The sequence below is a fragment of the Sander lucioperca genome, chromosome 8 (assembly GCF_008315115.2).
Source record: "Sander lucioperca isolate FBNREF2018 chromosome 8, SLUC_FBN_1.2, whole genome shotgun sequence".
NCBI classification, from domain to species: domain Eukaryota; kingdom Metazoa; phylum Chordata; class Actinopteri; order Perciformes; family Percidae; genus Sander; species Sander lucioperca.
This window is the reverse complement of record NC_050180.1, coordinates 41,157,717-41,229,805: the sequence shown is the minus strand read 5'-3', so window position 1 is coordinate 41,229,805 and position 72,089 is coordinate 41,157,717. Positions and strand designations below refer to the sequence as shown.

General features: G+C 41.3%; 2 protein-coding genes, 1 long non-coding RNA gene and 1 pseudogene across 3 annotated transcripts; 2 read left to right on the top strand and 2 right to left on the bottom strand.

The window, feature by feature from the left end:
• The first annotated feature begins 1,467 nt into the window (after positions 1–1,467).
• On the top strand, positions 1,468–2,271 carry LOC116046721. The gene is made up of 3 exons (XR_004104197.2): positions 1,468–1,504; positions 1,849–2,015; positions 2,104–2,271. It is a non-coding gene; the product is annotated as an uncharacterized LOC116046721 (long non-coding RNA).
• Positions 2,272–37,436: 35,165 nt separating this feature from the next.
• LOC116046688 (olfactory receptor 51I2-like) lies at positions 37,437–38,516 on the top strand. Its single transcript, XM_031295086.2, has one exon. The coding sequence runs from the start codon at positions 37,501–37,503 to the stop codon at positions 38,443–38,445; it is 945 nt and encodes a 314-aa protein (XP_031150946.1). The 5' UTR covers positions 37,437–37,500; the 3' UTR covers positions 38,446–38,516.
• Positions 38,517–42,524: 4,008 nt separating this feature from the next.
• LOC116046687 lies at positions 42,525–48,160 on the bottom strand (annotated as a pseudogene).
• A 4,629-nt stretch (positions 48,161–52,789) lies between these two features.
• LOC116046686 (olfactory receptor 1509-like) lies at positions 52,790–53,731 on the bottom strand. Its single transcript, XM_031295085.1, has one exon. It carries the CDS (start codon positions 53,729–53,731, stop codon positions 52,790–52,792), a length of 942 nt encoding a protein of 313 aa, XP_031150945.1.
• Between the last annotated feature and the right edge of the window lie 18,358 nt (positions 53,732–72,089).

Below are 72,089 nucleotides of genomic sequence, written 5' to 3'. Positions count from 1 at the left end.
GATGCCTTCCCGGTCGGCCTCTCCCCCTTTATAGACCTGCTATATGAGCTGGAGTCAGGATCTCACAGAGATGTTCACAAGTCATTTTTTGCAAGTCAAAGTCAAGTCTCAAGTCTTTGAGCTCGAGTCCAAGTCAAGTCTCAAGTCTTTGAGGGGCAAGTTCAAGTCAAGTCTCAAGTCTTTTGCCATGAGTCCAAGTCAAGTCCAAGTCAAGTCTCTGGCCATCTGATCTGTCCCTAACACTGTATTGTTAAATCTTATGAATTCAAAGCATGTCCTGCAGCTGTCACATCATATGGATACAACTATAAAGATACAATTGGCATGTTCCTAGCATTAGCACAACACTTTGCAATGGTTAGCTTGTTAACAGTGACGATATGTGCTAAATGTAATGTCTCTTTCACTCAAAAAAATGTCGAAGTGGAAATCAAGAGAAAAGTGGCAGTACCACACCAGTTACAGAACAACATGCATCTCAGTGTCAGTCCAAATTACGCACAATAAGCAGTTTGAACTCACTGATGTAATGCCATTTATTTTCTAAGTGTTAGTACGCTCAGTGAAACTGAGTCCAGCGCGAGGGAGACCCGACTCAGAGGAGGAGAGGTTAGTGAGGCTAGCGTCTCCACGGCAGGTGACAGTGCACACGGATCCGCCGCACCACGCATGGATGAAATAATGAAATAGTTAATAGGACTACAGTAACAGAAATATGTGCAGAATTAAGCCCAGTGTTTGGTGGACCGGGTACACCTTGTTCACTTAATAGCCTACAAATCATCCACGGGATCAAGTACGCATCACATGAGTTTGCCCACCCGACACAGCGTTTGTTCCTGGGGAGATGGATCCGTGCGTCCCGCCTCCTGTGCGCCATGGATTTCTTAGCCTCAGCGACTACTAACTATAAAGATATGTGCCTGTTCCCAGCATTAGCACAACACTTTGCGATGGTTAGCTTGTTACCTGTGACGATATATGCTAAATTTTAACATCTCTTTCACATTAGCGTGTGAGTGACTGATCTATTTGGATGTGTTTTGAGACGCCTGATGAAGTCCGACGTTGTTGATCCGGCATCATTTATCTTGGTGCCACACACCTTGCATGTAGCTGTTGGCTTACTGCCTCTGTTTACCAAGTTATTGAAAGCAAAACTAATGACAAAAGGCACAACTCCAGGAGGACTTGGTGTCGCCATCTGCAATGCATTTTTTGATATGTGCGCGCACATAGGCGCATGCGTTACGTTGCACATTATGGCAAAGGGCAGGGGACATACAGTTCGTCATACGTTTCCCCGTATATGCGCCAATAAAAGAAAATAGAAATACATTAATACATTTAGATTTAAAAAGCAATAATTGTATGAAAACAGGTTGTTGACGAGTCTCGAAGCTCGAGTCCGAGTCAAGTCTGAAGTCTTTTGGGTCGAGTCGCAAGTCAAGTCTGAAGTCTTTTGGGTCACAAAATAAGAAGAGATCCCGGTCGCCATTTCAAGGTAAGATATTAACATTAGCTTACGATGCGGACTACGCTAACGTTAGCTAGCCATATTTACGTTAACTAGCATAGAGATACCTAGCTAAGCCTTCTGGCTAAATAGACATGGCTTAATAAGCCACAAACCTGTCCTTTTTAAGTTATAACGAGCGAGGGGCTGATTTGGGGGTAACATTAAGCAAGTTGTAGCTCTTTAGACTAGCCTGGTCTGCTAAGTCGTGTCTTATAGCAGAATATAAACAAGACGTGACCTGTGCCTGTTTATGATAACCATTGCTAATCTAGACCAAGTTAAGCACACAACTATAAACAGTAACATCCATTTAATATCTAACGTTACAGATCCACGTGGACACAAAAGTATGTTCAGACCACTTCACAGAAGAGTCTTTTTTGAAGACCCTGGTTGGCATGCGAAAGTTGAAGAAGGGTGCTGTTCCAACATTGTTTGCCTGGACTGATAGCACCGTGAGGCCTGCAAGGAGGTCTATCGTCAGAGGAACTACAAGGTATTTTTCTGTGCAGTTACATTCTTAGTCCATAATGTTTTTAAGACCTCTTTTCATGTGACTAAGTTTCAGTAATACTGCTTTCCAGTCATGCAACCACTGCAGTTGTTGAAGAGGATGTCCGGCAGGTTGATGTAAATTCCAATGAGTTAAGGTAAGTGATGTGTATCTCTGAACATAATTTTTTCCCCTACTATTATCTGATTGCTAGGATCAGAGGAATTCTGGTAGAAAATACAGTAGCTATCGACTCAGTACACTCTCAGTGCCTCCCGTTTATTTAACATAACAACTCAGCATCTTACAGGTGTCGTGCCGAAAAGTGATGGTCCGCCGAAAATTGATTGTGCAGTCTCTTTACGTCTACAGCTGGATCAAACAGATATAACGTGCAAATAACCATTAGTTTATGTCCGTGGTAATAGCAAAGGTATGTCTGTGTGATACTTTAACGTTTCTTTTAACATAATAATAACAATTGTGGCCAAATAAGTGTTTGCAGTTTATAGCTTAATCAGGTATGACATTTACATTATTATAGGAAATAATAGAAGCCTGTTGTTGCCAATGGAATACGTGTTTATATTTGGAAAACGGACTGTAGCCTATAATAACATGACTTACTGCTGAGCTATATATAAAATAAAGACATGATCGCTTTTGCAATTATCCTTATGACTCTGCATTATTTTACCTGCTGTGTACCAACCAATCCAGCCCTTTTTACCTGTTAAAATACCTTTAAATGTCGAAAACAACCCATATAATGCAGTATTCTACTTACAACAAAATGATTTGAAGCGTCTTATTGCAATAAATAATGCAATCAATTTTCGGCAGACCATCACTTTCCGGCACGACACCGGCATTAAGACCTACTGGATTTAAACATTATACTCAAGAATTGCATTTAGGTCTGACACTTTCCCATAGTAATGGATACATGAAAATCACTTTAGTTTGTGGCCAAATCAAAGTGAAATTAATTGTATTGATTTAATATTATCTGTGATAAAATACAATAGACTAATCAGTTTTTCTAATCGGTGTTCTATTATCTGCAAAGTGTAAAATAGACTGTACTTGCAGGACTTAATTTAGTGGCATTAACGTACAGCTCAGCAAGTTTGCATATATAACTTATTCCCTCATCTGAGAATATATATTGGTCATAGAGATTATCATCAGGAAAATGATTTGTGACAGGGTGTAATCTTTATAAAAAAAAACCAGTACAATTAAATTTACCAGAGTGGAGACTTGCAGGTTGTTAAACGGCTTTAATTTACCTTATCAAAACAATGAGTAATTCATAACAAACTGCACAATATTTGACACAAAACCTATAAAGCTTATGGTTCATACTCCTGTGAAGCAGTACACTTTAGAAAGCTTTGCATTCATTAAAAAACTATTTAATGAGCAAATCATTTCTATATCTGTTTTTATTATAGTGATAAAATTGTAATTAACATTACAACGTTTTATACAGACTGATATGAATCCATCATTTTCAAACTAATGTTATATGAAGGAATGAAGACTAAATTTTGATGAACAACACACAACAGTGATGCAAAAACGGACACAAACAATCCAGTTTCTGGTGTTCTTTCAGTTATATTACAGTTTAGGTTTTACTATTGGCTCAGATGACAATTCAAAGGCTGTTGCTGTTGCTGCAGTGTTTCCATTGTTTCCAACGCTTTCACGTTAAAGCCTCATTCATGCGTTAAAACTGCGCGGAAAAGTTTGACTGCGCTGAACAGGACTTTTGTTAAAACTCTGGCTGGAATATGCCACCTAAGAAAAATGCAATCCTACCCGACGAGGTGGAGGAGATAAAAAAAATCTCTGGACTTCTTGTCAGCGGAGATTTCAACTGTAGCAGCTCAACAGAAGAAAATCATTGATCTGATGGGGGAAATACAAACGCTAAAGAGACAAAGCTTGGAGAAGGACCGAAAGATGTTCTGGAGACTCGAGTTGCTGACCTCGAGCAATACTCCAGAATTAACGATGTGGTTATCAGCGGCCTGAGAACCAAACACCGGAACTATGCCAGGGTGGCTGCAGACGCTGGGCACACTGCTGCCGGAGCGAGTGAAGCTTCCGAGGAGGAGAAGGAGTCGCTGGAACAACAGGTGATTTGCTTTTTGGACAGCAAAGGCATCAATGTGGACAGCGGGGACATTGAGGCTTGTCATACCCTGCCGAGCAAAAACAAAACGGCCACTCCATTGGTAATAATCCGGTTCACGAACAGAAAGAAAAAGTCAGCACTCCTCAGACAGGGAAGGAAATTCAAAGGCACCGAAGTTTACATCAACGAACACCTCACCAAGAAAAATGCTGACATCGCCAGGAAAGCACGCATACTCAGAAAACAAAACAAGATCCAGGCAACATGGGCAAGAAATTGTAAAATATTCATCCAAATACATGGGTCGACACCTGAGGCAGCGAAAGTGCTTCTCATCAGGGACATCACCGAGCTGGATAAGTTTGAAGAAGGAATGAATCGAGAGCAACACAGGCCTACATAAGGTAACTGAATACAAACTCAACTGAACTTGATCAAACGCAATGACCATGACAAACTTGGACAGAAACTCATCTGCTAAATATGAACAACTGAACTTGGAAACTTTCAAATATACAGAACATAAACCACAAGATATTGAAAATGACATTGACCCAGATAACAACTTTTACATTGGTACTCACAGGCAGTGTGAATATTACACAGTTGAGCAGTTCAAAAAATGGGGTTGCATTATATATTGACCAAAGATATCAATGTAAAATAGTTAATAAAATGTATTTTGTTTTAGATACAATCATGGAATGCATCACAGTAGAAATTGACATTATAATTAGCTGCATTTATAGGAAACTGGGATCAAATATTAACATGTTTAAGGGAAAAATAACAGAAATATTCAGTAATAACAATAACAAAAAAATGTTTTTTATCTGCGGAGACTTCAATATTGACTTGCTCAACCCACAAGTACACAACAAAACTACAGAGTTCATTAATTTGATGTACAGTAACGGTTTATATCCCTCAATCACTCGACCAACCACAATTACAACAAGTAGTGCTACATTAATTGATAACATATTTACCAACGTCATTGACTATGAAGTTGAAAGTGGACTAATAATAAACGACGTCAGTGATCATCTACCAGTTTTTGCAAACATACATAGCTACACTAAGACCTGGAAAGACAACAAAATATACACAATGACCCGACACAGAACCCAAGAAAACATCACTACATTCAAAGACGATTTAATTAAACAAGACTGGGGCAAAGTGTACGTAGATAACGCGAATGAAGCCTATGATTCATTTTTGACTGTTGTAACATCACTTTATGAAAAAAACTGTCCTGTAGTAAAGAAAGAAGTAAAACTGAAATCTGATGAAAAGCCGTGGATAACTAATGGAATATTAAATGCATGTAAGAAGAAAAATGTATTATATAAAGAGTTTTTAAAGAAGAGGACAAAAGAAGCAGAAACTACAGGAGGACAACAGAATCAGAATCAGAATCAGAAAAAGCTTTATTGCCAAGTACGTTTACACACACAAGGAATTTGTCCTGGTGCTGTAGGTGCATGTCACATTAAAGCAACACGCACAGACACACCGAGTCGCCATATATGCGGCGCCAAAACAACTCTCTCTTAACTCTCGCAGGGAGAATACAGCATCACATGAGGAGAGGAGAGGGAAAAAAAAAAAGCAACTCTCAGACTATCCTCATAAAGATAAGAACAGAGTGGGAACAGGAAAAAACACCTCAGCACATAGGCACACAAACAGTACATTTGCACTGCTGAACACAACATAACATAACATAACATAACATAAATGTACAGTTGCACATTTGGCTGCGAAGGCGTTGGACTGGGGAGAGGGTAGGTTGGGGGAGTTTGGCCTGCTGAGAAACGCACAGCCCGGCAGTCCCACTAGTGACCCAGTCCGCAGAATGTTATAGCGAAAACACAGCACGTTGCCATGGTGACACCCTTGAACAGTCCAGAACCGATACGACAATCAGCAGGCAGTGGGGAAGACGGGGGAGGAACCAAGAGAGTCTCGCTTGCAGAGCCCCAACAGGGTGACTGTTTGTTCCAAGATACGGCCTTGGCAAGGCCGTTCAGGATAAGGGAGCCGAAAGATTAAATTTGTTTTGTCTACGCGAATGGCTGCTCTAATTTAAACATTCATTCTATTGTCCAACTACACACTGTTCAACTGGTCAATTTTTCTTTCCAAATCCATGACCTTCCTCATGATGGTATCCAAGCCGCGGGTCATTACCATGTTGTTTTCCATCACGCGATTAATAGTTCCAGTTTGCAAACTGATCGCTTTTCCGACAGCTTCAGTCAGGCCAGGCACCTTCCTTGGGCTTTGGACAGCTACCAAAGTCTTTCCAATTCTTCGATAAACCAGAGCGAAGCATCCTCCAATCAGCAACACTCCAGTTATCAGGGTTCCAAATAGGTAGATATCCTCAACGTCCTCCACGGAAAGAGCAGAGAGACACACGACACGCCATTTCTCCCAGCCGTCCATCGTATACCCTCAGCAAAACGTCCCGTCAGGACATGCTGGCTCACCCGAACCAGTGCTCCTCCTCGAGAATACAGTGTCAATTGCGTTGAGAGACCAGTTAATCAATTCCATGATTTGTAGGTATTTGTAGAGCCTTGCAGGGAGAGTCTCTAAAAAGTTAACAGCAGACAACACAAGACAAGATAGCAAGCAGGGTAGGCCTGGGAGGGAGAGGGAGAAAAAGCGACCGCCTTCGCTGAGAGCTGGAAAGAGAAAGCCATATAAGAAGCAATATAAGAAACACCTGGAAGGTGCTGAATGAAATTATCAAGAATAAAAAAGGCAAAACAGGAGACACTATTTTCCGACAAAAAACAATACAGAAGTTAAGGATATGACCTTAGCTGCAAATGAATTTAATGATTATTTTGTGGGAGTTGGTCCAGGTTTAGCTGAGGAGTTTACAAAGACTGGCAGTATAAATGATGTACTAAGCAAGAATGTAAATATTAATGAATCTATGTTTGTTAAGGAAACTGATGAAAAAGAAATCATAGAGATTGTTAAAACATTTAAGAGTAAAAAGTCAACTGACTGGAATGGTATTGACATGTTTATGGTAAAAAGCATTATTGGTTGTGTTGTTAAACCTCTAACGCATGTATGTAATCAATCTCTGAAAACTGGAGTCTTTTAAAATGAAAATGGCAAAAGTGATACCAATATATAAGGCTGATGAAAAACATATACTTTCAAACTACAGACCTGTCTCACTGCTCTCCCAATTTTCAAAAATACTAGAAAATATTCTCTACAAGGCTCGAAAACTTCATTGCTAAACACAATATACTGTGTGATCAGCAATATGGTTTCAGGGCTAATAGGACAACTTCACATGCACTTATTGAATTTGTGGAAGAAATAACAACAGCAATAGAACAAAAAAAATATGCAGTGGGGATATTCTTGGATCTTAAGAAGGCATTTAATACAGTAGACCACAATTTTTTGATTATGAAATTACACAAATATGGAATTAGGGGGACTGCACTTTCTTGGTTAAATAGCTACTTACATAATCGACAACAATATGTTGAATTGCAAAACCATAATTCAAAGTTAAAGAAAATTACCTGTGGGGTCCCCCAGGGGTCAGTGTTGGGACCATTGTTGTTTAACTTGTATATAAATAATATATGGGAGGTGTCAAAAACACTGAAAACCATTTTATTTGCTGATGATACTAATTTAATCTGTTCTGGGGAAAATCTGGAACAACTCTTGGATACAGTGGAAAATGAATTAAAAAAGATGAAGAGCTGGTTTGATGCAAATAAACTAACACTGAATTTAAGGAAATCTAAATTTATAATTTTTGGTAATCGTGCCACACATTTAAATAAAAAACTTATGATAAATGATATTGAAATAGAAAGAGTAAAAGAACTTCAATTTCTGGGAGTGATAATTGATGAAAAATTATGTTGGAAGCCACATATACACTATATCAAGGCCAAAATATCAAAATAAATTGCTATATTAAATAAAACCAATTACCTTTTAAATCAACAATCATTGTACACGTTGTATTGTTCCTTCATACTGCCATACATTACTTATTGTTTGGAAGTATGGGGAAACACTTACAAAACCAACACTGAACCTATATTCATCCTTCAAAAGAGAGCCTTAAGAATTGTAAATAAAACCACTTATAGAGCACCAACTACTCCACTGTTTATTAAATCAAAAGCACTAAAATTCAGAGATATTGTTGACTTCAAAACAACACAAATTATGTACAAAATAACTAATCAACAGCTATCAAACAGCATTCAAGGGTTGTTTCAAATGAGAGAGAGCAAACATCACTTAAGAGGAACATTTGTATTTAAAAAGAAACTTATAAGAACAAATTCTAAATATCACTGCATCACAACCAAAGCAGTTAATGTATGGAACAGCTGCAGTGAAGAGTTGAAATCATGTACAACAATGAGTAATTTTAATAGACTATTTAAACTGAATATATTAAATGGATACGAAAAGGACTCGAGGTGATAGTATTGTATACAGGTTCCTTGGTCTACATATTAAGTCTAGTCTGGAGGTGTTATTATTTGATTTGCTATAGATAGACGGAAATGAAGAAGTTAGATGGAAAAGAAAGAAGAAAAAATTGTGAATGTGTATGCATGTGGGTATGCATTTGTATCTATGTGAATGTATGGGTTTATGTGAACAGTAGGTATGTAGATTTACGGTGTATGTAAAGATGTATGTATAAGAGAAACATCAAATTGTTTTGTATTTAACTAATGGATAAAAATAGAGGAAGGGGGTAGGACCTGAAAAGTTTATGAACTTCTTCCTACTCCTTTTTGAACATGGGAATTTCTAATTTGAATTACTTACAATAATTTTGGAAGATTATGCTGAGAAGTACATGACCTTATTAAGCTGTCATTTTAATTTTAATTTTATATATGTATGCATGTCTGTATATATATATTTTTATTTTGTATATTTGTTTGCATGTTCGAATAAACTACTACTACTACTACTACTAAAATGAAATTAGCCAAATCCCCAGGAACATGGTTAACCAAACGAGGAAAAAATACAAAGTGGGGTCATTTAATACCAGTTGTAAATACACTCATACTGTCCGTCATCTGTCGTTCAATCTAGCTACCTAGCTAAACTACCGGTATAAAGAAAAGCTATTTGTTTACGGACATCAAGCTAGGCTAGCTATGGCTAGCGCCATATGCTATGTGCTTAATTTATGTTACTCACCCTCATAGTTGTGTACGTAACTTGATATGTCCCACTTCAAAGCTTTCTCCCGTTTCCTGATGGGTGCAGGTGAAAGAGCGTCGACCATTCTGTGCACATTATTGACATATACTAATAATAAAGCGATGCACGGCGGGGGTAAATAAACTTGGGTTACAGAGGAGCGGTCTGCAACGGATGTTCTAACATAAACAATCGCACCCTCAACGGGGCAGGGATCATTTCATTGGTCAACAGTACAGCTGGCATTCTATTGGTTGCTGAATTTTGATAGGGTTGTCACACAAACAATCCGAGAGCGCAGGAAAAATCCGAGAGGAGAAGATTTCCAAGCGTGCAGAATCAGCCTGAGTGCAAGGAGAAATATCTGAGTCCAAGCACAAAGTTTGAGCACAAGCACAGCAAATCTATGCGCGAGCAGTGACGATTTGAGTGTGAGAGCAAGGTTTTGAGTCCAAGCAGAAAGTTTGAGCACAAGCACAGCAAATCCAAGCACGAGCAGTGACTATTTGAGTGTGAGAGCAAGGTTTTGAGGGAAATTATTACAACATCTGAACGTAATATTAGTGAGAAATGCTCTCAAATTGAAATAATGTGCTCTTGAATAAAGATAGGAATATCACTCCATACGCATTTTGTCTCGGCTGTTTTTGCCATGCTGCAGCCATGGCTTGGCCTGGGCATGTCTGGGCATGTAACAGACAGAGTGTGTGTGTGTGTGTGTGTGTGTGTGTGTGTGTGTGTGTGTGTGTGTGTGGTTTGCTCAACCAGTCAGCGCACAGCTCATCTAAATATTCATGGGCAAACTATATTTAAAGGAAAGCTGTCGTTCCAAATAGGACTAAAACACAGGGATGCATTAAGACCCATAGAATAGCACCTGGGCCATTTTCAGCCCAACCAATATTACATACCTTATTAGGAGAACAGTGTGGAATACCCTATATAATCATTCTACCACCCCTTTTAAGGCGGAAACGCCGAAAAAATAAACTTGTAAATATGATGTATTTTCATATATTAAACTACCCAGCAGTATATAGTCATTAAAATGAGCTCTACCTTTACCAGCTGCAACATTAAAGTCATCAGCACTTTAATGCAGCAAAAATTAGAATATGAAAATATAATATGTATTATTCTGCAGAATGAGTACTTTTTGTACATTAAGTGTATTTTGATGCTGATTCTTTTGTACTTTAACTTGAGCAACATTTTAAATTAGTTCTGTGCAATGAATCAAATTTTTATTCCGACTACTAACGATCACAAAAACAATGTTATCTAGAAATACTATTATTTTGCACATTACGTTTTCCACTTAACTCTTATTTTGTCTGAATGACCTCCAGAAGGCAATATCGCTTCTTTTTCAGTGTTTTCACTGTTGATTTGTTTCACTGTTTCAATAAATGTAACATCTTTTCCAAAAGTCAACGAGTAACCGTGGTTAATAATAATGATTTCAATATTGACCAAAATAATTCTTTCCAGAATCGAGCAGCCCTATTTTGAATGCAGGACTTTTCCTTGTAACAGAGTATTTCTACACTGTGGTACTTTTATTAAAGTAAAAGTTCTGAGTACTTCTTCCACCTCTACTTTTGTGTGGCGTAGTTTAACAGTTTATTATTAAAGTCAGCAAAATGACTCAGTGATGTCACTTTAATAACTCATAAATCAAACTTTTCATTCATAGGAGAAAAAGTATGTGTGTTTGTGATAACTTGTTTCTCAGTTGTCCCCTGAGGCCGTCACACTGTGACCACTGGGTGATAATTATCTGGCTGAAGTCAGGCCGCCCCCCCGAGGCCTGACATGTTGTTCATCCGCGCTGACACTCATTACAGTCTCCTTACATCAGCAGCAGGCTTCTGTGGACGCCATATTGGTGTTATCGAAATAGATTGCATCATACTACACACACACACACACACACACTAAAAAACAATCCCAACTTTACTTTGAAGATTCACTTTCTGAGGACTTTGTTACCATACTTTAACCTCTTTGACCTCCTATAACATTACAAAGGTTTATTAAGACCATTGTAAATTCGCCCCATATTGGCTGAGTCGTAGGGTTCGAATCCGACCTGCTGCCCTTTGCTGCGTGTCATCCCGATTCTCTCTCCCCCTTTCATATCTATCTACTTTCAAATAAAGGGAAAAGCCCCAAAAAAATAATCTTGTGATGAGCTACATTAGCAAAACACACAAACACGTTTACAAGTGAGACAACACATATAGGAAAACCAACAACCCTTTAATACGACCCATAGATGCATTTTCCATAGATGCAAGGTAAAACAGAAAAAGAAAATAAATCCTGTGCACTCTTTTAACCCTTGTCAATCTTTGGTATCTTTGCGACCTTTTTTTGACTCTCTCCCGACCTTTTTGTCACTTTTTCCAATGTTTTTGTCGATTTTTTTCTGCACTTTATTTACGGTTTTGTTGGTTTTTTTAAAGTTTTTTTAAGCTTTTTCTGACATTTTTGTCACTTTTTTCAACGTTGTTTTATCAATTATTTTCTTTAAATGCTATAAAATGTAATTAAACAACCAAATTCAATGAAAGTAGTGAACTGATCATTTATTTTACTTGTGAAGAGTGTTGTAGGGAACCATCCACGTTATTTTTTTGACAATTTGGTTGAAAGAAACCCAAATTTCTGATATAGTAGTTTTTTTTTTTAAAATGGGTCAAATTTGACCCGAGGACAACAGGAGGGTTAAAGGTGTATTTCAGGATAAGGACAATAAGGATGAATCTTTCAGGGGGAGGGGTGACCCAAAGTTTAATTTCATGACACTTCACAGTCCGTTTATATTTCCAATTTTATTTTTCAGTTTCAACTTTCTGTCACTGTTCTGGTGTGGGATGGAGAGAGCGTCAGAACAAAGCTGCTGCGAAGCACAGACTGTAAAGATAATGGACAGAGCTTCTGGGTCTAACAAAAGTTAAGCCAATGCTGAAGCTCCTCAAAGCTGCATTCTCTCTCTAATTATTCTAAGTCTAGATTATGCTTTCCACTGGAATCTCAGAGGATATCCATGCTTGCTTCTTGTAAATTTAGGAGTTTTCTTTTTGATCAATGTCTGTTGATTAAAGATTATCAGTGTTTACAAGGTATAAAAAACTATAAACAATCAAACATCTACCCACCCACCCAACACCTCTAAATCAAAGCTGGTCCCTTTATATATTTAGCTGAAAGGAGAAAAGACAAATCAATTACAACACATTAAAATACAATATTGTGTGTCATACATTTTTTGCTTATATTTTTCTTAAAAATGTCAAGAACGGTTGCCAAATAGAAAGAAACTTCAAAAAAGACTTTAGGAGAGAGTATCTTATGTTGTCAAGTTCAAGATATTGCATAACTTATCTGAGGATACAAAGGGGCTAGAAGGTCTTCCAGTCGCCTGGCAATCAGAGTGCAAAAGGTCAGCATGTTACACTTAATATTACTTAGGTTGCTTTCACACCTACCTCGTTTGGTCTGTTTAAAACCAAACAATGGAGCGTTTGGTCTGATAGTCTGGTTGGTTTGGGGCGAGGTGAAAGCTCATCCCAACTCTGGAGCGGATCAAACAAACAAACTCTGGTTCATTTGAAAACAGGGGTCTTGGTTCTCTTCTAAGTGAACTAGAGTTTGGTTCACTTCAGGTGAGAAAGTGATCCGACCTAAAAACAGGAAGTGACCCAACAACAGAGTATTTACTAGCCTGCAGCTTCAACCTTGCACACAATTTACAGACTTGTATATGATTTAAAGGATGATAACTTTTAGATCCATAAGTGGTTCTAAGCACACATCGCTGGTCGTCTGTGTGACTTCATCATCTCTCTCTTCTACTCTCACTGTCTGTCAGCTGCTCATTGTTCGCCTTCTTCTAAAATATTAAAAACACAAAATCAGAACCAGAAAACCCATGACATTATAAATGTGGTGTTGTTCCATCATTTTCTGAGACCAGAAGTGTCAGTGGGTTTCAGATATATAACCGTTCCGACTGCGTGACATGTGTTTACAGTGTTTGGTGCGCTTGACAAAGTTCAGTGTGAACGCAAACCGAACCAAATGAAAAATGCAACCGAAATGCATCTATAGGTGTGAAAGCGCCCTTAGATGCATTGAAAATTGACTACTGGGGGGCGACCTGTAGCTCACCCAGTAGGAGCGTGCTCGCCATGTAGGCTGAGTCCTTAGTTCACGTTTGACCTGTGGCATCCACAATCTCTCCTACCTTTCATGTTTATCCACAATAACTACAAATAAAGGGAAAACGCCCAAAAAATAATCTTAAAAAAAAAGAAGAAAAAAACTGACTACCAGAAATGATGTAGTTTTGGACATGTCCAAAACATGTGTAATAGGTTTGCAGGGCTTTGTTTACATCTGTTACATGTGGGGTCTAACTCAAAATCTAGAAAGCCTGTAAATGTAGGTCTTTAATCTCGGAAATTCTGGGGGTTTTCTCCAAAATTTACCCCCCTCCACCTTTTTTGTAATTTCTTTTTAATTTAAAATGGTCTTAATAAACCTTTGTAATGTTATAGGAGGTCAAAGAGGATAAAGTATGGTAACAAAGTCCTCAGAAAGTAAATCTTCAAAGTAAAGTTGGGATTGTTTTTTAGTGTGTGTGTGTGTGTGTGTGTGTGTGTGTGTAGTATGATGCAATCTATTTTGATAACACCAATATGGCGTCCACAGAAGCCTGCTGCTGATGTAAGGAGACTGTAATGAGTGTCATTAGCGCGGATGAACAACATGCCAGGCCTCGGGGGGGCGGCCTGACTTCAGCCAGATAATTATCACCCAGTGGTCACAGTGTGCCGGCCTCAGGGGACAACTGAGAAACAACAATTATCACAAACACATACTTTTTCTCCTACGAATGAAAAGTTTGATTTATGAGTTATTAAAGTGACAGTACTGAGTAATTTTGCTGACTTTAATAATAAACTGTTAAACTATGCCACACAAAAGTAGAGGTGGTGTCACGATTCACTAGGACAGGAACCCAAAAGCAGACAAGAACAAGGTAAGTAGAATGGAAAAAGGTAAGTATTTATTTGGTTTTGGTACGTGGAAGCAGGGGAGTCCAGCTGGTGAGGCAGTGGGTGGAATTGAGTCGGCTGACAGATTAATGCAGATCCAGTAATAATGGTGAAGCAGACGGCCAGACGGAAATGGAGAGAATCTTCCAGGTCACAAAACTGCAGACAGAGGAATAGGCAGATTAGCAACGGCAAAACGTCACAAAACAACAGAACAAACTTCTCAAACTCTCTAACTGATACTCTAGCAAACATACTGGTGAGGCTAACGATCCATCAGGGAATGGATGTCAGTTCACGGGTTAAATGGTGGAGAGGTGATGATCAGGACCAGGTGTGCAGATTGCAGATGAGATACAGATGAGTGTGATTGCAGATTCTCCCGCCTTGCTTCGTCGCCAGGCAACCAGACAGGATGCGTTCAGGAACTCCCAGAAAAACACAGACTTCACAGGTGAAAACAGAAACTGAGGCAGAAAATGAACTTAGGAAGCAGAATTCATGACAGTACCCCCCCTCCGACGGACGCCACTGTGCGGACAACCCGGAGCACCAGGATGGAGGCGGTAAAAGTCATGAAGCAGGTCCTTGTCAAGAATCTGACGCCGAGGAATCCAGCATCTCTCCTCAGGACCATAGCCCTCCCAGTCCACCAGGTACTGGAATCCCCGACCACGCCTTCTGGTGTCCATAATGCAATGTACAGTGTAGACAGGGCCACCTCCAATCATCCGAGGAGGAGGAGGACAAGGAGGAGGAGGCAACAAGGGACTAAGGAGAACAGGTTTAATGCAGGAGACATGGAAAGCAGGATGGACCTTGAGAGTTTTAAGAAGCTTCAGGCAGACCACAGCAGAATTGATGATTTTATCCACCACGAAGGGACCAATGAACTTGGGAGACAGTTTCTTAGACTCCGTCCGTAAAGGAAGGTCTCGGGTTGCCAACCAGACCTTATCCCCAACAGCATAAGTGGGCCCTGGAACACGGCGATGGTTGGCTTGGAGCTGATACCAGTCAGAAACTCTCAGAAGGGCTTCCCTGGCACGATGCCAGGTCCGGTGGCAACGACGAATGTGAGCTTGGACGGAGGGAACTGAAAGGTCCTTTTCCTGGGATGGGAACAGAGGCGGCTGGTAACCGTACAGACACTGAAAGGGGGACATCCCAGTGGCGGATGTTGGAAGTGTGTTATGGGCATACTCAACCCATGGCAGCTGAGATGACCAGGAGGTGGGATTGGAAGAGACCAGGCAGCGAAGCGTGGACTCCATCTTCTGGTTGGCCCTCTCGGCTTGACCATTAGATTGAGGGTGGAATTCAGACGTGAGACTGACCGTGGCTCCAATGGCCAAGCAAAAGGCCTTCCAGACAGCCGAGGTGAACTGAGGACCACGGTCGGAAACAATGTCACAGGGTAGACCGTGGATTCTAAAAACCTCCTTGACAAGGATGTTGGCTGTCTCAGTGGCAGAGGGAAGCTTCGAAAGGGGCAGAAAGTGAGCAAACTTGCTGAACCTGTCCACAACAGTCAGAATAACCGTGTTCCCCTCAGAAGAGGGCAAACCGGTAACAAATTCCAGGGCTAGACGCGACCCTGGTCGCCGGGGAACTGGCAGGGGGTGAAGCAGTCCAGAGCTGGGTCGATTGGATCCCTTATTCTGCGCACAGACAGTACAGGCAGCAACAAAACTTCGGTTCTCCTCTCCCATGGCAGGCCACCAAATCCGTCTACGTAGTAACGCCATAGTCCGAGCCACACCTGGGTGGCAAGTCATTTTGTTGGCGTGTGCCCACTGGAGCACAGCAGAGCGGACTGACTCAGGCACAAACAAACGACCAGGCGGCCCGTTCCCTGGATCCTGCTGCGTCCGAAGGGCTGTCATAATCTCCTCCTCAATCTTCCAAGAGACAGCTCCCACGACGAGTTCTCGAGGAAGAATGGTCTCAGATCTGGTACCGTTTTCCTCCATCTTACAAAACATCTGGGACAGAGCGTCCGCCTTGCCATTCTTCGAGCCTGGTCGAAAGGTAAGAGAAAAGTTAAAACGTCCAAAGAGACGTTTGGCGGATTTTGTGGTCCGTCCAAACAACAAACGGGTGAACAGCCCCCTCCAGCCAGTGGCGCCACTCTTCCAAGGCGAGCTTGACAGCGAGCAGCGAGCAGCTCCCCACATCATAGTTCCTTTCTGCTGGAGAAAGACGACGAGAATAGGAAGCACAGGGGTGAAGTTTACTATCAGAGGAACTATGCTGGGACAAAATGGCTCCAACCCCAACATCTGAAGCATCAACTTCCACAACAAACTGACGAGAGGTATCTGGCTGAGCGAGGATGGGAGCATTAGTGAAACGCTGCTTTAGATCCATGAAAGCCTTGTCCGCCTCAGGAGTCCAGCAAAACGCTCCGTTGCTTGAAGTCAAAGCAGTTAACGGAGCGGCCAGCCGACTGTAGTCACGGATGAATCGCCGGTAGAAGTTGGCAAATCCCAGAAATCTCTGGAGTTGCAACCGAGTACTGGGCTGAGGCCAATCAATCACCGCCCTAACCTTCTCTTGATCCATCTTCACTTGACCCTCAGAGATGATGTACCCGAGGAAGGAAGTGGTATGGGCGTGAAAGTCACATTTCTCGGCCTTAACAAAAAGGCGGTTCTCCAGTAGTCGTTGTAGAACTTGTTTAACATGCTGGACATGGCTGGAAAGATCCTTGGAAAAAACGAGAATATCATCCAGGTAAACAAACACAAACTGACCGATCATATCTCTCAGAACATCGTTTACCATACTTTGGAATACAGCTGGAGCATTGGTGAGTCCAAAAGGCATGACCAAATACTCAAAATGACCCATGGGTGTATTGAATCCCGTGAGCCATTCGTCCCCCTCTCTGATCCTGACGAGATGATATGCATTGCGTAAGTCGAGCTTAGTGAACACAATTGAACCCTGCAGAGAATCAAAAGCAGAGTTCATCAAAGGCAGAGGATACTTGTTCTTGATGGTGATATCATTTAACCCACGGTATTCAACACAAGGTCGAAGGGATCCGTCTTTCTTACCAACGAAGAAGATCCCCGCTCCCAGGGGTGACGAGGAGGGACGAATGAGGCCAGCAGCAAGAGAATCCTTCAAATAGGTCTCCATAGCTTCACGTTCAGGTCGAGAGATGCTGTATAGGCGCCCCTTAGGGTAAGTAGCTCCTGGGATCAGGTTTATGGCACAGTCATACGGTCTGTGAGGGGGAAGGGAAAGTGCCTTTTGTTTGCTGAAGACCTCACCAAGACCGTGATAAACTTCAGGAACTTGGGACAAATCCGGGGGGGCATGGTTGGATACCTGACTGGACACAGAATGGGAACAAGCAGACTTAAGGCAATTAGCATGGCAATCAATACTCCAATTGGTTATCCTTCATGTCACCCAATCAAATGTGGGGTTGTGTTCTCTCAACCAGGGATAACCCAGAACCAGTGGAGCGCGAGGTGATGACAAAATGAAAAAAGACATGACCTCTGAGTGGTTACCAGACAACAGCATCTTCACAGGTTCAGTCCTCATGGTTATGCGTGCAAGAAGTCTGCCGTTAAGAGTGGTAGCTTCAATGGCCTCCGGGAGTTGTTCCTTGGAGAGCCCCAGCTGTTCCACCAGGTCAGCATCCATAAAACTGTCGTCTGCCCCTGAATCGACCAGAGCATTAATCTCAACAGACAGGTTAGTGTTTATGAGTGTGACAGGAAAACTGGGTCTGACTGGAGTCTTGGGGGACTGAGGTTGGCTCGCTAAGAAGCCTCCCAAACTTAGCGAGCCTAGGAGTTTAACGGGCGCTGTGGACATGAGGAGATGTAATGGCCCATTTTACCGCAGTAAAGACAGCTGTTGGACTCACGTCTACGCTGGTGCTCCTCCACAGACAACCTGTGATGTCCCACCTGCATGGGTTCTGGATCAGATGACTATGACTCCTCTTGAATCTCGTGGGGTGTCGAACGGCCGGTGAAATCCCATTTGTGTCCGAACATGGATGGCAACAGAACCGGTGAATGGTAGGCAGATCCTCCTCGTTTCTCCCTCCTTCTCTCCCGGCATCGGTTATCCACCCGAATGGACAACGCCACCAGTTCGTCAAGGTCCTTAGGCTCGGGATAAGAAATTAGTTCATCCTTGAGTTGTTCAGATAATCCCTGATGAAAAGCAGCCTGTAATGACTCCTCATTCCACCCACTTTCCACTGCCAATGTTCTGAATTCAATAACAAACTCCGCTACGCTGCGGGCTCCCTGGCGGAGTGAATACAGTCTCTTAGATGCGTCCTTACCTCGGACGGGATGGTCAAAAAGCTTCGTCATCTCAGCCGTGAATCTCTGGTACAAAAACGTGCAGGGATCCTGTCGCTCCCATAGGGCAGAAACCCACTCCAGAGCCCTCCCACGCAGCAGTTCAATCACAAAGGCTATCCTAGACTTGTCTGTGGCGTAAGAATTGGGCTGCAAGTCAAAAACCAGTCCACACTGCATGAGGAAAGAACCACATTTTCCCAAATCTCCTTCGTACTTATCTGGTGTTGGTACTTTGGGCTCACAGAACGAAACAGCTCCAGGAATAGCAGGCATGGATAGAGATACAGGTGGTGGATTATCTGCAGAAGCCCCGAGCTGAACCTTCATTTCCATCAGGGAGGCAGACAGGTTACTCACAGATGACACCATCTCCTTAAGCACCATGCTGTGCTGCCCCAACATATTTTCCTGTTGGGTAATGGCATGACGAACAGAGTCCAGGTCCGCTGTGTTCATCTTGGCCGGATCGTTCTGTCACGATTCACTAGGACACACTCAAAAAACTGAATCAGGGGGGTTGTGCACTTTAAATAGTTGTTTATTGTTCAGTTTACTTAAAATTCATGTCTTTGTATTTTCAAGTAAAGTCCATGTAATTCTGTCTATTGTTACCTGTAAAAAATATTAATGTGTTGATAAATCCAAAAACATTTAATTAAAGTGAATTAGGATTGCAATACTTGTTACATCCTGAAGACAAAACACCAGCTGCCATTTAAACCAAAAAAGGAGAAGAAGACTGAGATGCGTCAGACTGCTAGCTTTGAACTCCTGACCTGACCCCGCCTGACCCTCCTTCGGTTAATTTCGGTAACGGAAAAGTTGCAGTTGGTGTTTGGTGTCTGATTTGGAAAAGGTAGGAGGACATTTTCTTTCACTCAAACCTGTTTTGTAATATTTTCATGTTGAGCATGATTGTACTTTGTGTTTGTGATGCAAACTGCTGTAAAATCAGGTGGGTCTTCGACATGTTCGCTAGCAGACTTAGCTAGCTAGCTAGCTAGGGTGCTGCTTAGCTATATCTAACGTGTGTTGTAGTGTTTCTAAACTTGAATTTACTGCTGGTGGCCCAATGTAATTAGCTCAGGTTAGTGGTTAGCTCCGGTCAGCTCGAGTGGAGCAGAGGAAGAGGGTGAACAACCAGAAAAATGACATTCGGGGACGCTTCCACAGTGGTGTGGCCCCGGCGCTTTCGCGGTTTATTAGAACAGGTAATCCGGCAGGCCACAACACCACAAGCAGTATGCTGCTACTAATGTTAGCCTCTGAGCCTGAAGTGAATGTTGTGGCTGTGTCATGCTTATTGACACCACCACTTATTTGTGGTGAATTTGAAAGTTTACTTTGCACATTTATTTAGAGTATACAATATATTATTATTTATTTATTTATTTATTTTTTCATTATTTTTTTAATTGGGTTGAGTGTGTGAAAGTCATGCTAAGGAATGATGTAAAAGCAGGCTTTAAGGACATTTTTGTCATATTGTAGCTCAGCAGCACTATGTAACTACAGCTCGCGCTACCAGCCGCTTCGGTCCCCCTACAGGTTGTCTCATTGGAACTACAGCTTGCGCTAACCTCCACTTCGGTCCCCCTACAGGTTGTCTCATTGGAACTACAGCTCGCGCTACCAGCCGCTTCGGTCCCCCTACAAGTTGTGTCATTGGAACTACAGCTCGCGCTAACCTCCACTTCGGTCCCCCTACAGGTTGTCTCATTGGAACTACAGCTCGCGCTAACCTCCACTTCGGTCCCCCTACAGGTTGTCTCATTGGAACTACAGCTCGCGCTAACCTCCACTTCGGTCCCCCTACAGGTTGTCTCATTGGAACTACAGCTTGCGCTACCAGCCGCTTCGGTCCCCCTACAGGTTGTCTCATTGGAACTACAGCTTGCGCTACCAGCCGCTTCGGTCCCCCTACAGGTTGTCTCATTGGAACTACAGCTGCAGCTAAAAGCTGCATAGTGTTGCTTTAAGAACCATGTAAAATGTGCCCCAATAATTGATCTGTTAACATCTTTATACATTTATTTGTCTCTTTTAGTAAGTGAGTGTGATTGCAGATTCTCCCGCCTTGCTTCGTCGCCAGGCAACCAGACAGGATGCGTTCAGGAACTCCCAGAAAAACACAGACTTCACAGGTGAAAACAGAAACTGAGGCAGAAAATTAACTTAGGAAGCAGAATTCATGACAGGTGGAAGAAGTACTCAGAACTTTTACTTTAATAAAAGTACCACAGTGTAGAAATACTCTGTTACAAGGAAAAGTCCTGCATTCAAAATAGGGCTGCTCAATTATGGAAAGAATTATTTTGGTCAATATTGAAATCATTATTATAACCACGGTTACTCGTTGACTTTTGGAAAAGATGTTGCATTTATTGAAACAGTGAAACAAATCAACAGTGAAAACACCTTGAACTGTGAAATATCCCTTCATACTTTTCCTGTTTTAACTTTTTAATATAATAAAGTATAGGGGTGTCACAATAAAGGCCTAAATGACACAAAAAATAAGTGATTTAGCCTTCTGGAGTTTAGTGCAAAACATAATGTGCAAAATAATAGTTTTTCTAGATAACATTGTTTTTGTGATCGTTAGCATGAATCAAAATTTGATTCATTGCACAGCCCTAATTTAAGTACTCATTCTGCAGAATAATATATCTTATATTTTAGTATTCTAATTATTGCTGCATTAGTGTGTTGATGACTTTACTGTTGCAGCTGGTAAAGGTAGAGCTCATTTTAATGACTATATACTGCTCTATATATTATCTATCATATTTCCACCTTTAATCCCCAGGACAGCTTAGACATGAAAGGGGAGAGAGAGAGGAAAGACGTGCAGGAAACCTGCCGCAGGTCAGATTTGAACCCTGGGCCTCTGCGTCGAGGAATTAACCTCTTCATATGGGCGCCCTCATATTTACTTTTCTGATTATATTTTGCATAAATATAATTAGATTCTGCAAAATACTATACACTGACTACAGATAAGTACCTCATACAACCCCACTTCAAAAAACCAAACTATCCCTTTAACCCCAGCAGTGCCAGAGAAAAAAGGCTCATGTTTTTTTTTTTTTTTTAACAGTTTGGGAAGGCACTGAAAAACTGTCGTCCTGCTGATCGCGCCGTCAGATCAGAAAACACTTTTATGCATCATTCTGGAGCACAACTACAAACATATTGCTTAATTTAGAGAAGAGGCCTTTAAACTAACTGAATGTTGTCGCAAAGGGAGAGACATGAAGCAAAGACACTCTGTGAGGTTTTTGCAGGTGAAGCTGTGACTACGTTTACATGCACATAGTATTCCAGTTTGTAAAACAGGAATATTTCAAAGTGTTCCAGCGGTGGAGGACTTGTTGGAGCGTGTGAACACAGCGTCCCTCTTCCATTCCTTTAACCAACTACTTGAAAAGGTCGGTTAGGTTGGCCATGAAAGGCGGCCTGCAATCCCATATCTGTCTCTGCGAGAGGGATAAAAAGGCGCACAGGAAACAAAAACCTTGAAAAAATGATATACGACCACACCAAATCACAGACGTGTTGATTCACACGGGACTAATATTATCACAGGACCTCGGTGTTCTGCAACATTTTTACCAAAAATTACAGACATGGCCGATTCACACAGGATTAAGATCACAGACAACCTCCGTAATTATTCCAAATGACCAGAGGTCACCAGGTAATACTACTACTACTACTACTTGTGTTCTGGGGCAGCATTTTACAAGAGAGACAGTCCTCGTTAAAACTACCATCATGCACATAGCGGATATACACGAGGAGCATAGATGTGTTTGAGATGTCAGTTGTCTCATCTAACTGGATGGTAAACCAATCTGATGCACGGGCTCTGTCTAACACTTGACACTCAATATCAGCGGCCATATCCTGGATTCTACGTGAAACAGTGTCATAAGGAAGAGGGATTTTACTGATCTTCGTAGCAGCAGCTGGGCCTAAACCTAAATAACTAGTTTATCACCAATAGTGAAAGGAGCATTGGATTTGGAGATGTGATGGGAGAGAAGGTAAGTAGACTTTCGTTGTCTGTCAGATTGCTTTGCAGCACTTTGCTCTGTTTGGCTATTTTCATCGTTTTTGCTTAGAGCAGGCCATGTCTAATAGCTGGATAGAATGTTAGTGGGCTAGTGAAAGAACGGTATCAGAGCTTCTCTTGTATTTCTCAGAGTGATTGAGTGACAGTTCAGTTTTCTTTTTTTGAACAGCTACAGCAGACCTGCTACAGCGTCATTTATTTAGGCTAGTAGTATATGGCTGCAACACACATTTCACTAAAAATAAAAAATAAATGTTATAAAAAAAATAAAAAAATGTTTTTTCATTTCGGGGGGACGTCCCGCGGCCCAGCAGGCATTCCTCTGCGGCCCGGTGCTGGTCGGCGGACCATAGTTTAAGAAAGGCTGGATTAAGATGCTTTAAAACATTTAGAGAGCGATTGCTGCAGTTTGTGACAGAATTCACACACCTTCACTGAGTCATAACTCAGTGAAATCTGAACACGTGTGGATATCTGGATATCTGAAGCTGGCTGGTCAGAGTGATGACAGTTTGTTTCACATCTGGGTGGGATGATCCGGTGGCTGAATGAGCAGCCCATCTGCCACGGCTTGTCACGGAGGGGTGAGAGGGGTTAACTAAGATGTCTCTGATTTTGTCCCTTACCCTCCTCTCTGCCTATGACTCCAGACTGTCCAGTTCTAGCCCACACCACAGAGCTGGCCTTCCTCTATTCCTCCCTTTTTTTTATTTTATTTGTTAGAGACCATATACAATTTTTAACATACAGTTGAAACCAGATATTTACATACACTTCAGAAAAAAACACAAAAACTTTTATTTCTTTACTGTCATACATTAAATCAGAGTAAACTTTTTCTGTTTTAGATCAATACATATTAACATATTTTTTTGCATTTGTTAAATGTCAAAATCGAGCGAGGGAGAATTTTTATGTATTTTCTTTATCACTTTCATCAAAGTCAGAAGTATACATGCACTTCCTTAGTATTTGGTGGAATTGCCCCAAAACTGTTTGACTTGGGCCAAACGTTTTGGGTATCCTTCCACAAGCTTTCTACAATATTTTGCTGGAATTTTGGCCCACTCCTCTTGACAGAACTGGTGTACCTGGGTCAGGTTTGTAGGCCTTCTTGCTCGCACTCGCCTTTTCAGTGCCGCCCATAAATTTTCTATGGGATTGAGATCAGGGCTTTGTGATAGCCACTCCAATACCTTGACTTTGTTGTCCTTAAGCCACTTTGTAACTAATTTGGAGGTATGCTTGGGGTCATTGTCAATTTGGAAGGCCCATTTGCGCCCAAGCTTTAACTTCCTGGCTGATGTCTTCAGATGTTGCTTCAATATATCCACAAAATTTTCTTTTCTCATGATGTCATCTATTTTGTGAAGTGCACCAGTCTCTTCTGCAGCAAAGCAGCCCCACAACATTATACTACCACCCCCATACTTCACAGTTGGGATGGTTTTCTGAGGCTTCAAAGCTTCGCCCTTTTTCCTCCTTTCCTCCTTTTTTAAAATTTTTGTTTCGTCAGACCACAGGACATGTCTCCAGAAATTAAGATTTGAAAACCATAAACTAATTCACTTGCTCTCACTTGTGTATGATAACCATTTGATGACATCCTCAGTCCTCGTCAGAATGACATCATTTTACAGACCACAAGAAAACCCTGTCAAGTCAACGTTTAGAAATAAAAGTTATTACATGTTTCCGGTTCCCTTCATGTTATTATGTTTCGCTTTCTTTAGTGTTGATAGTTCCCTTCGTTCCTCATTATAGATACATTACAGTAGTTCATGTTTAACAGTTTCTGGTTGATTACAGTATGTGCATTAAATCCTATATGGGGGAAAAAAATCACTGCTGCACTAAACTCTATGGGGTTTATTTCCTAAGTCTGTTACAAATAGCAGAAACATGCAGAAACCACTAGATGGCAGAACAAGCAAGCAGTTGTTAGAGAATGTAGTTTCTCTGTAAACACACCTCTATCAGAAGAGCTGTAGTGCCGTGTTGAAGTATGAAGTATTGCCTGATAATATCTTTATCAATGGATGTATGTAATGTTTTATTATGTATTATTTGTTAAGTGTTCATTTCTTATCATGTGTCTAAATTGGTATGCTGTGATTGTCTGTTGTTCTGCCAACAACTGTATTGTATGGCAACAAAGTATTGAATTGAAGTCCATGTAAGCACACAACTGTTTTGTGTGCAAATGTTTTATTGAGTAAACAAAAATTTGCACTTGATAAATAATCATGTCAGTGTTTTGACAAATGGAGAGTCGTAAGAGAGAGCAACCTGATAATAAGGAATTACAATAGTTCAGCTACAACAATAACATGTAGGCCTATACATGGACTAGTTTTGCAGAATACAGCATGGGAACTCTGCTTATAAAGACAGAAAACATTGGATAGGATAGATCAACACAATGTTATTCTCAGGCGCGGATTAATGCGAAGGCTTGCGTAGGCTGCAGCCTAGGGGCCCCTAGAAAAAGACCCTAATTGGCCCATAAGAAACATTTAAAAAAAACAAAAACAAAAACACAAGCAGATGATTGGATAGATGTGACTTGGGTCACATCTATCCTCAGATAGGAGGGAGTCTGAGACAGAGGGACCAGGTCAGAGACTGCAGCCACCCAAAGCACCATGCTGCAGACACAGTTCACCTGCTCGTGGGTCAGCCGCACCCCTGGCAGAGATGGAGGGAATCCCCGCCCGCCCTCCACCTGTTGCTGCGGAGGAGAGGACACAATAAGAGGCCGAAAAATCCTGCTACCGGATCCTGCATGTTGGGATAAAATTGATTGGATTAAAATGGGACCTAAAAGTTGCCAGAACAAAGACGCAGATGTTGCTGCCTCAGAAAGACAACATAAACACCAAAAGAGGTACTTTTCCAAAACCCTGTTTAAAAGGAAACTGGCAAATGGTGAAACGCAGCCAAGAGAATGGCTGCTTTATTCTCCCTCTAAAGGCATCGTGTTATGTGGCGCACATTATTTGGGAACGGTGATATAAAGTCTGTACTGACAGCAGAGAAGTCTATAGTGACTGGAAAAACGCAGCTATACACGTAGTTGAACATGAGGGATCCGAGTGCCACAGAAAGGCAATGCTCATGTATGTTACGCGCTGTGCTGACGGGAATTGAGACCAAGTTCTCACCAAGTGACTTTGAGTTTGTGAAAAGCGCTATATAAATTCAAATTTATTATTAAACTCTCTTGACATCCTATCAGTTTCAGTGGGTTTTTACAGCTGAAAGTCCGGACTAAGGTTCATGTTATTGTTACATTGTATACATTTGATCCAGTAAGATCCAGTTTAAGACGACAAAACTACGCCCTGTCATCATCACATACGTGAGCTGCGTCTCCCAACTGATTGGTCTGTAGACGGACTTCCCCGTCCTCTCGTATCCTCTCTCTGTGTCAGAGCTTTTTTTTCAACTGATTGGCTGCCGCGGCTCTTTTTGTTTTGTTGCGATGTTGAGAAGCGAGACAAGGGAACTTTATTTGCTGCAGCATTTATTCAGAGACAAACTGAAACCTACACTGTACATTTACTACCACTTGACTAGTAAACTGCTGATTTATTCTCTGCTCTGATAGCCGACAGCGGTCTGCTCTGAGCGCTGACACCGTCTCTCTCTGAGCTGTTCCTTAAAGGAGCTTCCTTGGACTTATAACACAGAGAGATTCTGCCACAGCATCCTGTATTTGGTCCTAAAGTCCAAACCATCCAAAAAATGCTTTCACACTAGAAACGAACTGGACCATGGTTCAGCCTGATCCAGACCGAAACTTTCTCTTTTGGTCAGATCAAATTTCAGCCGTTTGGTCTGGAGCGTGGTCCGAGGGAGGGTTTCACACTTTTAACATTTCGTTTAATTTTGGTTCGGATCAAACTGAAAAGTCCGAAAGTCCAGACCAAACGAGGTAGGTGTGAAAGCCCCCTTGATTTGTTCTAGGTTTTGATATCAAAGCCCAATGTTTGACCTTAATTCTGCCTGAAAAAAAGCAGCTCATTATATCTTTTCTAACATGTTCTTTATCATTTCTGTGAGAAATAGACAAAAGAGAAATGTATTAACATTCTAGACCAATTCAATCTCACAATATGGGTTTCGAAGATTTATTTTAGCCTCTTGAGCTGTAAGTTCAACCATATACAATTTGTGCAATGTTTATATTATTGTTGTGGTTCAGGTTGATTACAAATACTCTTTTCATGAATCTCCTCAAAATTAATGTAATAGCAAACAAGATCTATAGACAAATACATTTAACATATTCCAGAAGCATATTTTGTGGCTTCAAGCTTCACCATTTGCTTAACGCATTTGTCGACATTTACATTTTTCCACCAGGAATCTTCTTCAAAATCTTCTGTAAATTAAAATGCAAACAACCCAGAGTGTTTTGTTCTCTGTACAGACCTTATTTTGCAGTGCTGTGGAGATATGTCTGGCAATACGGTTACACACCAAAAGCATGTTGGTTAAGGTTAGGGAAAGATTGTGGTTGTGGGTTGGCAGACACAACCTTCAGTTAGTGGCTGTAGCAACTTGATTTAAGCCAGAGCAATCCCCAGCACTGTATGTAGGAGCCACATACTGTATGTTGTTTATGGTCTCATTTATATTATTTATTTATTATTATATTGTGCACTTATATTGTAGGTGGTGGGGTTCATCGCGGCTTGAGCGGAAGTGATAACATTATATTTATTTGCATCACCTGTTAACCTGAGTTTTTGGGGCTTTGACAGAGAGGGGGTGAGCCTGGGAGCGAAAACTTTCTGTTGACCACCGCACTAACGCACTTATTTCGACTTACAAAGTAACTTTAAATTTGGTAACTGCAGTACTAGTTGTATTTTATGTATGGAGGAATAAATCATTGCAATACAATCTTGAGTGTGTCACAGTGTGTTTATGCATCTCTCAGTGTTTAGTCCCCAGTGGCAGCACTTTGTTGGACTGCTTACAGCCACAACACTGTACTTTGCTTGACTTTGTTTTATTTTTCTCGAATAGGTATTTTTGTTTGATATTTAAGATGTTTTGTCTGATTATATTGACACAAATGTCAACTCATGGCTGTAGACTGTCTTGTTTATTCCAAATCCTACATCATTATAATATTGTGTAAATATAATTACAAAGAGCAACTGGTTCACCACAAACCACAAAGTAATATTAAAACAGAATAAACACTGTGGAACATACAGAGCTAAAACACTGTGAGACCAAATTCCCACCAAACACACCTGACCACCTATCAACTCTAATTTGTTCTACATCAGTGGTAATTATTTCTACTATAGTTCCATCCATAAGTAACACAATAACAGAATGTATGACTATTTTTATCATGGGTTTTATACACTTTCTGTAGTAAAACATCCAAAAGGAAACATCCTGTCAGGTGGGTGGCCCTGGGACAAATCAGTCAACTGGGGGTCCCGGCCTAATTTGTGTCAGTTTAGGTGTCCTTGATGTGAAACATTTGGGAACATGAAATCAAAGGCCTCAATCTGCCTGGAAAAGCAGCACATGATATATATTTCTAACATGTGCTTTTACATGTATTGTGTGAGAAGTTATACTCAGTAAACGTAATACAACTTTTTTTCTGCCACATGGCATCGTTTTGTCATTGATTACATGCCACTTTGCAACACAGTAATACAACAGAGACCTTATTTATGGATATTGATTGATTGATTCAATATCGATCGATCCAACACCAAAGATTCTTTTGTACCTTAAAATAATGTTTCCAAAAATGAGACATAAGTATAATGGTGATGTACTGGTAATGGACAATTCCGCTTCCAACCTGTAGGGGGGCCGAAGAGAAAAAGTGCTTTGGTGCCTACTATAAAGGTGCTGGTTGACAAGCATAGATGTCACTATATATACTGTATATCTATAGTTGACAAGTAGCTAATGCTAATGCTTTAGCCAGCTAGCACACCCTTTCTTTAACTGTCTATGAGCACACCCCTCCCCTGTCTGTCTGCCTCACTCTCCCGGCGCTGCAAGGCTTCAGTCGGGATGAGAGCTGACAACACCCCCAGGGGCACATCCACAGTCAGCCCCCAGCCAGCTAGCAGCCAGCCAGTAATCCAAACTCGGTCAGCACTTAACTCCGGTGCTAAGGACGCTAATGGCAGTTTACTGAACCATCGGGAAACAGACCCAGGCCCGCACCCGAGTCAGAACAGCAGCCATTCGTAACGTTACACCTCCGTTAGCGTTGCTGGTTCTCCCTGCCGAATCCCTCCCACCCCCCCTTGCGTTTAGCCGTCTTTACAGTTACGTCTACAGCTACCGACAAAAGGGGATATGGCACCAAAACAACTAAAAGTAGCATTGGATCTGGACGGGAAGGAAACTCTGGGAGTTGGAAGGTGTGTGTCGCGATTCTGCCTTCTCAGTCCGCAACACAGGTTCATGGGTCTGAGTGTCGCGATTTCGGTTTCATATGGCATATCGTTACAGCCCTAGGTTGAACACATCTTTCTTTTCATAGACCACCTTAAAATGAATGTAATAACAAACAAGATATATGGACAAATACATTTAACATATTCTAGAAGCATATTTTGTGGCTTAGAGATATATCAATCAACCAATCAATCAAAAATTTATTTATAGAGCACTTTAAAATCCAAAGAGGACACAAAGTGCTCTACAGTAAAACAATAAATGAATACATAAAAGCCCTAAATACAAAACTCATACAACCCATATAATACCATTAAAAACAATAACAAACCATACAATAAACCAATACGATCAAAATAACCAAACATGAATTGTCAATTTCAGTTTTCAAAGGCCAAAGAATAAAGGTGGGTTTTAAGAAGAGACTTAAGAATAGACAGTGAAGATGCCTGTCTAATGTGCAGAGGTAAATTGTTCCACAATTTAGGAGCTGCTACAGAAAAAGCACGGTCCCCTTTTAGCTTGCGCTTTGTTTTAGGCACAATTAGGAGCAGTTGATTGGCTGACCTGAGAGAGCGAGTGGGTCTCTAGGGGTGTAGCAGCTCAGATATGTAAGGAGGGGCAAGGCCATTTTGGCATTTAAAAGCAAATAAAAGAATCTTAAAATGGATCCTTTGATATATAGGCAGCCAATGCAGTGGCGATAAAATGGGGGAAATGTGCTCGTATTTACGTGTTCCAGTTAAAAGACGTGCAGCAGCGTTTTGCACCAACTGGAGATGAGCAATAGAGGACCCAGTGACCCCCACGTACAGCGCATTGCAGTAATCCAGCCGAGTGGTGACAAAGGCATGGATTACTGTCTCAAAGTACTACCTAGAAAGGAATGGCTTTATTTTGGCCAATTGCCTCAAATGAAACTTCTTTTAACCACTGACCTAATCTGTCTGTCCAGTTTAAGGTCAGGGTCAATTTTAACCCCTAGATTAGTGACTGTTGGCTTAATATATTGACTCAAGGAACCCAGATCAGCACAAGGGGTCCCAGCGGTGCCACCAAAAAACATCACTTCTGTCTTACTTTCATTAAAACTTAAAAAGTTAAGAGCCATCCAGGCCTTTATGTCATCAAGACACTTAAGTAATGGACCGTTTCATTCTTTTTAAGAGGAACATAGATCTGACTATCATCTGCATAACAGTGAAAAGACATACCATGCTTCCTAAATATGGAACCAAGCAGAAGTAGATAAAGAGAGAACAGAAGAGGGCCTAAAATTGAGCCCTGTGGGACCCCACAAGACAGAGGAGCAGAGGAGGACACAAAATCTCCACAGCTGACACAGAAAGTTCTACCTTCCAAATAGGACCTGAACCATTTCAGTGCAATGCCCCTGATGCCCACCCACCGCTCCAAACGAGAAATCAAGATTTCATGGTCCACTGTGTCAAAAGCAGCAGTCATGTTTGCTAATTGTGCATGTTAAGTTTTACATTTTTGCAGAAGGAATCTTCAAAAATCTAAAAATCACTCCTTTGATTTGAGGCAGACCCAGACCATAAACTAGAGGGTTATTAATGGGGGGGATCATCAAATACTTTAAAGATAAAACAACTGTGATGATCGGATTCATTTTATCAGCCTAAAATCGAGTCAATGACAGCTCACAGAAGACGAAGAAAGAATAGGTCATGAATGTCACGATGTGAGGCAGGCAGGTCTGTAATGCCTTTCGCTTATAGTTAGGGAGTGAGGAGTTGCAGTGAACGCCTAGACCGGCGGGGCAGGGTGTATAGCTGCAGACACAGCACCCCTGCTTTTCTCTGCTTCTCTTTACAGTCATCAGATTTACCTATCGTATAATCAATAATATAGTGCCTCTCCTAGTTATGCTATTATAATTCTAGACTGCCGAGGAAGTTCCTTCCTTCTTATGACACGCTCTTTTCTTTTGTTTCCTTTTATGCACATCCTGTCCCAGAAGTGCTTGTTACTAACCTAGCTCTGGGGAGTTTACTGCTGTGCCACGCTACATCCCGTACCGTCATAACCCCAACCGTCAGACACCGCCCACCAAGAGTCTGGGTCTGCCGAGGTTTCTTCCTAAAAGGGAGTTTTTCCTCGCCACTGTCGCAATAGCCACTGCTAATGCTTGCTCTTGGGGGAACTATTGGAATTGTTGGGGCTTTGTAAATTATAGAGTGTGGTCTAGACCTACTCTATCTGTAAAGTGTCTCGAGATAACTCTTGTTATGATTTGATACTATAAATAAAACTGAATTGAATTGAATTTCCTCTGAATTCAGACGAGCTTCTCCTGCAAACAAGCAGAATACGTAGATAGGTGTACAGGACAAAGAACAGGGGGATGGAGATGGTTGTTATCGTGAGAAACTGAGCTACTATGTGGTTCACAGTTATGTCCACACAAGAGAGTTGAACCACAGGCCAGTTGGAACTGAAAAGCCTATTCAGTTTATTGCCACAAAATGGCAATTGAACAGCAAGGAAGAGACTGAAGCCAATAGCAAATGCAGGGTAGAGCACAGCAAAAATTACAAGATATCTGAATGAAACATAATGGACGTGAGATCAAATGAGTGTCAGACAGAATGTCCGTCAGAAACCTGGGGAAGAAGCCGGCTGAGCCGTACAGAGAGTTAAAAGTCAGACAGCAGATAAAAATATACATGGGCTGATGCAGAGACTTCTCCAGACAGAGTTAGCAGAGACAACAGTCATGTAGAACAACAGACACAGACTGAAGAACAGATATCTGAGGGGCCCAAAGTCTGCAAACAGAGTGAACTGAAAATACAAAGGATTCAGGCTGTTGTTGCTCTTCATGTCTGACCAACAGCAGAGCTGGAAGAAGAGAAGTGAATGATTAAGGGAAAGGAGGGTTAAACAGATCAATTTACAGTAAATTAGATTAAAATGTTCACAGCAAAATGTCCTATTTTAACACTAAACAGAAAACATACAATAAGCCTGCATTCATGTAAGTTGCATAAACTGCACATTTCTAACAATTTTGCCTGATAATATTCTGCATAAGTAACACATTTCAGAGAGTTCAGAAAGACATGGTCAAAAAATAGATATGGAAGGAAAAAGGTCAGTGTCACATGAACTAAATGAACAAGAAACCTCACATTTCTCATTGAACAATATTACAGTTGAATGAATGAAAAAGAGATTATCCAGATTAACAAGGGTCATACATGACAGACATTCAAAAGGTTCTTTTCCACAAGTGAAATGTTTGCAATTACATTCAACCTTTCTGAAAAGCTTTTAGAGTAGTGAAGTTGTCCACTTTGTGTCTAACAGCTGACATAATCAGCTGAAACAATATACTGTATATAGTGTTCATGTGTCCTGTGGTCTGTCCAGCAGTCAAAAAGATATTCAGAAAACAGTCTTTGCATCAGTGTATGTAAACATAGGTTTTAGAATAATACACAGCACCCCCCCCTGACCTACAGCAGACTGAGGCAGCAGCTGAACTCTTATCCTGTTTTTCTGTCACACTGAGAGTAGCAACCTGTACACATAGGGTCCAAAGGGAGCTACGCTGTGTCACACACTGACTACGCTTGTTACTGGAAGATTCCACTAGAGGGCTCACCAGAGAACTCAGACCAGATTTGGGAACCACTTTTCTAGGTTATGATATAAAAGGCACAATATTTATTGACCTTCAATCTGTGTAAAAAAAAAAACAGCTCATAATATATTTTCTAACATGTGCTTAAACATTTATTTTTGAGAAATAGACAAAAGAATATTCTATTAACATTGTAGAAACCCATAATGTGATTTTTAAACATATATTTTAACCTGTTATTGAACCATGTACTGTATATGCAATGTTAACCGTCTGCGCCAGAGTTGTCGTATACGACAAAAAAACGGCATCTTATTGATCATATTGTATCCAGCATGGAAGTTCAGAGTTTTTCAGGGTCTTTGAACAATAAATCCAAACTGCTACATCCAAGATTGATAGACTTTATGTCCATAATTTATGATTTTTTGCTTGTTTATCACCGCCGATTGCCGCTATCTCTGATGCTAACCTTCCATTTTGTTTCCCATGATGCTCTGGGAGACGCTTGTTGATGTCTTGTCAACCAATGGAAGGCTAGTCCGTCAACACATTAGGCCGATATAAGGCCGGCAATATGTCATCCGAGAGACCAAGCAAAGATTGTTTTTTGTGAAGAGAGATCACCTGAGGATATAGAACAGAATAGTTAGATGTGACCAAAGATCGTCTATAACCGTTCTAAACCGTTCTACAGAGAAGAAAATCATCACTGTTTGGAGTTTTGGGAAAAGTTTGGGCCTTATTTGAAGAAATGTAAATTGTTTGTCCTTTATATGAGTTATAATGCTCATTATGTTTATTTGTGTCTCCAAATACATAAAAGATTGTTTTTTAGTCAACACATATGCTTGTGTAGAGTTGCACTGTGTGTGATATCAATAAATATGACATTATTATTTTGAGTATTGGCATAAGTGAATGTCATGAGGGCAAAAGAGTCTGGACTTTTTTTTGAAGAAATGTAGATATTTGGTCAACTGTATAAGTTATGTTTATTTCTTCACTGTTTGACTCCTAATACTACGGTGGCCCTGAAGTGCAAATCACCACAGCAATTAGAAAAACGCAACAAGAAATCATAAAACATGACAGCAAATAGGAAAACACGATGGCAAATAGGAAAACAAAACGGCAAATAGGAAAACACGACGGCAAATATGAAAACATGACAGCAAATATGAAAACACGACAGCAAATATGATGTGCGATGTTTAAGAATTTTAAGCACAACAGTGAGGTTCTACTCTTTGGAGATTTTAATATAAATTGGTTAAACAAACACTGCAGAAAAAAACTGAAAAATCTCACATCCAAACATGACTTCAGTCAAATGACTGAAGCCCCTACACGTATCACCAAGAATACCGTAATTCCTCAAATAAAAGCCGGGGCCTTTATTTACCTGTACTGCAGACGGTACCAGGCTTGTATTTGAAGCAGGCTTTTATTAGAGGCAGGCTTTTATTTCTAATTCCATGTTCTAATTCCATGTTGTAAATGAAAAGCCATCGCGTTCCAGTGGACAGAGATCATTCATTTTTTAAGAAACATTTGCAAAAAGAAAGCAAAGATTGTCTCAGAACAACTGATGCACTACCTTGAGATAAACCATTATCTGAGTCCTCTGCAATTTGGATTTAGGCACAATCATTCAACAGAATCCGCTACTTGTTTATTAATCAAAAATATTAAACAATCACTTGATAAGGGAAATGTAGTTGGTGCAATATTTTTAGATCTAAAAAAGGCATTTGATACAGTAAATCACAACACCTTAATTTCAAAATTAGCCAAGTTCAATTTTTCCAAACAGTCATTGTCCTGGTTTGAATCATATTTAAAAGGCCATGAACAGTGTGTTATAATTAATAATGTGAGATCCACCTTTCTACAAATTGAAACAGGGATCCCTCAGGGCACTGTTTTGGGACCCATACTCTTCAGCCTTTACACTAATGATTTGCCAGATGTATGTCCAGATATAGGCCTACAGATGTATGCAGATGACACAGTGGTGTATGCATCTGGTAATACCTGTACTTCTGTGGCTGACAAACTAAATGTCAACTTAGATAAAATATCATCTTGGCTGGCTTCATCTTGTTTAACTTTAAATGCAAAAAAACATACTCTGTCTGCTTTTCCATCAAAAAACTACCTCTAACACAACACTTGAATGTACAAATTAATGGGGAGCTTATTGAACAAGTACCTGAAGTGAAGTATCTGGGAATAATTATAGACTCAGATCAGTTGAACTTTAAAAGTCATATTAAGAAAATCTATAAAACCGTTAAGGCCAACTTGGGCTGCTTTAGGATGATAAGAAACTGCCTGACTCTTGACTGTGCTTTTATTTATTTTTTTAAATTCTATGATTCTCTCACACATATCCTATGGCTTGACCACTTGGTCCCAAGCGCACCAGACATCAGTTAAGACCATATAGAGTGTCTATATAACCGAGCTTTAAAATATCTAGACAAGAAGAGAATAAGGTATCATCACTGCCAAATTTTAAGTAAACATAACAACTGCATTTTCAGTAAAAGGGGCAAAATTATGGAACTCTCTGCCAGATAACTTGAAATGTATCCCAACATTAGCCACTTTTAAAAAAAATACCAAATTGTGGCTAATTCGGGAACAATCTTGTTCTCATATTTAGTTTTTACACTGTGCTCTCATTGTATACCTTCCATTTTCATTTCATTTCTTTTTATTGTATTTTTTATTATAATGTAAATCTGTATTTTTATTTGTAACCAAAAGCTAGTGTCGAGAATTAGCTTTGGCTAAAAACACTATGATACATACATCAGATGACTGTTGAAGTTTATCTATGTTTTTTTTGTATCTGTCCCTGTCCCTATTATTTATATATATATATATATATATATATTTTTTTTTTTATATTTTATATTTATATTTATTATCTCCTCGACCTTGGCAGTCTGGGCTCGGTTATTGCAACACACACACACACACACACACACACACACACACACACACACACACACACACACACAGTAGTCAGTGTGTGACACACCCAGTGTTGGGGAAGTTACTTTTAAAAAGTAGTGTTTGATCGTTACTCGTTACTTCTTAAAAAAGTAATCCGTTACTTTACTTAGTTACCCCCTATGGAAAGTAACTTTTTACTTGTTACTTTTACATTACTTTTAAAAGCAGGCGTCTCTGGCAGAGACTGAAGTTAATTATACAAAAACTATCTTTGACCATAAAGCCAATCTCTGGTGTATCAGTGAAGTGTCTGAACTACACTGCAGACTGGATTCTCTCCTCACAGAGTGACGGTTGATTCATTATGAACGAGTCCAGCGTCGGTTGAATGCACATCAGCAGGTCATCGGCGTTACACGGTGTTAGTGTATACTATGTAATGTCTGTATCGACTTGTACCGGTCGTGCAGCCACGATGGTCCATGCATTGTCGTAGACACATGGAGCCTCTTTTCTGGAAATCCTTGCGTGTCCATGCAACCGACACAAGTCCACAGCGGTCTGCTGCGTGTATGTATGAGACCATCTCCACTGCATCCATCTGTGAGGTTGTCAGCTTTGTGTCTGCCTGGCTCAGAACGCCGTCCAGCAAAAAGCCACGAAGCTTAAAACACTCTCAAAAGTTAGCTTTGGCTGCTTCTTGCTTGCCATGAATGCTCTGCTACCAGCCTCTGTCACGTACCATGTGGAGCTTGTGAGCGCGCAGCTGAGAAGGCAGTGTCGCTGTCAAATCTGTAATCAAAAAGTAACGTTGCACCAAATTGAAAAAGGAACTATGTTTTGTAACCACATTTACAGTAGTAGCGCCTTACAATAGTTTTTACCGTAGTTATGTTACCACTTTCAATTCGGTGCAACGTTACTTTGTAACGCATTAGTAACGCATTACATGAAACACTGGACACACCGTAGCTCCCTTTGGACCATGTGTGTACAGATTGCTAATCTCAGTGAGACAGCAAAACAGGATAAAAGTTCAGCTGCTGCCTCAGTCTGCTGTAGGTCAGGGGAGGGTGCTGTGTATTATTCTAAAATACATTTTGTGTTTACATACACTGATGCATAGACTGTTTTCTGAATATCTTCATGAATGTATTAACTGAAAAGACCACATGAATAACATAAACACTATATACAGTATATTGTATTGGCTGATAACTTCTTATTTCTCAGCTATTAGAGAACACAAAACTTCCATTAACTGTGAACGTTTTTTAGATTGCAATTCACTTGTGGAAAAGGACTTTTTTGTTAAGTTGTTTGTGCATTTAGTTAATGTAGTACTGACCTTTTTTCACCCATGTGTACTTTTGAACATCTTTTTGAACTATTTGAAATGGGTTAATTATGCTGAAAATTATCAGGCCCAATTGTTAGAGAAGTGCAGTTTATGTAACTTACATGAAGGCAGGCTTATAGCATGTTTTGTGTCAAGTGTTAAAATAGAACATTTTGATGCACACATTTTAATCTCATTTACTGTATCTCAATCTGTTTTCACTTCTCTTCTTCCAGCTCTGCTGTTGTGCAGACATGAAGAGCAACAACAGCCTGAATCCTTTGTATTTTCAGTTCACTCTGTTTGCAGACTTTGGGCCCCTCAGATATCTGTTCTTCAGTCTTTGTCTGTTGCTCTACATGACTGCTGTCTGTGCTAATGTTGTCATTATTCTGACAGTCTGTCTGGAGAAGTCTCTGCATCAGCCCATGTATATTTTTATCTGCTGTCTGTCTTTTAACTCTCTGTACGGCTCAGCCGGCTTCTTCCCCAGGTTTCTGATGGACATTCTGTCTGACACTCATTTAATCTCACGTCCATTATGTTTCATTCAGATGTATGTTATTTACACCTATGCATCATGTGAGGTGACTATTCTGAGCATCATGGCCTACGATAGATTTGTTGCTATTTGCCAGCCTTTACACTATCACAGTAAAATGACATTTAAGATGGTAACACATCTTGTGATTTTTGCCGTGCTCTACCCTGCATTTGCTGTGGGTTTCTGTCTCTTCCTTACTGTTCGATTACCGTTGTGTGGCAACAAACTGAACAGGCTTTTCTGTTCCAACTGGCCTGTGGTTCAGCTCTCCTGTGTGGACACAACTCTGAACAACATAGCAGGTCAGTTTGTCACGATAACAACCGTCTTCATCCCCCTGTTCTTTGTCCTGTACACCTATCTACGTATTCTGATTGTTTGCAGGAGAAGCTCGTCTGAATTCAGAGGAAAGGCGTTACAGACCTGCCTGCCTCACATCGTGACATTTATGACCTATTCTTTCTCTCTCTTCTGTGAGCTGTCATTGACTCGATTTGAGGCTGATAAAATTAATCCTATCATCACAGTTGTTTTATCTTTAGAGTATTTGATGATCCCCCCCATTAATAACCCTCTAGTTTATGGTCTGAGTCTGCCTCAAATCAAAGGAGTGATTTTTAGATTTTTTGATAAGATTCCTGCTGCAAAAATGTAAAACTTAAAATGCACATTTAGCAAACCATATATTGCTAAGCTACAAAATGTGCTTCTACAATAAGTAAAATGTATATGTACATAGATCTTGTTTGCTATGACATACATTTAAGGGGGGCTTTGAAACTCACATTGAGAGTTTGAATTAGTCTCAACTGTTAAAAAAAAAAATTCTCACACATTAAATGTTAAAGCACATGTTAGAAAGAATATTATACGTTGCTTTTTTTAGGCCAATTGAAGGCCAATAAAACTTGAGCCATTGATATCATAACCTAGAACAGTTGTTTCCAAACTTTTTCACATACAGTAAAGGAAACTTAAACTGACACAAATTAGGCCAGGGGACCCCATTTGACAAGATTTTTCCTTTTAGGATATTTTATTAAAATAAGTGTATTAAATCCATGATTAATTAAATTAAATAGTCATACATTCTTTCATGGTGTAACTAATGGATAGAATTATAGTGAAAATAATCATTCTCCCTTTTGCTGGGGACCCCATGGAACCCCCTCAGGGACCCATTCAGATCCCCAGACCCCACTTTGGGAACCACTGACCTAGATTAAAATAGAAGTGATAGGATTTTAGGTGTGTTTGATGGGAATTTGGTCTCACAATATTTTACCTTGTCTGTTACACTGTTTATTCCATTTTAATATTATTTTGTGGTTTGCTGTGAATGAGTTGTCCTTTTTTAATCATGATTATAATGATGTAGGATATTGAATAAACAAGACGGCCTATGAGTATGGAATCAGATTTGTGTCAATAAAATCAAACAAAAGTTAGTAAATATCAAACAAAAATAAGAATTTTAGAAAGAGTAAAACAAACTCAAGCATAAAATGTCATCTGAAAATAAAGTGAAAATTCAGTACTGGGGTTTGTCCTGGCATAAATAAATTTGCATCAGCTGCTAACTGAAGGTCCGTCTACCCACAACCACAATCTTTCCCTATTACATATTATATGCTTTGTCATTCCTGGCATTCCTGCCTATTTTTCTCTTTTTAGAGGCACTAGACAGGGGTGCCCACTGTCCCCGCTACTCTTCAACATTGTTATTGAGGTCCTGGTTGTCTCTCTTCGTCAGTGCTCAGCTTTTGAAGGAATACGTAGAGAGGGTATCACCCACAAAGTATCGCTTTACGCTCTACTTACAATCTAATCCCAATATCTCTATACACCCCATTCTAGCTATCCTGGGAAAATTTGGAAAACTGTCGGGCTACAAACTCAACCTGGAAAAAAGTGAACTTTTCCCAATCAATTCCCCAGCTCTTATCATTCCATCTACCGTATTCCCTTACAGGACGGTTGGTTTGCATTCCAAATATTTAGGCATTACCATCTCACGCTCTATCCAACAATTATTTAAGCTCAATTTTGCCCCCATAATTGAGAAATGTAGATCACATCTTGAACGTTGGCGCCGCCTGCCTCTGTCTGTGGTCAGCCGTATTAACCTGATAAAAATGAATATTGTGCCTCGATTCTTGTACTATTTTCAAAACATCCCCATTTTTATCACCCTGGGGAGAGTGTTCTCTCAACTTAATTAGTGTCTTTCTAACTTAATTTGGGGTGGTAAGCCACCGCGCAATCGTAGAACAGTTATACAAAGGCCCAAACGTTGCAGGGGTTTGGCTCTACCCAACCTACTCCATTACTACTGGGCCAGTAACATTCAGAGGGTTATTGAGTGGGTTCACCTCTTCACTCCAGCTAAACTTGATCTGGCTTTCCGAGCTTTTTTTCCGGACTTATATATTGATGGAGCGTTTGCCTCAGTTATCAGAAAAATTTGCTCTGACCTCCGCCAACTTTTTTCGCTATCTACAGATCAGGGACTTTGTGAGGAAGGGCTATGCTCCCTTTCCCAACAAACCACCCTCCACTATCTATCTCCACTATCAAATTTCTTGAATCCATCTAGGCCCTATTTCTCAGATATACTCTTTAATTAATCATCTGGACATGCAACCTTTGGATAATTTGAGAACCCTTTGAGAACAAAACTTTGACAGCCCTCTTTCTGAAGAAATGTGGGAGGCTCCCACCTTTGTAAAATTAAAGTGGCAAGAATATATCCTAACATCGACCCCACTTGTGAGAGGTGCAGGACTGCTCCAGTGACGCTGTTTCATATGTTTTGGGCCTGCCCCACACTTATTATATAATATATAATATTTGGATCCCTGAGTGAAGCTTATGGTATCACTATTGATGTGCATCCCATGGTTGCCTTGTGTGGTTACTTTCACAACACTTCTGGTGCGGCGCCTCATTCTATTACTGGAAGGGGTCTAGACCTCCTTGTCACGCTAGATGGCTGAGAGATGTATTGTCTCACTTACAATTGGTCAAAATTGTGGGGTTGGGTGGAGATCTGTTTTTGTTGTAACTTCTGTTAAATACCAATACACAGAACTTAAAAAAAAACGCTCTGGTTATTTGCATTTCTTTAAACCAATGACAATTGTTGTTGGAGGGGCTAATTTTCATACGCAGCAACGCTGGCTCTGCAAAATAGTTTGCGGAAGGAAGTTGTTTTGGTGGAGCATTTGGACCCCTCAAAAAATAAAGGCCACATTAATTATTAAATGAAGTTAAGTGTTCTCAAAATACAGAAATGTGAGCTATTTAAATTAGCTGGATACATGGTTAAACGTTATTTGCTCTTGCCAGTGTATCGCTGTGTGTCCTTTGTCCATAGAAATCGCTGCTAATCGGTCTAAAATGTAAATGCCGTTTACATATTTTTGTAAATCTTGGCAATCATTCTGCGAAATAGCCGGGCAGGCCTGCCTTATTGCACCATCGAAATTTTCTTCAAAACTTGCCACTATCAGCGTGTAGCTTGCTAACTCAAAGGTTGTCGTTCCTTTCCCTTGGTGGTTGGATTTTGAGAACAGCAAATGTACAAAACCTTCCCTTTCTACCTGCTGTGGCTTCATTGGCCTCCTCCTACAAGAGCTGGCAGTCTGGGAGGGTCAATCAGGTAATTGGCTGGCACCTGTGTATGAATATCTAGGCCTTAAAGTGGCTATATGTAACTTTCAGTTGGTGTTGATTGAACGGCTGCTTTGGACAAAAGTGGTAGTGTTTTTATCACACCTGCTGTCGTAAATTCAAAAGCCAAATATTAAATCCAAATGGAAAAGCCAAATGGAAAATTTAAAAAAAATACTAATGCTTTTAATTTGATCAATGGAAAATTAAAAAAAACAATATTTTTAATTTGATCTCACTTCGTTTTCTCTTTGGACTTTCAATTTCTCTTTGGACTTTCAATTTGAATTATGAATAAATATTTCCTCCATAGTGCAGTGATTCAAAGTAAAGTAAACCCTTGAGACATTTTTCAGTTCATACAGTAAATGTTTGAGTTTGTAAAGAAAAATGCAAATACTGCTATTTTTTTGAACAGCCTAATATTCCTTTTTCTTCACTTTCTGTAAAGGTATAACATACACTTGATCAATTTTGGTCATGTTTTGATTTGGAATTGAATGTGCAGTGTTTCCAATGCATTGCTATTATGGAATTAAAAGCTATTCTAAGGATTTTGAGCATTATTCACTTTTTTTAAACACACTGCTATTATTCTGAACACAACTGTAGGTCTGGTATATCAAAGCTGTCCCCGAGTGCTGTAATGCCTGCCGTTTTGGATGTATTAGTAATATAGGTAGTCAATAGATCAGGTTTCCCTACATTGTGCGAGAACAGGCCGAAACTATAATTCAATTTCCAGCAATTTCCGAGCGACTGAGAAGTTTTTGCTTTTTCCCAGCCTGTCGTCACGTAACGAAAGAACAACTGCCAGGGTCATTAACATACTGAGCAGCATTCATGAGGTGTTTTGCGTTGACTATTTATGGTTAAAAATGAGAGTGTACACGGCGGGATAAGAGACTGATTCACGTACGCACACTGGTGGGTAATCTGTGATTTATAAAGGGAACATTGCTTACAGATGTGCGTACACATGGTTTTATAAATCTGAATTGTTTTTTGGGCGTACGTACACTTTTAGTAATCTTATGCACAGTTTTATAAATGAGACCCCTGTTATTTATGTTGTTCAGAGTTGTGTCCACACAGGAGAGCTGAACCACAGGCCAGCTGGAACAGAAAAGCCTTTGCAGTTTATTGCCACACAGCGTTAAAACTAGCAGGTTCTCTGATTTCAGACCTGACAACATTTAACAGGGAAGGTTCTGCCAATGCGTTGCCCACAGCTCCAACCACACTAGGCCCCACCCCTAAGCAAGACTCAATGCAAGATGCTATTGTGGTGGAAGTTTCTTATTGCAGCCAGAGTGTTTTGCAAAAAGTATAAGATGAAACAAATAGAGACTATCTGAGAATGTAAACCAAAGTTTGGTCTTTGAGTATTTATTTATATTTGCAAATATAGAAAACACAGTTCGCCAGTACAATCAGCACAGAGGAAAATGTCTTCTGGTGAGCTAAAATTCAGTACACAATATATAAGACAAGCAGTCAAACACACCCCTCCTCCTAATATTTTTAGCAGGAGCAAATAGTTAAACAAAACCATAAACAGTTTGAAATCTCTTTACAACCTTGTCATTTGGAAGAATGTGTCTAAGAGACCTAGTTTACTTTGTTTACGGTTATACTCCAACCCTTATCTGCTAACACTAAAACAGAAGGCTAAAAGAAGCCCCAAAAGAAAATAGCTTCAAGTGTCTCCAAGGTTTCAGCTGTTCCACATGGAGAATCTTCTAAGTTAAACACAAAATGTAGAATATAATTCAGATCATGTTTAAAGGTAATTTTTGCCATTACACTATGCCTTCACCTATGGAGAGCCCAATATGCGACGCTATACCTGTCAAAAAAACCTCGAGGGTGTCCATTAGTGGTGTCATCGTCAGGCACAAACTCCTCAAAGCTACAGTTGGTTTAGGAGTAGATCAATCTGGGGCTAACAGAAATCCAGGCCTATCTCTGTCAAATTTGGGTACTGGAGTTAATGTCAGCGATCCCTTTGCCCTCCCAAAAGCCAGTACCACTCGCCATGGCTCAATCACCAAATGAATACTGAGGCCCAGTTATCACAATAGAAGTACTTAGACTAAGACTTAGACTTCTCTTTATTGATCCTTTTGGGATGACTCCCGCAAGGAAATTAGATTTCCAGCAGCAGATTTCAGCAGCTTACAAAACACTCTTTAAATAAAGAGGTATACAAAATACAGTATTGAAAAAATACAGTATAAGAATAACAATAAACTTTTAGCTAAATATTTTTAACAAAAAAGTAAACAAACAGTAAAAAACAAACTATAGATAAATAAAGATAAATATATAGGACTGTGTGTCGTACTGTGTTATTATACAGTTAATAAATAAATGACATTTAGCATAAATTAGCAGTTAAGAGCAGTTAGAGTGTCCAGGTATGTATGTGAGTAGATTATTAATTTATTGCACAGTGAATGAGTGAGTGAGTGGCTACCACTCCTTCCCTTCCTTCCTGTTCTGTCCTCTTTACCCTATTTCCTCCTCCCCTCGAGTGAGGAGTTGTAGCGTATGATGGCATGAGGGACAATGTTGTTCTTGAGTCTGTTGGTCCTACACTGAACAGGCCGCTCTGGTTGCTGATGACAGTGTGCAGGGGGTGGCTGGCATTGTTAGTAATGTCCAGCAGTTTGTCCAGTGTCCTCCTCTCTGCCACCGTCACCAGTGAGTCCAGCTTCATGCCGACCACTAAACAGGAAAAAAACTTAAACCCAATGCTTCATCAACCAGACTGGAGGAAAAATAACAGTATCTAACTTTAAACTCCATAGATATTAACCCAACCAAAATAAATAAAAGAAAAACAATTAGCTACTCTCTTGACATCAGCCCCACACAGAGATTAAACCAAATTCACACCCCAGTTTAATCACTGCTTCATATAAAAACACTGCCACCTAGTGGCTAAATGTCTGTGTTCTTTGTAGCAGAAGATGATCCACTGAACCATGGAATGACTCAGACTTCATAGACTGGCTGGTTTGAGCAACCCCTCGACTCGATGAGAATGATGAATGATGAGCGGGAGAGTCGTTGATCTTTACGCCGAGATGGGCTTGTTTATTATCTGAATAGGAACAGACACTGCATGAAAAGTGGGATTTTCGTCCCTGTAAACACCCGTAAACGCCCGCAAATCTCCGTAACTTTCGGGGCAGTTAACGACAATTTACAGGCTGTGAACGTCGCGTTCGTCCGTGCCACAAAATGTCGGAAACGAACCATGACGTATGTGGAGAGCTCCTGGGGAGGTGCTGATGGCTCTAATAAGCATATGAATACCAGGGAAACCTCTCCTGGCCAGAGAGTGTCTGGCCTAATAAGCATATGAATAGCAGCAACACCGTGTTGCTTGTCGAGAGAATGTCTGGCCTGGGTTGAATTTCCTCACTCAGCATTGGCTGAAGCCACTACTTTTAAAATTGAGCCGGGCCGGGCCCACGTCAATTTCTGACAATTAATGGCAGTTTTCGGTGTTGCCTGTAAATTGCCGTTTATATTCCAAAACCTGAACTTCCACGACAATCTACAGTGCCGCTTACTGACGAAAATCCCACTTTTCATGCAGTGAGAGTATGTACTGCTCAGTCATACAGTTGGCTTACAGTAGCTTAGGCACACTTGGGCACGTCTCTCATAACTGGCAATGAATACACAACAGCCATACAAAAGTAACATCAAATACAATAATATGAAAATATGTACCTGAATAGGAACAGAGTATGTACTGGTCAGTCATACAGTTGGCTCACAGTAGCTTACATGCAGCACACTAAAAAAAGAATAGCATTTTATTTTAGCACAGAGGCTAGCTAGAAAGTGCATTATGCTGCTATTTTAACATTTTAGCACTTGAAAAGGTACAACAATCCACTTGTAACTCTTATTATTAATATGTTCATAAATCACAGTGCACAAATGTTCATACAATGAATATACGGACATAAATACACAATATTTGTACTCTGTGCTGCACTCTGCAACTCACCTTGGGTGCGTCTTTCATAACTGGCAATGAATACACAACAGCCAGTGGCATTTAACTAGTGCAGAGAGAAGGCACCCTTGAGCCAGTAAAGCTACATTGGTATTAAATAACAATAATGGCAAGTGGAATGGCATAATATAAATCCTGGGATACCCCAGTTACTGAAGGGGTTCTCTAGGTCTGTTACCCGGCTTATGAGAACTCCAATTTTAACTGCCTAAGGTTATGACAGGACGTTGGAGAAATCAGGGTATTGACCCTGCCAGACTACCAGCTCCTGCAGAAGCAGGCAAATAACACCACAGCAGGCAGAAAGGGAGGGGTCATAACAGGTGCGGTTTCAAAATTGGTATTGGGAAACAACACACCTTCAAGCTAGCAAGCTACATGCTGAAAATGGCAAGTTTTGAAGAACATTTGAACGATGAAATAAGCAGGCCTACTTGGCTGTTTCAGTGAATGATTCTAAACATTTTTAAAGAGTATGTTCCCAGTATTAACTCTCTGGAAACTGGGATAATTTGGGACCGATTGGTGGGATTGAAGTGGACGAAGTACACATGTAGATACACTTGTAAGAGCAAATTAAGTTCACCCATGTATGGAGTCAATTTATACAGCTCCCGTTACTGTATTGTGTGAAAACTAACTTCATATTCAATTTGATGTGGCATTTTCTTTTTTTGGGCTCCATTTTTTTTTTACAAATACAAGTTTCTTCCCGGGACTATTTAAGAGAGCCACCATCACTGCGTCAAAATCTTAGAGCCACCCATGACAATAGTGATTGGTTTAAAAAATTACAAGCAACCTACAGTGTGTTTTTATCTCCAATCCTAGAATGTATCTGTGGTGTAACCAGACCTTACTAAACAGGGCTGTGGAGATACATCTGACAATGTCAGACTAGGCTTATGCAACAAAAGCATGTTGGTTAATATTAGGGAAAGATTGTGGTTGTGGATTGGCAAACAGACCTTCAGTTAGCAGCTGTAGCAAATTAAAAATTCAGCCAGAGCAAACCCCAGCAGTGTATTTTTACTTTACTTTCGAGGTGGCATATTTTTGCTAGTTTGTTTTTATTCTTTCTCAAATTGTTATTTTTATGATGTTCAAGACGTTTGGTTTGATTATATTGACACAAATGTGATTCCATACTTATAGCTGAAGACTCGTGTTTATCCCATATCCTACGTCATTATAATCGTGTGTTATTAAAATTACAGAGGAAATCTGGTTCACGACATAAAAACAAATAATCAAACAGAATAAACACAGTGTAACATACAAAATTAAAATTATTGTGAGACCAACTTCCCTCCAAACACACCAGACATCCTATCAATTTCAATTTGTTCGAGGTTATGATATCAAAGGCCCAGTGTTAATTGACCTTCATTCTGCGCAGAAAAAGCAGCACATATCTTTTCTGACATGTTCTGTAACATTTGTGTGAGAAATAGACGAAAGACAAATGTATGAACAATTGAGACTCATTCAAACTCACAATATGACTTTTAAAGATTTATTTTAGTAATAACAAACAAGATATATAGGCAAATACATTTAAAATATTCCAGAAGCATATTTTGTGGCAAAAAACTTAATTGTTTACTAAACCTGTTGAGTTTTAAATTTTCACAGCTCTTCGTCACTCCTTTGATTTGAGGCAGACTCAGGCCGTAAACTAGAGGGTTATTAATGGGGGGAATGATCATAAACTCCAGTGATAAAACAACAATAACAAATGGATTAATTTCATCAATGCTATATCGACTTAGTAAAAGATCACAGAACACTGAGATGCAATAGTAGATACAAATGTCACGATGTGAGGCAGGCAGGTCTGTAACGCCTTTCCTCTGAATTCAGACGAGCTTCTCCTGCAAACAAGCAGAATACGTAGATAGGTGTACAGGACAAAGAACAGGGGGATGATCATGGTTGTTATCACAAGAGAATGACCTACTATGTTGTTCAGAGTTGTGTCCACACAGGAGAGTAGAACCACAGGCCAGTTGGAACAGAAAAGCCATACAACAGTAATCTAACAGTAAGATACAGCATGAAACCCACAGCAAATGCAGGGTAGAGCACGGCAAAAATCACAAGATGTGTTACCATCTTAAATGTCATTTTACTGTGATAGTGTAAAGGCTGGCAAATAGCAACAAATATATCGTAGGCCATTGTAGTGGAAGTTGTTCTTGTTAGCAGCAGGAGTGCGTATCAACAACACCAGATGAAACAAATAAGGACGATTTGAGAATTAAACCAAAGTTTGGTCTTTGAGTATTTATTTACATTTGCAAATGCATGATGCTCAGAATAGTCAGCTCACATGAGGCGTAGGTGTTAATAACATATATCTGATGAAACATAATTGACGTGAGATTAAATGAGTGTCAGACAGAATGTCCATCAGAAACCTGGGGAAGAAGCCGGCTGAGCCGTACAGAGAGTTAAAAGACAGACAGCAGATAAAAATATACATGGGCTGATGCAGAGACTTCTCCAGACAGACTGTCAGAATAATGACAATGTTAGCAGAGACAACAGTCATGTAGAGCAACAGACACAGACTGAAGAACAGATATCTGAGGGGCCCAAAGTCTGCAAACAGAGTGAACTGAAAATACAAAGGATTCAGGCTGTTGTTGCTCTTCATGTCTGACCAACAGCAGAGCAGAGGCCTGTACTACGAAGCAAGATTTGGTGTTAACGAGGTAACTTGAGGTTCAACCCAGGGTTTTCTGTACCACGACGTTAGATCACTTCTTACCGGGTTCAATCAACGTGGTATCTTATGCTGAACATCTAACCTGGTTGGGAGCAGGTTAAGTTGGAGATTAGAGATCAACCGGTGGAAAAGCACCGCCTACTGACCAATCAATACTCGATTGATAACAGCCTCACCGTTCTTAGAAGATCAGGCGGAGCCCTGTGCGCTGACAGAGAGAGAGAGAGAGAGAGAGAGAGAGAGAGAGAGAGAGAGAGAGAGAGACAGAGAGACAGAGAGAGAGAGAGAGAGAGAGAGAGAGAGAGAGAGAGACAGAGACAGAGAGAGAGGGAGAGAGAGAGAGAGAGAGAGAGAGAGAGAGAGAGAGACAGAGACAGAGACAGAGACAGAGAGAGAGAGAGAGAGAGAGAGAGACAGAGACAGAGACAGAGAGAGAGAGAGAGAGAGACAGAGACAGAGAGAGAGGGAGAGAGAGAGAGAGAGAGAGAGAGAGAGAGAGAGAGAGAGAGAGAGAGAGAGAGAGAGGTGCTCATAAAAGTTCAAACATTTAGAGTCCGACAACCCCATTAACATTCCCTGATGGGTATTTTTATGAAATATATAGATTTTAATGGGAGGGAATTACATATCAGCTATTTGTCGGCTTCTTGAGCCGTGTGTTGCTAATGCGCACAGCGGTTTGAATTATGTTTTTATATATTTTATTTGCTCTCACGATTGCTTCCACTGCCAGGGTTACAACTGAAATAATAGGCTAAAGCAACGGCCGTTTATGGAAAGAACAAGTGTAATTATGGTCAGATCTTGTGCCTGACTGATGGAGAAATGATATTGATAAGCGTTGTGATTTATGCATTTCCAGCGTCGGCTATTTTTTTTCCAGCTTTCCTTCCTGTTTTAGGAAGCAGCGACTGTATTACGTTTTGCCTGCAAAACTTTGTCTGTGTTGTTGGGTATCGGTAGGCGTACAGATTCAATTATTGGCAAATTATCAAAGATGGTTTATCAATATAAATAAAGTTATGAATATGGGTATTAATAACTTTACCAAATTGACAATCAAAACGGGGCACCACCCTGGCAACCAGTGACCAATATTGAACTGTGAAATATTCTCATTAGGTGGTGTTTCCTTTAAAATACAGATCTTAATTAATTTGATTAATCTATCTGGTCTTTTCTAAAGGAACAAAGGGAAGGGTGAAATTCAAGCACTGACCTGTGTTCAACCAGCAATTATTACACAAATAAGTACACAAATAATCACAGACAACTGCTAATTAAAGTATAGTAGAATATATTAACTTCAAAATCATCAATGGCCGATCAATAATTCTTTGATCAATTAAAACCAATATACCTTTTTTAATCTACAACAAAAACACAGCAAAAGCAAACCAGCATGTGATGAGACACTCTGTGTCTGGGTGTGTGTGTGTGTGTGTGTGTGTGTGTGTGTGTGTGTGTGTGTGTGTGTGTGCGCGCGAGAGAGAGAGAGAGAGAGAGAGTGCGAGGAGGAGGGGGGTGACGAAACCCGGGGGTTGCTTGGTCACGCCCAGATTAGCCGTTAGCTCTTTGAAGCTAGGCTATGTGTTAGCTGCACAAAAGCTATTTAACCTCAAGAGGGCGGTAGTGGGCTGCATTGCAAGGCAACGTGACTAAGCTGGCCCGTTAGCTCTCCACCTAACGGGTTGCTTACAAAAAAAGACGCTCCAAGAAGCGCAGTTGCGGACCCACACACTAAACTACTGACTCGCTGTTGGCCAGCTGTTCACTTGGGCGAGTGTATGTCCGTACATGTATGTATGTGAGCAGTTAGTGAAAGAGGAAAGAAAACATACTTGAAAGAAAGAAAACACTTGATCTCTGTGGGTTGGAAATAATCGCTCTCTCCGTTTACTCGAGATTCTAACTTAACTCGACGTTACAGCAGAATCTGAGGTTTTGTTTAACGAGAGAGAGGGTTATTTTCCCCGCTCTTTTCTGCGAGCGCACAGCTGACTCCGTGGTAACGATAATCACACCCTCATCTGTTCCACGGGGATGATATGCAGTGTTTTGGCTATATCACCGCCGTAGTTGACTGACGGAGGGCAGGATTATGGCTCCACTTGTCCAGTAGTTAAACTTCCCACAGCGGGGAGTAAAAGCTACAGTTCACACAGTTTCAACACAACTTCAACAATATCTGGATCAGAGATACACTCACAGCCAAACAGATTAATAAAAACAAAAACAACAAAACGTGCAGCAATGGCACTGTATTAATCAGATCACATTAATGGTAACACAAATAGCAACAACAGCAAATTCCTCATTAATAAAACACACCCTCTTCTAATCTGCCCAGAACACTATGATCCCTATTACTTTTGAATGTGTAGTTCGCTTAGTTTGTTCGGCGAATCCTCCGCGATGAACAGAAAGCGAGTTAAAACACGCGCCCGTGTTTTAACGAACCAGAAAAACTCCCTCCGGCAGTTGGATTCAGAGCTCTGTCAGAGTCAACTTGGAGAAACAGGGTCATTTTACCCTCTGCAGATTTGGTGAAAGAAACGATCTTCTTCACCGGGACCCCCTTTTGTAGTATCACCCAGATACTACGCAGCTCACGAATCCGATGCTTGTGGCTACCTGTACGAGCTGCAATGGGGAAAGCCTATCGTCTTGTTTTGCCTGCCTGTGTTGTTCAGGACATCAGACAGAGATATCCAGCTCCTGACAGGCAATACTGCGGCTATAAAGAAATTGCTGAAGGTCTGGATGAGCTATGAGTGTAAAATTGTTCATTTTATGTTTTCTAATTAAAAGTTCAAACTCATATTGGTTGTGGTTAATGTTATAGTCCTTACTGTTGCTCCATTAGAGTATGTATTAGTATTAGTATGTATTATCTATTTCCCTCTGATACCTCTGTAACCGGTAGGTGTGGCTTGGGAGTGGCCTCGTAGCGAAGCAAGTGCATTCTGGGAGTTGTTGTCTTTCATCCACATGAGCCAAAAATACATTTTCTGGCTCTTCTCAGTCTAGAAGGCACCAAATTCTAAAATTATTTCACAATTCTACTATATAAATGACACAATTTAAAAACATATTCATCTTTCCAGCGGTGAAATATCCCTTTAAGGTTAGGAAAATGTTGTGGTTGTGGGTTGGCAGACACAACCTTCAGTTAGTGGCTGTAGCAACTTGATTTAAGCCAGAGCAATCCCCAACTCTGTTCTTTCCATTGACTTTTGAGATGAATTTACATATAGCCACTTTAAGGCCTAGATAGTCTTAATTGTGTTGTCCTCCGGGTCACCGGGATCCGTCCAGTTTATTTTACGTTTTGTATTGGCCTGGCGTTGAGCTTCTTTGAGAAATGCAAATAACCCAGAGCGTTTGTCGTAGAATTCATCCGTGGTGTAGCCAGACCTTACTCCACAGCGCTGTGGAAATGGGTCTAGCAATGTCTGACTAGGCTAATGCAACAAAAGCATGTTGGCTAATGTTAGGGAAAGATTGTGGTTGTGGGTAGACGGACCTTCAGTTAGCAGCTGATGCTAATTGATTTCAGCCAGGACAAACACCAGAATTGTATTTCTACTTTATTTTCAGATGATATTTTATGCTTGAGTTTGTTTTACTCTTTCTAAAATTCTTATTTTTGTTTGATATTTACTAACTTTTGTTTGATTTTATTGACACAAATCTGATTCCATACTCATAGGCCATCTTGTTTATTCAATATCCTACATCTACAATACATCTAGGAAAAAAAAAAGAACAGGAAGAAGAAATATCTTATAGTACCTGTCACTTAAAAAACACAACAGGAAAAAAAAAAAAAAATCATTATAATCATGACTAAAAAAGGACAACTCATTCACAACAAACCACAGAATAATAGTAAAACGGAATGAACAGTGTAACATACAATGTAAAATATTGTGAGACCAAATTCCCATCAAACACACCTAAAATCCTATCACTTCTAGTTTGATCTAGGTCAGTGGTTCCCAAAGTGGGGTCTGGGGATCTGAAGGGGTCCCTGAGGGGGTTCCATGGGGTCCCCAGCAAAAGGGAAAATTATTATTTTCACTATAATTCTATCCATTAGTTACACCATGACATAATTTATTGTGACTATTTTAATCATGGATTTAATACACTTATTCTAATAAAATATCCTAAAGGAAAAATCTTGTCAAATGGGGTCCCCTGGCCTAATTTGTGCCAGTTTAGGTTTCCTTTACTGTATGTGAAAAAGTTTGGAAACAACTGTTCTAGGTTATGATATCAATTGCCCAAGTTTTATTGGCCTTTAATCGGCTTAAAGAAAGCAACGTATAATATTCTTTCTAACATGTGCTTTAACATTTAATGTGTGAGAAATAGATTTTTTTTATGAACAGGAGACTAATTTAAACCCACAATATGAGTTTCAAAGTCCCCCTTAAAAGTTATGTCATAGCAAACAAGATATATGGACAAATACATTTAACGTATTCTAGAATCTTATTTTAGACATTTTAGCTTAGCAACATATGGTTTGCTAAATGTACATTTTAAGTTTTACATTCTTGCAGCAGGAATCTTAAAAAATCTAAAAATCACTCCTTTGATTTGAGGCAGACTCAGGCCATAAACTAGAGGGTTATTAATGGGGGGGATCATCAAATACTCTAAAGATAAAACAACTGTGATGATCGGATTCATTTTATCAGCCTCAAATCGAGTCAATGACAGCTCACAGAAGATGGATAAAGAATAGGTCATAAATGTTATGATGTGAGGCAGGCAGGTCTGTAACGCCTTTCCTCTGAATTCAGACGAGCTTCTCCTGCAAACAAGCAGAATACGTAGATAGGTGTACAGGACAAAGAACAGGGGGATGAAGATGATTGTAATCACAAGAGACTGACCTACTATGTTGTTCAGAGTTGTGTCCACACAGGAGAGCAGAACCAAAGGCCAGTTGGAACAGAAAATTCTGTTCAGTTTGTTGCCACACAACGGTAATCTAACAGTAAGATACAGCATGAAACCCACAGCAAATGCAGGGTAGAGCACGGCAAAAATCACAAGATGTGTTACCATCTTAAATGTCATTTTACTGTGATAGTGTAAAGGCTGGCAAATAGCAACAAATCTATCGTAGGCCATGATGCCGAGGATAGTCAGCTCACATGATGCATAGGTGTAAATAACATATATCTGAATGAAACATAATGGACGTGAGATCAAATGAGTGTCAGACAGAATGTCCATCAGAAACCTGGGGAAGAAGCCGGCTGAGCCGTACAGAGAGTTAAAAGACAGACAGCAGATAAAAATATACATGGGCTGATGCAGAGACTTCTCCAGACAGACTGTCAGAATAATGACAATGTTAGCAGAGACAATAGTCATGTAGAGCAACAGACACAGACTGAAGAACAGATATCTGAGGGGCCCAAAGTCTGCAAACAGAGTGAACTGAAAATACAAAGGATTCAGGCTGTTGTTGCTCTTCATGTCTGACCAACAGCAGAGCTGGAAGAAGAGAAGTGAAAACAGATTGAGATACAGTAAATTATAATAAAATATGTTCATCAAAATGTCCTATTTTAACAGTAGACAACACTTACAATAAACCTGCATTCATGTAAGTTGCATAAACTGCACATTTCTAACAATTGTGCCTGATAATATTCTGCATAAATAACACATTTCAGATAGTTCAGAAAGACATGTTCAAAAAATAGACATGGAAGGAAAAAGGTCAGTGTCACATGAACTAAATGAACAAGCAACCTCACATTTTTCATTGAACAATATTACAGTTGAATGAATGAAAAAGAGATGTATCCAGGTTAACAAGGCTCATACATGACAGACATTCAAAAGGTTCTTTTCCACAAGTGAAATATTTGCAATTACATTCAACCTTTCTGAAAAGCTTTTAGCGTAGTGAAGTTGTCCACTTTTGTGTCTTATAACAGCTGATATAATCAGCTGAAACAATATACTGTATATAGTGTTCATATGTGTCCTGTGGTCTGTCCAGCAGTCAAAAAGATATTCAGAAAACAGTCTTTGCATCAGTATATGTAAACATAGGTTTTAAAACAATACACAGCACCCCCCCCTGACCTACAGCTGACTGAGGCAGCAGCTGAACTTTATCCTGTTTTTCTGTCACACTGAGAGCAGCAACCTGTACACACAGGGTCCAAAGGGAGCTACGCTGTGTCACACACTGACTACTCCTGTGTGTGTGTGTGTGTGTGTGTGTGTGTGTGTGTGTGTGTGTGTGTGTGTGTGTGTGTGTGTGTGTGTGTGTGTGTGTGTGTATGTGTGTGTGTATGTGTGTGTGTGTGTGTGTGTGAGTGTGTGAGAGAGAGTGTGTGTCGCTATAACCGAGCCCAGACTGCTAAGGCCGAGGAGATATCCTTTTTTTTAAGATAATTTTTTCGATATATTTTTCTTTAATCACCAGGACAGCATGAAAGGGGAGAGAGAGGGAAGACATGCAAGAAACCAGATCTGAACCCCGAGCCTCTATACAAAACAACCCAAATCAGGAGGGACAGACAATGAGACAGGCAGATATACACTTGGTTAAAGTGACTATATGTAACCTTTTAATGTTCCTGATGCTGTCATTTTTCATGCAATGGTCTTCAATGACCTGTAACAGCAAACTACACTAACAGTGAAAAGAACACCACTTTTATATAGTTTTAGTAAGGCATCTACCCAGGTTAGATTTTTCCTGTGAAGTGACAGAATGATTTGCGGCAGGTAGACGGCGCTACATTAACACATTCTGACGGGTCACAGATTTCATCATAACATCTGAAAAGCCTGTGTTAGTGTATAGAAACCACATCGCTGGTCGTCTGTGTGACATCATCATCTCTCTTTCCTACTCTCACTGTCTGTCAGCTGCTCATTGTTCACCTTCTTCTAAAATATTAAAAACAATAAATCAGAACCAGAAAACCCAAGACGTTATAAATGTGGTGTTCCATTATTTTCGGAGACCAGAAGTGTCGCTGTGTTTCAGATATTCTGTCCAATAAACAAGAGACCGTTACGACTGCGTGACGTGTGTTTACAGTGTTTGGTGAGTTTGACAAACTTCAGTGTGAACGCAAACCGAACCAAATGAAAAATGCAACCGAAATGCACCGAATCCACCGAACTATAGGTGTGAAAGCACCCTTAGACAAATATCCTGTGATATAACACCAAACAGAGCAGTGAGAGGGGATGGATCAATTGGCTCCTTTAGTATTTCAGAAAGAGTAATGAAAACTGACTGCCGGGGGGGCGACCTGTAGCTCACCCAGTAGGAGCGTGCTCACCATGTAGGCTGAGTCCTTGGTTTGAGTTTGACCTGTGGCCCTCTGCTGCATCCTCAGTCTCTCTCCCACCTTTCCTGTCTATCCACTGTCACTACAAATAAAGGGAAAAAGCCCCAAAAATAATCTTAAAAAAAGAAGAAAAAAACTGAATGAAGTATTCTTGGACATGTTCAAAACATGTGTAATAGGTTTGCAGGGCTTTGTTTACATCTGTCACATGTGGGGTCTAAGCCGAACTCTACAAAGCCTTTGCATTTAGGTTTTTAATCTTGGAAATTCTGGGGGTGTTCTCCAAATTTTACCCCCTTCCACCTTTTTTGTAATTTCTTTTTAATTTAAAATGATCTTAATAAACCTTCGTAATGTTATAGGAGGTCAAAGAGGATAAAGTATGGTAACAAAGTCCTCAGAAAGTGAATCTTCAAAGAAAAGTTGGGATTGTTTTTTAGTGTGTGTGTGTGTGTGTGTGTGTGTGTGTGTGTGTGTGTGTGTGTGTGTGTGTGTGTAGTATGATGCAATCTATTTTGATAACACCAATATGGCGTCCACAGAAGCCTGCTGCTGATGTAAGGAGACTGTAATGAGTGTCATTAGCGCGGATGAACAACATGCCAGGCCTCGGGGGGGCGGCCTGACTTCAGCCAGATAATTATCACCCAGTGGTCACAGTGTGACGGCCTCAGGGGACAACTGAGAAACAAGTTATCACAAACACACATACTTTTTCTCCTATGAATGAAAAGTTTGATTTATGAGTTATTAAAGTGACATCACTGAGTCATTTTGCTGACTTTAATAATAAACTGTTAAACTACACCACACAAAAGTAGAGGTGGAAGAAGTACTCAGAACTTTTACTTTAATAAAAGTACCACAGTGTAGAAATACTCTGTTACAAGGAAAAGTCCTGCATTCAAAATAGGGCTGCTCGATTATGGAAAGAATTATTTTGGTCAATATTGAAATCATTATTATAACCACGGTTACTCGTTGACTTTTGGAAAAGATGTTACATTCATTGAAACAGTGAAACAAATCAACAGTGAAAACACCTTGAACTGTGAAATATCCCTTCATACTTTTCCTGTTTGAACCTTTTAATATAATAAAGTCTAGGGGTGTCACAATAAAGACCTAAATGACAAAAAAAAGAAGTGATTTAACCTTCTGGAGGTCATTCAGACAAAATAAGAGTTTAGTGCAAAACATAATGTGCAAAATAATAGTTTTTCTAGATAACATTGTTTTTGTGATCGTTAGTAGCCGGAATCAAAATTTGATTCATTGCACAGCCCTAATTTAAGTACTCATTCTGCAGAATAATATATATTATATTTTAGTATTCTAATTATTGCTGCATTAGTGTGTTGATGACTTTAATGTTGCAGCTGGTAAAGGTAGTGCTCATTTTAATGACTATATACTGCTCTATATATTATCTATCATATTTCTGTCTTTAATCCCCAGGACAGCTTAGACATGAAAGGGGAGAGAGAGAGGAAAGACGTGCAGGAAACCTGCCGCAGGTCGGATTTGAACCCTGGGCCTCTGCGTCGAGGAATTAACCTCTTCATATTTACTTTTCTGATTATATTTTGCATAAGTATAATTAGATTCTGCAAAAAACTATACACTGACTACAGATAAGTACCTCATACAACCCCACTTCAAAAAATCCAAACTATTTCTTTAACCCCAGCAGTGCCAGAGAAAAAAGGCAAATTTCTTTTTTTAACAGTTTGGGAAGGCACTGACAAACTGTCGTCCTGCTGATCGCGCCGTCAGATCAGAAAACACTTTGATGCATCGTTCTGGAACACAACTACAAACATATTGGGTTGTTTAATTTAGAGAAGAGGCCTTTAAACTAACTGAATGGGGGCACAAAGGGAGAGACATGAAGCAAAGACATTGTGAGGTTTTTGCAGGTGAAGCTGTGACTACGTTTACATGCACATAGTATTCCAGTTTGTAAAACAGGAATATTTCAAAGTGTTCCAGCGGTGGAGGACTTGTTGGAGCGTGTGAACACAGCGTCCCTCTTTCATTCCTTTAACCAACTACTTGAAAAGGTCGGTTAGGTTGGCCATGAAAGGCGGCCTGCAATCCCATATCTGTCTCTGCGAGAGGGATAAAAAGGCGCACAGGAAACAAAAACCTTGAAAAAATGATATACGACCACACCAAATCACAGACGTGTTGATTCACACGGGACTAATATTATCACAGGACCTCGGTGTTCTGCAACATTTTTACCAAAAATTACAGACATGGCCGATTCACACAGGATTAAGATCACAGACAACCTCCGTAATTATTCCAAGTGACCAGAGGTCACCAGGTAATACTAATCCCATGTGAATAGGCCTATAGTCAGAATAATAGTGGAATATTAGTGTACATGTAAACATACTCAATGACAAACAGATAATGGAGTTGATTAAGACAGCCTTTCTTAAACTTTTTTGTGCCAAGGCCCAGTAATGGGGCCCACTTATGTATTTTTTTTCCGGGGGAAAGAAAGACTATTTGTTCATTATATGAAACATTTAATCAGTTATTTACAGTGACATTTAAGGAATTCTGTCTCTGTGACGTCTCATGTGTATTTGTCTGTCTGTGTATTGTCTCTGTCGTCATCCTCATTTGTCTGTCTCTTTATTGTTGTCATTTTCATCGACTGGTCTGTCTGTCCTGTCATCATGGAACTCCTCTTTCACTGCAGTAAATGACAGAAACTAATCAGCTTCACCTCACACATAATTGACATTCAGTGTGTGTGTGTGTGTGTGTGTGTGTGTGTGTGTGTGTGTGTGTGTGTGTGTGTGTGTGTGTGTGTGTGTGTGTGTGTGTTTCAGTGTAACAGAGATAGAGGGTATGTTGGTATGAAGGGAGAGGGATAGAATGAAGAAAAATAAATTACTTCAAGTAGCCTAACTTTGACAATGCTGAACTTGCACTGAAAGCAAGTGACATTGTTGAGCCCCCATCTCCTAACACAAGGCCGCAAAAATGCAAGAGTTGGTAGTGTTCACCTTAATGAAGTGGACTATCTTCACCACTGTGTTAAGTACTTCATTCAGTTCAGGTGACATGTGTTTGGATGCCAGCACCTCGCGATGAATGAAACAGTGAGTTGCCTGAACAGATGGAGAAACCTGTTTGATTCGCGCCACAACACCTGGGGCAGCATTTTACAAGAGAGACAGTCCTCGTTAAAACTACCATCATGCACATAGCGGATATACATGAGGAGCATAGATGTGTTTGAGATGTCAGTTGTCTCATCTAACTGGATGGTAAACCAATCTGATGCAGGGGCTCTGTCTAACATTTGACACTCAATATCAGCGGCCATATCCTGGATTCTACGTGAAACAGTGTCATTAAACAGAGGGATTTAGCAGCTGGGCCTAAAACCTCACATCAAGCATCCACAACTGAGGGCTTAACTAGTTTATCACCAATAGTGAAAGGAGCATTGGATTTGGAGATGTGATGGGAGGAAGGTAAGACGCTTTCAGTAGACTTTCGTTGTCTGTCAGATTGCTTTGCAGCACTTTGCTCTTTTTGGCCATTTTCATTGTTTTTGCTTAGAGCAGGCCATGTCTAATAGCTGGATAGAATGTTAGTGGGCTAGTGAAAGAACGGTATCAGAGCTTCTCTTGTATTTCTCAGAGTGATTGAGTGACAGTTCAGTTTTCTTCTGGGTATTGGAGGTTTTTTTTGAACAGCTACAGCAGACCTGCTGCAGCGTCTTTTATTTAGGCTAGTAGTATATGGCTGCAACACACGTTTCACTAAAAATAGCCTACAGTTTTGTTTTTTCATTTCGCGGGACGTCCCGCGGCCCAGCAGGCATTCCTCTGCGGCCCGGTGCTGGTCCGCGGACCATAGTTTAAGAAATGCTGGATTAAGATGCTTTAAAACATTTCGAGAGCGATTGCTGCGGTTTGTGACAGAATTCACACACCTTCACTGAGTCATAACTCAGTGAAATCTGAACACGTCTGGATATCTGGATATCTGAAGCTGGCTGGTCAGAGTGATGACATCTGGGTGGGATGATCCGGTGGCTGAATGAGCAGCCCATCTGCCACGGCTTGTCACGGAGGGGTGAGAGGGGTTAACTAAGATGTCTCTGATTTTGTCTCTTACCCTCCTCTCTGCCTATGACTCCAGACTGTCCAGTTCCAGCCCGCACCACAGAGCTGGCCTTCCTCCATTCCTTCATTCATAGGCAGGACACAATTTAAATCCAACAGTAAAAAACATGACAACATCTAACAAAACAACAAGACAGATTTCAAATCCTACATCAATATAATGCACATTGACACACAAACAGAAACACATACACACACACACACACACACACACACACACACACACACACACTCACAGACACACACACACACACACAGACGCACACACACACACAGACGCACACACACACACACCAGAAGTGACTTAATTGACATTTTTTCAATAGTTTTGTTGTATTTTCTGAAACATTTTATCAGCCAATCAAAGAATGAGTCCTTTACCAAAACCATAAACTAATTCACTTGCTTTCCCTTGTATATGATAACCATCTCATGACATCGTCAGTCCTCGTCAGACAGAATGGCATAATTTTACAAACCTAAGAAAACCCTGTCAAGTCACATGTTTCCGGTTCCCTTTATGTTTTTATGTTTCGCTTCCTTTAGTGTTGATAGTTCCCTTCATTCCTCATTATAGATACATTACGGTAGTTCATGTTTCCGGTTGATTACAATATGTGCATGAAATCCTATATGGGAAAAAAATGCTGCACTAAACTATGGTTTATTTCCTAAGTCTGTTACAAATAGAAGAAACATGCAGAAACCACTAGATGGCAGAACAAGCAAGCAGTTGTTAGAGAATGTAGTTTCTCTGTAAACACACCTCTATCAGAAGAGCTGTAGTGCCGTGTTGAAGTATGAAGTATTGCCTGATAATATCTTTATTAATGGATTTTATGTAATGTTTTAGGGATTGGAGTTATGTATTATTTGTTAAGTGTTCATTTCTTATCATGTGTCTAAATTGGTATGCTGTGATTGTCTGTTGTTCTGCCAACAACTGTATTGTATGGCAATAAAGTATTGAATTGAAGTCCATGTAAGCACACAACAAACGTTTTATCGAGTAAACAAAAATTTGCACTTGATAAATAATCACGTCAGTGTTTTGGCAAATGGAGAGTCGTAAGAGAGAGCAACCTGATAATAAGGAATTACAATAGTCCAGCTACAACAATAACATGTATGCATGGACTAGTTTTTCAGAATACAGCATGGGAACTCTGCTTAGAAAGATAGAAAATATTGGATATAGGATAGAACAACACAATGTTATTCTCGGGCGCGGATTAATGCACAAGCTTGTGTAGGCTGCAGCCTAGGGGCCCCTAGAAAAAGACCCTAATTGGCCCATAAGAAACATTAAAAAAAAAAAAAAAACAAGCAGCTGATTGGATCGAGATGTGACTTGGGTCACATCTATCCAATCATAGGAGGGAGTCTAAGACAGAGGGACCAGGTCAGAGACTCCAGCCACCCGAAGCACCATGCTGCAGACACAGTTCACCTGCTCGTGGGTCAGCCGCGCCCCCGGCAGAGATGGAGAGAATCCCCGCCCGCCCTCCACCTGTTGCTGCGGAGGAGAGGACACAATAAGAGGCCAGAAAATCCTGCTACCTAATAGCTCGGATCCTGCATGTTGGGATAAAAGTGATGAATACATGAGGGCATATTGGATTAAAATGGGACCTAAAAGTTGGAAGAACAAAGACGCAGATGTTGCTGCCTCAGAAAGACAACATAAACACCAAAAGAGGTACTTTTCCAAAACCTTGTTTAAAAGGAAACTGGCAAATGGTGAAACGCAGCCAAGAAAATGGCTTCTTTATTCTCCCTCTAAAGGCATCGTGTTGTGTCGTGCAAATTATTTGGGAACAGTGATATAAAGTCTGCACTGCAGCAGAGCAGTCTATAGCAACTGGAAAAATGCAGCTGTACAGCTAGCTGAACATGAGGGATCCGAGTGCCACAGAAAGGCAATGCTTGCATATGTTACGCGCTATGCAAATATTGGGCCGAGGTTTTAAAGAGGGTGGTTGCGGCGGTGAAAACCAAGAAAGAAAAAATTCTAAAGGTAGGATTATGCAACAATATGTACATATGTATTAGTGTGCTAAAGTACTGTACAAATTTGAGGTACTTGTACTTTACTTAAGTCTTTTTTATATGCCACTTTCTACTTCTACTCCGTTACATTTCAGAGAGAAATATTGGACTTTTTACTCCACTACATTCATCTGACAGCTTTAGTTACTAATTACTTTACACATAAAGATGTCTGCAGCGATCTCTTTAATACTGGACCAATGTCAAAGGAAAATATTTCCTCAATAGTTTTCATTGTATCTGATACTCAATGAGCTGTTGCAGAAACAAGCCCAGCCTGAAGCAATAAAGCAAAAGCTGTCAGATAAATGTAGTGCAGTAAACATTACAACATTTCCCTCTGAGGTGTAGTGGAGTACAAGTATGAAGTAGCAGCAGGGGCGATTCTAGGATCAGACCTTTAGGGGGGCTCAGCCCCTAATGAGAATGTGACATGGATATGGCGCATGCAAAAGTGTTAATCCCATTGCTGTGACAAATTGCAAGAAAATTAACATTGAACTTACATGAAATGTTATCATATTTGCATTCTGCATAAATCTCTGCACACCCATAACTCTGTGAAATATCTCACAAACTCTTCACTCAACACATGCATCAGTACAACAAGCGGTCCCTGAGTAATCCGGTTTTGAAATTGCAACAAAATTTCTACACGGTCTACAACTTTATAATGTATTCTCATGTAAACTATTCATGTCAGCACAGATATTTTCTTGTAAATTGCTTACCCAGTGTATTCCACCATAATGGTTATTATATTGCCAGATTGCAGACAATCCCACTTACTTATATATATCCCACTTACAAATATGAATATATATTTCTACTGGTATGCTTCCTAGTGACATTAATGCAAAAATATGAAGAAAAAAACTATTCCACCTGTGTGTGCATGGTTAAAATTCTGAAGTGCAAAATAGTTCAGGCTACAGCCCAAATATTTCCATCCATAGATATATGAATAATCAAGTCTAACCTCTGAATTTCTTTTCAAAGTGCACCAGATTGATGCATTTAAACTAGTGCTGTCAGTTAAACCCATTTTAACGGCGTCAATTTTTTTATCGCGAGATTAACGTTCTTTTTGGCCTAGCAAACTGTAGTTTTTTTCACATGCTGTTGCAACAACTAGTAACGTTAGAAACACTACAACACCACACCGGATCTAGCTAGACCGTAAACTAAACAACAGGCACGCTGCACACACTTGTTTGGGCTTGCAAGCCGGCCAAAGAGTAGTACATACCTGTAAACTAGTCGCTTTTCGGCAAAAATCGCCGTTTCGAATGGGGTCCGAGACCCGGTGCTAATACGGCACCGGTGCCTTAACGACCGTTATCTACCGGACCGAATAGCAACGCGGATTTCGGTGCCTTATTTAGGTGCCACTTAAATGCCTGCACTTCTCTCTGATGCTCTGAAAATGGACGTTAGAGGGAACTGAAACATCGCCGCACGGGAAGCTAGTCAACACTACACTTAGCAGCAAGTAACGTTAGCCTACCGTTAGCTAGCAGCTGGAGTAAACACGGTTAAAGTGCTGACAGCTAAACGGTGTAAAGTGTGACTGTATTTCACTGGAGAGGATTCTAACACCAGACTGTAGCTGCCGTTGTCTGAAAAACACAGACTCAGCCTCGCCTCGCCAGCCTCGTGGTGCATTCAAAGTTGTTGTAAAATACCATTTTCCCATCCAGTGGTTGTTTGCCGTTTTGTGCTCCTTTTTTTTTTTTTAGATCAACTTTATATTGTTTTATATTTTTGAACATACAGAACAGACAAATAAAATTGAACAAGATGCTCCTTTTTTAAATAATATATATATATATATATATATATTGTGACGTCATGAGAGGCTACACCGCTCTCCGGGGGACAGCTCAAGCAGTGCGAGGACACAATGTTCAAACAAAATAAGGATTTTATTACAGTCCCAGGGAATTAACAAAAAAAACAGCACTCCAACGTCACAGGTGGGACCCAGTTAATCATCACGGGTCACAACTTAAAATAATGTCTCTTTTGGTTGTTAAATCATAATCTTCATTCCCTCAGGTAAAACAATCTTTTCAGCCTTACTTCAATCCAGCCTGTAAGTCCTTCCGACGTCTGGTAATGATTCTCCACCTTTTCTATTCCTCTGCAGCGAGCACAGCTTGTAGTTGTCTCTCCAAAACTCACACACCCAGACGAGTGTGTCTCTAGGCTTTAAACAGCTCTTCTGCTCATCAGGAGCTGATCAGTCTCAGCTGTGTGTGGGAATGTAGTGTCTTGAGTGGAGGAGTTCCCGACTGCACCAGCAGATGGAGCCATAGCAGCTTGTGATTGCAGCCACTTCAAAGGGATGTAACGTCCCTCCAGGACACAGCCTCTCGTGACATCACACATCCCCCCCCTCGAGACCGACGTCCTCGTCGGGGCAAAGGCCGAGAAGAAGGCATCACGCCGGGAGAGGGCATCCGCGTTGCCATGGCGCTTGCCAGCCCTATGGACGACAGAAAAGTTAAAAGCTTGCAAGCTTAAAAACCATCTGGTAACTCTACTGTTAGTTTCTTTGTTCTTGGCCATCCACTGTAGAGGGGCATGATCAGAAACCACCGTGAAACGTCGGCCCAGGAGATAGAACCGCAGGGACTCCAGGGCCCAGGTTACAGCGAGACACTCCTTTTCCACCGTCGAATAGTTCCTCTCCCTCGGAAGTAACTTCCTACTCAAGTAGAGAACTGGATGTTCTTCACCGTCATGTGCCTGGGCGAGGACAGCACCCAGACCCACCTCTGAAGCATCCGCTTGGACGATGAATTCTCTCTTGAAGTCCGGCGCCACCAGGATCGAACTGGAGCAGAGTGCTTGCTTCAGTTCGACGAAGGCCGCCTCCGCTGCAGGGTTCCACTTCACCATCCGCGAGTGGCGTTTGGTCGTCAGCTCTGTCAAAGGGTTAGCTTTGGTAGCAAAATCCATAATAAAACGTCTATAGTAGCCGGCTAGGCCCAAAAATGACCTCACCTGCTTCTTGGTGATGGGCCGTGGCCAGTCCTGTATGGCCTGCAATTTGGCTTTCTGAGGTTTGACCAACCCCCGCCCAATGGTGTACCCCAGGTAGTTCGTCTCACTGAAGGCCAGCCTGCACTTCTTTGGGTTCGCTGTGAGCCCTGCCTCCCTGAGCGAATCTAGCACCGCTTGTACTCGAGGTATGTGGCTGGCCCAGTCTGGACTTTGTATGACCACGTCATCCAAATATGCCGCTGCGTACCTCTTGTGGGGAGCAAGGACACGATCCATCAGGCGTTGGAACGTGGCAGGTGCCCCATAGAGACCAAACGGAAGCCGGGTATACTGGTAGAGCCCCTCCGGGGTGGCAAATGCTGTCTTCTCCTTAGACGCCGGGGTCAGGGGTACCTGCCAATAGCCTTTTGTGAGGTCAAGAGTGGTTAGGAAGCGAGCATGCCCCAAGGAGTCTATTAAATCATCGACACGAGGCATTGGGTATGCATCAAATTCAGACACTTCATTCAACTTCCGGTAATCATTACAAAATCGTACTGATCCGTCTCGTTTGGGAACTAGTACAATGGGACTTGCCCAGGCACTTTGGGACTCCTCGATTATTCCCAGCTCCATCATCTTCCTTACCTCCTCCTGTATAGCTACCTTACGAGCCTCCGGCACGCGGTACGGGCGCTGGTTCACCGTCCGACCAGGCATGGTGCGGATCTCATGTTGGACCACTTCTGTGTGTCCGGGGAGGGAGGAGAAGACATCCCGGTTTCGGTCCATGAGCTCCAGGGCCATCTGTCGTTGATGTGGGGACAGATTTGAACCCAGCTGAACCTCTTCCCGCACCGGTTCCTTGGACTCTGTGGGGGGGAGACAGCTGAACATTGCCTCTCTGGCGTGCCACTTCTTTAAGAGGTTAACATGATAAATTTGCTCAGGTTTTCTTCTATCAGGTTGCCTCACCTTGTAGTTTACCTCTCCCACCCGTTCAATGACCTCATATGGTCCTTGCCATGTTGCCAGGAATTTACACTCAACGGTTGGCACCAGGACCAGCACTCTGTCCCCCGACTTAAACTCTCTGGGTTGAGCAGTTCTGTTGTAGGAGGCTTGCTGTTGCCGCTGACTGGTCTCCAGGTGTTCACGCATCATGGGATAGATGGCCTTCATTCTCTCCCTCATGGCCCCGACATGCTCGATCAGTGTCCGCCGTTGGCATGGCTGCTCCTCCCAGGCCTCTTTGGCGATGTCGAGCAGTCCTCTGGGTCTGTAGGAAAGCAGGAGCTCAAAGGGTGAAAAACCAGTAGAAGATTGCGGTACCTCTCTTACCGCGAATACCGACTCCTGCCCCTCGTGTCCTGTCGGCGGTCAGGCCGACTCCTGCCCCTCGTGTCCTGTCGGCGGTCAGGCCGACTCCTGCCCCTCGTGTCCTGTCGGCGGTCAGGCCGACTCCTGCTCCCCGTGTATTGTCGGCGGTTCGGCCGACTCCTGCTCCCCGTGTTTTGTCGGTGGTCCGGCCGACTAATGCTCCAGTTACCCTGTCGGCGGAGTTGCCGACTCCTGATCCTGTTGCCTTGTCTGTTACTGATCCTGTTACCTTGTTGGCAGACACTGGCCCAGCTGACCCGTCGCCTGTCTCCAGCCCAGCTGACCCGTCGCCTGTCTCCAGCCCAGCTGACCCGTCGTCTGTCTTCAGCCCAGCTGACCCTTCATCTGCTGAGCCTGCCTGGCAACCAGAAGGGATTCGCCTTCACCGCCAGTCTTCAGAAGGGATTTGCCTTCGCCGCCAGTCTTCAGAAGGGATTCGCCTTCGCCGCCAGTCTTCAGAAGGGATTCGCCTTCGCCGCCGGCCTTCTGATGGGTTTCGCCGTCGCGGACGGCCTCCTGAGGGGATTGGTCTTCGCCGCTGCCCTCCAGAGGGGTTTTACCCTCGTCAACGGCCGCCTCGGAGTCCTCGCCGTCCTGCTTGGCCGCCTGAGGGACTCTACCTTCGCCAACCTGTTCGGCCGCCTGAAAGCTTCTGCCTTCGTTGCTGCTCTCTGCCCCCTGTTGCCGAGGCCTCTCTGCCCCCTGTTGCCGAGGCCTCTCTGCCCCTGTTGCCGAGGCCTCTCTGCCCCTGTTGACGGTCTCTCTTTGTTCCCTGTACCCCAGTGACTTTCTGTTCCCTGGTCCCTAGTGGCCTTCTGCCTTCCCTGGACTCTCCTTCGCCCTTCGGGGGTTGATTTATTTTGTTTCTGGGGTCGTCCCTCCTCCGGGCCCCCTCCGCCCTCCCTGGGTTGTTTCTGCCTGTTTTGTTTTTGGGACACTGGGATCTGTCCCTTGGGGGGGGGGGTACTGTCAGGGTTTTGGTATTTTGTTCTGTTTTATTGTGTAGTCTTGTTTCTCTGTTTTGCTTGGTTTCCTGTTTTATTTTGTAATCTGTTTGTTCTCACTTGTCTTGTCCAGTTTACTTCCTGTTTTCTGTTTTCCCGCCTGTCTGATTGTTCTGCCCCGCCCTGATGTGTTCCACCTGTTGTATCACCTGTCCCTTGTTAGCCTTGTTACCTCTTGTATTTAGTCTCTGTCTTTCCCTTGTCTGTGGTCGGATCATTGTATGCGTTTGGGTTTGTATGTTTCGTCTCCAGTAGTTTTCCTGAGTGTTAGTCTTCCTTGTTAGTCTTCGTGTTCCGGTGTTTCTACGTTTATCTTGGACTTTATTTTGGATACCCTTTTGCCTGCCTTTTCCTGGACTCCTTTGGTTTAGTATGATTTTATGTTTGATTAAATCATCTAACTATCCTCTGCTTCCGTCTCTGCTATTTGGGTCCGCCATTCACCTACCCACCCTGACAATATGTCCCATCTCCCCACACCGGTAACACTGTCGGGTTTCACTCTCCCGCTGTATTCGTCCTGGACCTGCCTGGTTTCTGACTCCGCCTGGAGCCGGGTTCGGTCCTGACGTGGCTGGACTCGAGACCTTGGGGTTCTTTGGACGGGCCCCTCCCATCTGTGGTGGAGACGCACCCCTGGGGTCTTTTCTGGAAGCACGCAGCATCTCCGCCGTGGCCTGGTACTTTTCCACAGCTTCCACAGTCAGATCCGCCGTGGTCAGGGCCTGTTGACTGATGAATCGTTTCGCGTCATAGGGCAGGGCACGTAGGTAACGGTCCACCACAATAGCCTCTACCACCGCCGCTGCCGTATTCCTCTTCGGATCCAACCATTTCTGCGTGATCCGGACAAGTTCATGCATCTGCGCCCGAGGAGGCTGGTCAGGTTGGAAGGTCCAGCTGTGGAGGCGCTGGGCCATACCAAATTTGGTGAGTCCATTCCTGCTGAGGATCTCAGACTTCAGGGCATCATAATCGGTTGCCTGGTCGGGGCTCAGGTCCCGGACAGCGTTCAGCGACTCCCCGGTTAGGAAGGGGGCTAACAGGCCAACCCACTGTTGCTTGGGCCAGGCTTCCCTAGTGGCCGTGGCTTCAAAGGCATGTAGGTACGCCTCAACGTCATCGGTGACCCCCATCTTAGATAAAAAGTCACTTGCCTTTATTGGGCGGGTACTTTGGTCAGCCATCCGTCTCTGCAACTGTAATTCCTCTGCCTTCAGAAAGTTGGCTCTCCTCTGCTCCTCCAAGAGAGTTGGCTTGCAGCTGGGCTTGCTGGCCAGCAACGAGGGCTTTCAAAACTACCTCCATTTTAACGGGCGGGGAGCCTACGGCCAACTTGGAAAACTGGATGATCAAACTTTCAGTATCCTCCTCTGACATGCACTATTAATGCTTGAGTGCCTGCAATCTCCACCATATGTGACGTCATGAGAGGCTACACCGCTCTCCGGGGGACAGCTCAAGCAGTGCGAGGACACAATGTTCAAACAAAATAAGGATTTTATTACAGTCCCAGGGAATTAACAAAAAAAACAGCACTCCAACGTCACAGGTGGGACCCAGTTAATCATCACGGGTCACAACTTAAAATAATGTCTCTTTTGGTTGTTAAATCATAATCTTCATTCCCTCAGGTAAAACAATCTTTTCAGCCTTACTTCAATCCAGCCTGTAAGTCCTTCCGACGTCTGGTAATGATTCTCCACCTTTTCTATTCCTCTGCAGCGAGCACAGCTTGTAGTTGTCTCTCCAAAACTCACACACCCAGACGAGTGTGTCTCTAGGCTTTAAACAGCTCTTCTGCTCATCAGGAGCTGATCAGTCTCAGCTGTGTGTGGGAATGTAGTGTCTTGAGTGGAGGAGTTCCCGACTGCACCAGCAGATGGAGCCATAGCAGCTTGTGATTGCAGCCACTTCAAAGGGATGTAACGTCCCTCCAGGACACAGCCTCTCGTGACATCACACAATATATATATATATATAATATATATATATATATATATATATATATATATATATAATATATATATATATATATATATATATATATATATATATATATATATATATATATATAATATATATATATATATTATATATATATAATATATATATATATTTATATATATATATATATATATATATATTATATATATATTATATATATATATATATATATTATATATATATATATATCTTTCGGTTCAGGCACCATTTTAAAAGTATCATATCATGTTTTTTAAGAGCATTAAAATGAGAAAAAAATAATGGGAAAAAAAGAAATCAAGGAACATTTAGAATAGATAAAAATGTGCGATTAATTGCGAGTTAACTATGACATTAATGCGATTAATCACGATTAAATATTTTAATCGTTTGACAGCACTAATTTAAACGTTAAAATACACAAAATTTTCTTACAGGGGAGCATGCCCATGGACCCCCCCTAGGGGAGCTTGTGCCCCAGTGCAGCTCTAGGTCTAGTGAAACCCCTGGGGCAGTGTCCCCGTTTTAAGTTTACAAAGATAAAAAATTACCTGTTTTGGAGGTATTTACGCTTCTGAGCTGAAAATGTCCCCGGATTTTGTCTCAGAAATCTGGTCACCTTAGTGTGTGTGTGTGTGTGTGTGTGTGTCAGTTCACCTTATTTGCGTCTGGACCATGTATGGCACTAACAACATTTTTCCAGTAAAGCACAATGATTAAGGGGGGGGCCTCACACAAAGAGCAGCCTAGGGGCCTCTGACCACCTTAATCCGCCCCTGCTTATTCTGCTAAATTAAACCTCACATTCATAATTAGTTTCACTTGATTTCATTTTAAAGCCCATGTTGCAGGTTAACCACCAGTGTTGATTAATGGGTACATAAAGCACTCAACATATGTATATCATTGTTAAAAATGTCTCCAAATAGTGTTAAAGGCCAGGTTTGTCGTTTTTGGTATTAGTGTTTTTTTTTAACGCAATTCAGTGATGACGTCACGTTGGGGAGATGTGCCTCAGCCTAGTACTAGAACTATGGTGACTGTGTATCAGCCTAGTACTAGAACTATGGTGACTGTGTATCAGCCTAGTACTAGAACTATGGTGACTGACTGGGATGAGGAAGAGGGGTTTTTACTGTCAGTGAATAGCACCGAGTGAAAGTCAGTTTTCTTTATATCTAGTGACAGTGATCATGTCGTTAGTTCAGATAAGTACTGGTAATCTAGCTAGATCTAGAAATAGAAGGCATCATGCTAGCTATGGGCTAACTTGCCAGTCACACCAGTGAAATCCCCCAACGTTGTAAACACATTTTCGATTAGATATCTCACGTTTTGATGGTAGCCTACTAGCTCCAGTAACAACATATTTGCCTAGTGTTTATTTATTACTTGGATGGGGATGCTGTTCGGCTTTTCACAAGTTTAGACAGCTAGCTAATGCTACGCCGATGTTTTGCTAACGTTAGCGCAACAGCGTTAGCCTAGACTGCTAGGTAAATACTACGACTGCCTTCGGAGTTTCCTATATCTGCGTCCACATTGTCAACATAAGACATGTGGCGTTAGTGCTCCTTTTGTACCATCATTTTATTGAATGAAATGTTAAGCTTCGCTCCTACAAGATGGGTGGGTTTTTGTTACGTTACACACAAAGCTAACTGGCTATAGTGTACGTATGCTAGCGGAATTATCTAACGTTGCGTAGCCAGACAGCAACTTCGGCAGTAGTTTCGGCAAGCTAACCATGGCAGCTAACACATCCACATGTGTCACCATTTCAAACATCACTGCAGATTGACTGCTTTTAGCAGCAGAGGTTGATTGTGGGCGACAACACTGTCGTGGTTAGCTCGCCGAAACTACTGCCGATTGCCGAAGATGCTGGCTCGCTACGCAACGTTAGCTAATTCCGCTAGCATACATACAGGCTAACTATAGCCAGTGAGCTTTGTGTGTAACGTAACAAAAACCCACCCATCTCGTAGGAGCGAAGCTTAACATTTCATTCAATAAAATTATGGTACAAAAGGAGCACTAACACCACATGTCTTATGTTGACGACGTGGACGCAGATATAGGAAACTCCGAAGGCAGTCATATTATTTACCTAGCAGTCTAGGCTAACGTTGTTGCGCTAACGTTAGCAAATGTCGGCGTAGCTAGCTGTCTAAACTTGTGAAAAACCGAACAGCATACCCGTCCAAGCTGTGTTTCACTTTCCCTCCAATATTATTATACACATAATAAAGACACATGGACTCGGTCGAGACCAAAAGCCATATTTTGCAAGACCAGTGGCACAGACTAATAGAGAAGACACACCAGCCCGATAATCGGGCGTCTGGCCGTCTGGCGAGGTCCGTGACTCGAGTCTGTTCTGTGTGTCCTGTGCCGTCGGCCGTTCGAGGAGCCATCGGCATTCATTTGGGCCGACCCGACATGTTCAGTCAGGGACAGGGCAGTCGGGACTCACCCAGAAATGGGGAGTGGATGAGCCTCTCAAAATCTGACGAAAATCTTTTAAACTGACCTTTGTCAATCTGAAATGAAGACAGATTCAGCAACTGCACGGCCTATTTCTCGCTTAAAATGTTTTCAGAAACACGTTTCGGTGAACTATTTTAGTACAATATGAGATCGTATTCTGAACAAGCCGCCATGACAGTCTGGCTGTGAATTTCCGGAGAAAAAAGAACCACGTGACGCATTCGTCCAATCAGCTGCCGGTCTTCATTTTCTGGTAAATAATCAGACTGTTAATGGAAACAATACAGAGCAGCGCCGCCTGCTGCTATGGAGACGTATTACGTTTCGCGCACGCGCAGAGCGTACGCTCAAGTCGGCGTCTCCTCAGTGTGTTCTGAGGCATTTTTTGGACCTCGGGACCCGACTGATCAGTCCGACTGGCTTTTCTGCCGACGGTCGGCCCGTCTGTCGTCTCCCCAAC

What these genes read in the sequence shown, in the direction of transcription:
- LOC116046686 (XM_031295085.1), bottom strand. Translation starts at nt 53,731, where the DNA reads ATGAAGAGCAACAACAGCCTGAATCCTTTGTATTTTCAGTTCACTCTG.
- LOC116046688 (XM_031295086.2), top strand. Translation starts at nt 37,501, where the DNA reads ATGAAGAGCAACAACAGCCTGAATCCTTTGTATTTTCAGTTCACTCTG.